The 67,916-nt window shown below is 38.2% G+C and overlaps 1 protein-coding gene, 1 non-coding gene and 1 pseudogene across 3 annotated transcripts; 1 reads left to right on the plus strand and 2 right to left on the minus strand.

Moving 5' to 3' along the window:
• Positions 1-15,919: 15,919 nt before the first annotated feature.
• TRNAS-GCU (transfer RNA serine (anticodon GCU)) lies at positions 15,920-16,001 on the minus strand. Its single transcript has one exon. It is a non-coding gene; the product is annotated as a tRNA-Ser (tRNA).
• Positions 16,002-16,116: 115 nt separating this feature from the next.
• LOC104233331 (E3 ubiquitin-protein ligase RING1-like) lies at positions 16,117-34,930 on the plus strand. 2 transcript variants are annotated; one of them, XM_009786729.2, is made up of 2 exons: positions 16,117-17,155; positions 17,519-17,710. In XM_009786729.2, exon 1 carries the CDS (start codon positions 16,214-16,216, stop codon positions 17,120-17,122), a length of 909 nt encoding a protein of 302 aa, XP_009785031.1. In that variant the 5' UTR covers positions 16,117-16,213; the 3' UTR covers positions 17,123-17,155; positions 17,519-17,710. The 2 variants fall into 2 exon arrangements, with proteins under 2 accessions (XP_009785031.1, XP_009785025.1); XM_009786723.2 differs by lacking the exon at positions 17,519-17,710 and adding an exon at positions 34,703-34,930 and having other exon boundaries at positions 16,118-17,155.
• A 7,017-nt stretch (positions 34,931-41,947) lies between these two features.
• On the minus strand, positions 41,948-56,370 carry LOC104233350 (laccase-14-like; annotated as a pseudogene).
• Positions 56,371-67,916: the final 11,546 nt, after the last annotated feature.

Genomic DNA, 67,916 nt, shown 5'->3' on the forward strand with positions numbered 1-67,916 from the left:
TATGAAAGAAATAAGTAAAGATCAAAAAAGGGAACAAAGGGTAAAGTGTTTAGATATCAGAACAAATTGCCTTCGTCATTTCAATTTTCGAAACAATGCCAAGTACAAACAATCAATAATTATAACAAAGAAATCATACATAATATCTCTTGACTGCATCGGAATTGATGGCCATGTCTATGCATTTTCCTTCGATATTTGTTAAACATAGAGCACAATTGGACAATACTCTGGTTACAATAAATGGCCCTTGCCAATTTGGGGCGAACTTGCCTTTTGCTTCAACCTGATATGGAAGGATACGTTTCAGCACTTGCTGACCCACTTCAAACTTTCGGGGACGCACCCTTTTGTTGTATGCTCTTGCCATTCTCTTTTGATATAACTGGTCATGACATACTGCTGCCAATCTTTTTTCATCAATCAAGTTCAATTGCTCCAAACGGGTTTTGACCCACTCATCATCATCAATCTCAGTCTTAACAACAATCCGAAGGGAAGGGATTTCAATTTCTGCAGGTATTACTGCTTCAGTGCCATATACCAACAAATAAGGAGTTGCACCTACCGAAGTACGGACAATAGTGCGATATCCCAACAACGCAAATGGTAATTTTTCATGCCATTGCCTCGAACCTTCTACCATTTTCTGAAATATCTTCTTTATGTTTTTGTTGGCTGCCTCGACTGCTCCATTCGCCTTGGGACGATATGGGGTAGAATTGCGATGTGTAATCTTAAACTGTTGACATACCTCTTCCATCAAGTTACTATTAAAATTAGCACCATTATCTGTGATGATCACCTTTGGGATTCTGAATCGACAGATGATATTTGAGTGAACAAAATCAACCACTGCTTTCTTGGTCACCGATTTGAAAGTTTTGGCCTCAACCCACTTGGTGAAATAATCAATGGCTACTAGAATGAACCTGTGCTCGTTGGATGCTGCTGGCTCAATTGGTCCAATGACATCCATGTCCCAAACAATGAAGGGCCATGGTGCCGACATTGTGTGCAATTCTGATGGTGAAGAATGAATCAAATCTCTGTGTATCTGGCACTAATGACATTTGCGCACAAAATTGATACAATCTTGCTCTATGGTAAGCCAATAATAACCTGCTCGGAGAATTTTCTTTGCCAGCACATATCCGCTCATATGTGGTCCGCAGACTCCCAAATGTACTTCGGACATGACAGTCGTAGCTTATCTAGCATCTATGCATCTTAATAATCCAAGGTCTGGTGTTATTTTATACAAAACTCCTCCACTTAAGAAGAATCCACTTGCCAACCGTCAAATTGTTCTCTTTTGATCCCTCGTGGCTTGCACTGGATATATCCTCATTCTGATGTACTCCTTGATATCGTGGAACTATGGTTCGCCATCAAGTTCTTCTTCAATCATGTTACAATAAGCATGCTGATCTCGGACTTGAATATGCAGAGGATCGACATAAGCTTTGTCCGGATGGTGCAACATTGATGCCAGGGTAGCCAAAACATCGGCGACCTCATTATGAACCCTTGGAATATGCCTGAACTCCACTGATCGAAACCGTTGACAAAGATCATGCAAACATTGTCGGTACGGTATGAGCTTCAAATCTCGCGTTTCCCATTCTCCTTGAATTTGATGTACCAGAAGATCCGAGTCTCCCAAGACCAAGACTTCCTGGATATCCATGTCTGTAGCTAGCCTTAGACCCAAAATACAGGCTTCATACTCAGCCATATTGTTGGTGCAATAAAACCGAAGCTGAGCCGTAACAGGATAGTGATGCCCTGTTTCAGAAATAAGCACAGCTCCTATTCCGACTCCTTTCATGTTGGTAGCCCCATTAAAGAAAAGTTTCTAGCCTGGTTTTTCAATTTGCTCCAGTTCATCGATATGCATCACTTCTTCATCGGGAAAATAAGTTATCAATGGATCGTAATCTTCATCGACCGGGTTTTCGACTAAATGATCGGCCAATGCTTGGGTTTTCATCGCAGTCTAAGTCACATAGATGATGTCAAACTCTGTGAGCAAGATCTGCCACTTCACAAGTCTCCCTGTCAGCATAGGCTTTTGAAAGATATACTTCAACGGATCCAAGCGCGAAATGAGGTAAGTAGTGTAGGATAACAAATAATGTTTCAATTTCTGAGCCACCCAAGTTAGGGCGCAACATGTCCTTTCTAGATGAGTGTAATTAACCTCATAAGCCGTGAACTTCTTGCTAAGATAGTAGATGGTTTGTTCCTTTCTGCTGGTGATGTCATGCTGCCCCAGTACACAGCCAAATGAATTTTCCAAGACTGTTAAGTAAAGAATCAAAGGTCTCCCTGGTTCTGGCGGAACTAACATAGGTGAGTTTGACAAGTATCATTTTATCTTATCAAATGCTTCTTGACACTCATTAGTCTATTTGACCGCAGTATCCTTCTTCAGCAATTTGAAAATAGGTTCACAAGTTGTCGTGAGTTGAGCAATAAACATGCTGATGTAGTTCAACCTCCCTAACAGACTCATCACTTCAATCTTGTTCCTCAGAGGTGGCAATTATTGGATGGCTTTGATCTTTGATGGGTTCAACTTGATGCCTCGCCGACTGACTATGAATCCCAACAGCTTTCCAGATGGAACACCAAATGTGCACTTGGCAGGGTTAAGCTTGATGTTGTACCTGCGAAGCCTCAGGAAGAATTTCCTCAAATCCCCAACGTGGTCAACCTGATGCTTTGATCTTATGATCACATCATCCACGTATACATCAATCTCCTTGTGTATCATATCATAAAATACTGTAGTCATTGCTCTCATGTAAGTTGCCCCGACGTTCTTCAAACCAAATGGCATTACCCGGTAGCAGTAAGTGCCCCATGGTGTGATGAATGTCGTCTTTTCTGAATCTTCTTCATCTATTAGAATCTGATGATACCCTGCATAACAATCCACAAAAGATCCAATCTCACGCTTGGCACAATTATCGATCAAAATATGGATATTGGGTAGTAGGAAGTTATCTTTCGGACTTGCTTTGTTGAGATTGCGGTAATCGACGCATACTCTGATCTTGCCGTCCTTCTTCGGCACAGGCACAGCATTAGCCAACCAAACAGGATATCGAGTGACCCGAATAACCTTTGCATCCAACTGCTTGGTGATTTCTTCTTTAATCTTCACACTCATATCAGTTTTGAATTTCCTCAACTTTTGCTTGACGGGAGGAAATGCTGGATCAGTGGCCAATTTGTGGACCACTAAATTAGTGCTCAAACCCGGCATGTCGTCATACGACCATGCAAAAACATCTTTGTATTCGATGAGTGCTTTGATTAACTCTTCCCTGATCTTTGGCTCGAGATGGACACTTATTTTAGTCTCTCTGACATTATCTGTGTCCCCTAAATTGACGGTTTCTATTTCATTCAGGTTGAGTTTGGGTTTTTCTTCGAAGTGAATTAACTCCTTACTAATCTCTTCGAAGGCTTCATCTTCATCGTATTCTGATTCGTAGTCACAATCTACTTCTTGAACTATTATTTCGGAATTAGATTGATTTTTAAGACTAGGCTGAGGATTCCTCATGCATGTCATGTCATTAGAACCAGCGTAAAAAGAACTGTACAGAAAATAAAAGAAAAACAAAATAAAAACTATCAGGAATGATAAAGAAAGGGAAACTGCATTTCATTGAATGGTGAAAAATAACAAGGTTTGCACACTTCAAACAAACTGAAAGATAAAAAAAAATCTGGATTACAACCCTGGAATAACCCAGACAAACTGAAGGAAACTCAAAATAAACTACCAAGACTCCTTGGGGAGAGGAGTAGCCTTCCAATTGTTAAGCTTTGTTTTTGGCCCGACAAATTGCACCTCCACGTTGCTAGAACCCTCTCCAATTTCCACCATGTTCACATTGTCGAACAACTTCTCAAATCTTTCAATTAACTCCTTATCAGGATCAATCACAGAACTGGGAATTGTTGTTGCTAGGCGACTTCTAGTGCCAGACTTGACAAATGATTTGGAAAGACGGGGGACTGGCTTTGAAAGGACCCATGCCTTCTGTTTTAGCTTTATGGCCTTTCTTATGTCTGCAACAGTGGGTTGAATCCCAGACCAAATGTTCCCAAGTTTTCAGGAAGGGACACCGGTTGTATGATGCCTTGCAAAGATGAGCCCAAACCTTTACCGAGTACAAAACCATTCTTCAACATCTCATAGGCTACCATGACTGATGCGGCGGTTATCTTTGGATTTGGAATGTAATTCCCCTCCGGAACTTTCTCTACCAAAATCGTGTCAGAAACCTGGTAGACCCATGGTCCCTGGTCATCTTCCACTTCAATGACCGGTACAATGGCATTGCTGCGAGCACATAAACTGTCTTCCCCATGCACAACTATTTCTTGTCTATCCCATTCAAATTTGACTACCTGGTGTAGTGTTGATGGGACTGCTTTAGAGGCATGGATCCATGGTCGACCCAACAGCAAATTATAGGAAACAACTATATCCAGCACTTGAAACTCCATTGTGAACTCAACTGGCCCTATCGTCAGCTCCAGCACTATGTCCCCAACTGAATCTTTACATCTGCCGTCAAATCCCCGCACGCAAATGCTGTTCTTATAGATCCTCTCATCTTCTATTTTCAACTTGCTTAAAGTGGAGAGAGGATAGATGTTTGTGCTTGACCCGTTGTCAACCAATACCTGGGTCACCATAGAGTTCTCACATTTTACTGTGAGGTAAAAAGGTCTGTTGTGCTCAGTACCTTCTACAAGCAATTCATCATCAGAAAACGTGACTTTGTTTTCTTCGAAGATTTTGTTGTCTATTTTTTCCAAGTGATTCACGGAGATCTTATTGGGAATGTGCGCCTCATTCAAAATCTTCATTAAAGCTTGATGGTGCTCATCCGAATGGATCAATAATGACAATAGGGAAATTTGAGCAGACGTCTTTCTTAATTGTTCCACGATAGAGTAGTCCTGTAACTTCATCTTTCTCAAGAATTCTTCTGCTTCTTCTTCTTCAGTTACGGCCTTTTTTACTAGCGCTGGATTATCTTTAGCTCTTCTTAACTCTTCGGGAGTAAAACACCTTCCCGAGCGAGTCAAACCCTGTACTTCACAGATTTCTTCTCTGACTTCCTTCCCTTTGTACATCACTGTTACCCGTTCGTAATTCTATGGAATAGCCTTGCTGTTGATTATTGGTAACTAGGTTACCGACTTGATAATAATCTGATCTGCGCGGGCACCTTCCACGATTATGACGGGTTTGCTGGCCGCTCCTGGTACAATCACCTTCACCCCTTCCTGTTTCGTTGCAACTTTGCTTAAAGACCTCTTTTCAACTACCACAGATGGCTCAACACTCTTTTTGCTTGGCTTGATCACCAACTTCTTACTTGCTTATTGTTCATCTGTCTTGACTCCACTAGACCGAATCATCATGATGGTCTGTGATGGCTTCTTGGGCTCTCCCTCCGCATGCACTATTTCGATCATATTTGCCTCCTGGTGGGCTGGCATTGGATTCCTGTTAATATTGGGCGTCTCCGGAGCTTGAACTTCAATTATATTGGTATCAATAAGCTCTTGTATCATACTTTTCAAGTGCCAACACTTTTCTATATCATGACCCGGAGTACTAGAACAATACTCACAGCTGACAGTATAGTCAAGATTCTTTGGATAAGGATTTGGCAGTTTGGACTGTATCGGCCTTAGCATATCTAGTTGTTTTAACATGTGGAACAGACTAGTGTATGATTCTCCCAATGGAGTAAAGGTTTTCTTTTTCTGCAACCTTTCACCTTTGAATGCTTGACTAGGCCGGAAACTTGGTCCGGGAGTGTTTTGGTAGGCTCGTGGATATGGATAAGTATTTTGTAGGACGGGAGCACGCCATTGAGTGTGGGCAAGAGGTTGGTTGTATGCTTGTGCATGGTGGACGGAAAATGAGGTTCTGGTAGGGGATAGTAGTGTTGGGGTGGATTGTGGTGATAAGTTTGTTGGTGGGGTCGAGGTTGATTGTAGTGGTAAGGTGAACCTCTGGATCTGGACCAAGTTCCTGCATCAACCATTGCTGCTTCCTCTCTCTTCTTCTTCCCAATCCCTCCTATGCCTCCCTGAATAGACTGAGTAGTCGCTTTGATAGCCGAATAGCTCATGATTTTATTCGACTTGAGGCCTTCTTCTACCATGCCCCCCATCTTTACCACCTCGTTGAATGACTTTCCCACAGCTAAGACCAAATGGCCATAGTAAGTAGGTTCCAAAGCCTGTAGGAAGTAATCTACCATCTCACTTTCCTTCATTGGGGGATTTACTCTTGTTGTTTGCTCCCTCCATCGGAAACCATATTCTCTAAAGCTTTCACTGTGCTTCTTCTCTAGTTTAGTCAAGGACAATTGATCTGGAATGATCTCAAGATTGTATTGGAAGTGACAAGCAAATGCTTGCGCCAGATCATCCCATGTGTACCATCTTCCATGGTCTTGGTGGGTATACCATTCCAATGCTGATCCACTCAAACTCTGACTGAAGTAAGCCATTAACAATTCATCCTTTCCTCCAGCTCCCCTTATCTTGCTGCAAAAACCTCTCAAGTGGGCTACTGGATCACCGTGCCCGTTGTATAGATCGAACTTGGGCATCTTGAAACCTGCCGGTAATTGCACATTTGGGAACAGACATAGGTCCTTGTAAGCCATACTGACTTGCCCTCCCAACCCCCACATGTCTCTGAATGATTGTTCTAAGCTTTTAACTTTCCTGAACATCTCCTCCTGTTCAGTATTTTTGACTGGTTTATCAGCTTCTATCGGGAGGTCAAAGCGAGGAGTATAGGAATGGGTTTCTGGAGCTTTGAAAGTGGGCTCCGAGGGGTAGTATTGATTGTCCCGGGTCTAGAACATAGGCTCGCTAGGAGATTTGTGGAGTGTAGCTGGTGGAGGTGCTACGAAGACAGGAGTTACTAGTGGAGGAGGGTATGGAATTGGTTTAGGGGGTGGAGATTGTGGTGTATGAGAAGTGGTGCCCCGATAGTATTGGTAAATGGGAAAGCTCGGGGATAGATCGGTGGCAGGATGATCCTGAGTTTGAGCCGGTGGTGGAGTGAAGGTAGGGTTAGCCGGGTAGGTGGATGGCGGTTGTCCTTTAGCCCAGGCCTAATACATTTCAGCCATTTGTTGTTATAATTTGTACATCTCTTCTTTTATGGCGTTAACGTCCAACTCTTCTCCTTCAATGACACTGGTGTCTACATCTGGGATAGACATGATTATTTCTCCTTTGGATCTGGTTTGGTAGGGGTGGGTTGCCAGTATGCTTAGGTGTACTAACTGTTTGAATTCTGGAACAACAACCAAACTTGTTAGTGATCAGAGTTTTAACAAATAAACAACCATACATAGAGATGCAATGCACTTAGGCAATTAATCACTTCTACCATGTATTTGCTCGGTTGCTTGTGTCATCCCAACTTTTCCTGACCTTTCCCTTTTATTGTCACTCACGCCTATTTTTTATTCCCCTCCCCTTTTTCATTTTATTCTTTTCTTTTGGTTGTGGTTGAATTTTATGAAGATTGCCTACGTATCATGACCCTGCATGAATCAGACCGAGCGTAGTTCTGGTGGAAACAATTATTTTACTTTTATTTATTTTAACAAACGAAACAGTACAAAGATAGAAATGACATTACATTTGGACAACACTTTGAGAAAATGGTTTAAAAGACTCGACATGTACTAAACATGACTATTATATGAAAAGCTTCAACAACTATGACTATGCTTCACTCCACAATCTTTTGCTTTCAATCACTGAAACATCTGCTCACGGGGGAGCTTGACCCGGCTGACCCCCTAATGTATAGTACATCCTCTCTAACTCTACTGCAAGATGACGGGCAAAAGTAAGCTCATGCTCCAAGAACCTTTCAAAACCCATCCCCTGGCAGTTCACATAACTTTGAGAAGTATAAACGGCCAAATCATGGATTTGTGCTCTGAAATCTTGGAGATTTTGGTCTTGGTTTTGCAATTGTTGTTGGCGAGTGGTGGCTATATCTCTTATGTGGCCCTCACGATCTAAAGCCGACTCCAATTGATCCCGAAGTCTTGCCTGCTCGAGTCTTGCCTGTGCTATCTCCCTATCAATATCTGCATGTTGATGTTCTCTGTTGTACCTTCTAATTTCTTCCAATTGTGCATGGAGCAGAGCCTTTGAACGTACCCAATGATCCTTCTCTTTCTCGAATTGAGCCATTTCTTCTTCAAATCTCATTACTTGGCGTTTTTTACTAGATTTGGCCTCCTCATTCAACTGTATGATTTTTTTCCTTAGCTTTATCTAACGCCTTTTTGGTTCTTGCCAAAATGAAGTCATAATCTTGCATCCTTTCCATCAGATTGGAAATGATTTTATGATATTTCCAACTTCTCACTAGCGCTTCAGAGGCTTTCTTCATCTGTTGAAACTGAGCGCGGAGAGCTTTATTCTCGCAAATTAGACTCTTCTTTTCACCTTCTACTTCTTGTGCTTGTAAGTCTTTCTCCAAATCGAGGTTCCCCAGGCTTTCTTCTAAGGCATGAATAGTTGCTTTGTACCCCTTTTCCTTTTCACCCCAAGCCAACCGTTCTTGGATTTTGTCATCAAAGGCTTGAACATGCAGTCTTTTTATGGGCCTTCTGGGATCGGGTTCTGGTGCATCATCCACACGGGATATTTTCTCAAACCACCTAGCATAACTCGGATTTATCTCACCTTTCGCAGGATCTGGAACTTGGGTATCATCTTTCAAGTATCGACAACCATTCCAAATCTGTTGGATTAAAGCCTCAGGGAGTGGGGCTTCGGGGTGTAGCTCAATCACTTGCACACTCAAATCTTCATCATCAGGCACCACTTGGTATCTCCCTAGTTGTCTTAAAACTCTCTATGGCGCATACAGATGGACACTTCTTAAACCCAACAACAACAAATAACTCTTTAAGGTTGACATGTGTATCACCTCTCTTACCGGGAGCCATCCCAAAGTCCACTCAATTTGACTTGCCATTAAAGATCTTAAATGGGATATCCAAGCTTCCACCCCTTCTGGAGATTTATAATCTTTTATTCTTTCTTCATAACTCTCAATGAAATTGTCCTTGCTCGGACCATACTGCATGAACTTGGGGTGATGTCGGAGATGTTCAGTCAACCACATTTGCAACAAAATATTGCACCCTTCAAAGAATTTTGCCCCAGACTTACACAAAGTCAACGCCCGATAAATGTCTGAGAGAATGATCGGGGCAAGAGTGTGATGTTCTTTAGTAGTGAGGACTTATACGACTCTGGCTATGCGAATATCAATCGTCCGCTCTTTGTTTGGGAAGACCATGACTCCTAGAAAAGCCACCATGAAAGCGAAGCGACGGTGAATCTGCCAGGTGTCCTTATTTGTTTGTTAGTAAGGCCCTTTTCATGAATTTCAAATCCATCCGGCTTTCCGAACCTTGAATATAGGAAGTTGAAAGAACAACACCCTTTGACAACGTTGCTTTTTCTGATTTGATTACTGATATTCAGAAGACCAAAGAATCGGTGTACTGAGGGAGCCTTTGGGAATATAAGATTCTGGTTTCTCAAATCTCCGTCAAAACCGGAATATCCAGCTATTTCTTCTAATGTGGGAGTAAGCTCGAAATCAGAGAAGCGAAAGACATTGTGAACAGGGTCCCAAAAAGTCACTAGTGTCGTGATCAAATCATCGCGTGGTTTAACTTTCATAATATCTGTGAGAGCTCCCAAATACTTAATGACCCATTTCTGACCATCTCCTCCTAATTAATACCACCACATCTGAAGCCGAAATAGAAACTCATCTACATCTGTGAACGATGAGTTTTGGATGGTGCTCATTTTGTACCTGTGAGTGATTTTAATTTTAAAAACCAAAATCAAGACTCATTTTGAAAAAATCATTAATATTTCTAAAAAAAATTCATATAAAAAAACACTTCGATGAAGAAGATTTAAAGGCTGTGTTTGCTAATCGACAAATTTTTATTTTTATTTTTTGAAAAAAAAAGACCAAAGGCGGTTGTTCTTGCAAAAACAGCCTTCCGGCGCCCTTTTGGGGACATTCGACATATTTTGGACAAGAATGACATCGCCTTACTTATGACAACACAATGACATTTATGTACCCACATTTTTATTTATTTATTATCTATTTTTTTTTTTAAATAGTTGGGCCCGATGTGGGTTGCCTACGTATCTCACATCCTACGAGAATCAAACTTACGTAGTTCGTAATAATAAAACTATTTTTAAAAGAAACACAACATTTCCTTCTCTTTTTTTTCAAAATTTCGACAGAATTTCAAAATATTTTGGATTTTTTTTTAAAAACAGCCAAATTTTTTTCTCGGTTCTTACATTGATCTTCCTTTTCTAACTTTTCCTATAAGTTGGTCAACATGCAAATCCGAAACAAATGAATGCATAAGTAGCAAGTAAGATGCATCAGGATGGTCTTTTCATTTCGGGTACACCTGTCCTAGACAGACCCAACCCCTATGTTGAGTCTCCAAAGTCAAATGCACATGATGCAAACAAACGTTCCTACTAGGGATCTGGCATGAAGCTGAGTTATTCTAAGTGTAAAACTTGGGGCATACTGTTCTAGACCTGGCTTACCCAAGCGAACAGCTTGAGCCGAAGTGGGGGCAACGTAACGGGAGCACGAAAGTCTACCCGGCCTAGTTACTTGGCCCAACTTCGTTCTATTTGGTATGACTTCTAACAGAAAGGTGGGTCACACGCACGTGTGCACCATAAATTCAGAAGACTCAGAAAGAAGAAGGGTTTCGTAACAGTCTATATATACAATTCAGATAATATCAAAGCGGTAAAAAGCAACATTTCACACATTAAGCACAAACATGTGAATAAAACTAGATAAAAAAATAAAGCCAAATATAACAATTATTCTAAGCTCAAATTCTTGAAACCTGAACCAGAGATTCTGGGTTCTTCTCTCCAGCAGAGTCGCCAGAGCTGTCACACCTCCTTTTTCACTACACCCCCGGGAAGGAGTGTATAAGAGAGTTTTTCTAATTAAAGGATAATCGAAACAAGGTTATTTACATTAAATTCAGAGTCGCCACTTGGGAGATTTATGGTGTCCCAAGTCACCGGTTTAAAATCCCGAATCAAGGAACGGTTGACTCTGTAATACAGTCCGCGAACTAGAAATCCGGATAAGGAATTCTGTTAACCCGGGAGAAGGTGTTAGGCATTCCCGAGTTCCGTGGTTCTAGCACGGTCGCTCAACTGTTATGTTCGGCTTAATTATCTGATTTAGAACAATTTGAACCTATGTGCAATTTTAACATTAACCGTTTTTGTTCCTTTTTAGAGAAAATTGCAACGTTATTAAAACACGTCTTGAACCACGTCACATAAATGCACCCGTGGTCTTTGACACATTTTAACATCGTTGAGATTTGGATTTGAGTCATATAAATGTGCACCCGAGTTTAGGGAGATAAATTATCAAAATACGCGCATAAAGCAACTAACGTGTTATTAACTTTGCGAGGGCCCTGAAAATTCGCTAAATGGCACGCCTCGAATTTTAAGTATTTTTAAAAGAAGTAATTATATGAGGGCCATGCATTTGTCATTTTTATTTGGCGCGGCGCATCTCGATTCTAATTAAAAGAACGTGACTAGTTCATCAAAGAACGTAAGGGGATTCCTACTTATGGTATGCCAAAGCTTAAGCTAGTAATTTAATAAAACAATGAACTGATAACAGACCACCCATATTTGATTGTGGAAGGGTCGAGCTAGTAAAAAACCCACGTCTGATTGCCCATTACTGCAGGCTCAGCGTGTGAAATAACTGGACTCAACTTGAAGCCTAGTTTGGCAGCCTGATTGCGGAAGGGGAAGACAATCGCAATTGAGCCAATGATGGCAGCCCAATAAACCATGAAGAGTCTAAACTTGTAATTTGAACCACATCCATGAAACATACATCCAAACCATCCAACCTTAACTAATTAAATTAGGGATCATAATCTTCAATTAACACAGATTATACGAGGTTTAAAGCATTCCTGAATCACCTATATTCAAACAAAGTTCACCCGACATTTGAATCAAATATACATCCAGGAATGAAATATCCAAAATAAACTAGACTAAAAGCATGAACAATAAAATGGCAGAATCGAGCAGTAATTACAACAGGAACTAGTGTTTTTATTTAAACTCCAGCCCGATTCACATATCTTTACACAAAACTTAATCAGACTTCATTTCCAACATAGTTTCAAGAGAATACCTGGAATTCGAAAACAACACAGAAAATGAGGAATCAACAGCAGAACACTAGCAAGCACAGTGATCAGCAGCAGAGACAACCAAGAAAAACTAGTTTTAAGCCAAGAAATGAGGTGCAACATTCAACAAAACTCGACCAAAACTTTAAACCAAGCTTTTAAACCATCAAACTCAAATCATTTCAACCCAGATAGATCAGAAACTGTTTTAGGAATTAGAAACTTAAGAAATTACAGAAAGAGTTCAATGAAACAATAAAATCAACTGTTGGTATTTTCTGTATTTTAGGCTCTTCCCCTATTCTCTATCTCCGTAATTTCTATCTTTCTATCTCTATACTCTATTGTTCTCTCTCTCTCCCAGAATGTTCTCCTTTTGAACTCAGTGTGTTGTTTTCTTAAATAGGCAATGTGAAATGCCCTTAGGATTCATAGAATGCCCTTTCAACATTTAAAAATTCAATTCCACTCAATTCTTATGGCTTTAAATTATTCAGTAGTGAATTGTTATCCCTACCATTATAGAAGCTTCTCAATGAGGTGACTACCCCTTTTTATTAAACAATTCTCAAGTTATCCTTACAACCCTGAAACTAACCCTGGAATCAAAGCCAAAATGGGTCAAGTTGACCCAATTCAGAACCCATAAATCTGTAATCCCCATTGAGCACCATCCAGAAACCCATTTCAAACAAAACAAGAAACTTTTATAAAGAAACAAGGGCGAAGGAAAAGATGATGACAAACTAAATAATAGAAACTAATGAATTAAACATGCTATTGAATTAATCATGTAATACTGGCGGACTAATAGGTGAGTCTATAATGAAGAGAAGAAATGCGGATACAACAAAGACTAAAATGAAATTAAAAATGACAAACAAAATCATGCAATACCAGTTTAATGAAATAAAATACCTAGCAAAAAATGGCCAGCTTTAAATTTCTTCTTCAAACTCTCGATTTCGACCGAAATAGATCTCAATCACGTATTCTTAGATGAAAATACATGACTGAGGTCCGTTTTGGTCTTAATCATCACCAAATCTACCGATTCTGGAGTTTTGACATTTTTAGGTCTTATCTTCGATCCAAAATTTGACGAGATCGGAGAATATTCGAGGGAAAAGAGTCATGGATTTGGAAAGAGGGGCTCGGGGTGGTTCTATGGTGTAAAGATGAGGGTGATTGGATAGGCTAAGGTTCAGGGGTCCGAACTTCAATCAAATATTCAACAAGTTCTGAGACGATTCTAAAGGGAAACGAGTCATGGATTTGAAAAAAGGGCTCGGGGTGGTTCTAGGGTGTAAATTTGGGAGTGATTGAGCCACCGGAACCGCCGTGAGGCAATTTTCGGTGGGCGGAGGGCGGTGGTGTGAGGCGGTGGAAGACATGCGTGTCTCTAGGGTATGTGAGAAACAATGAGGGGGTAAGGGGTCTGATGGGTTTTGACATATTAAAATATTGATTCAATCAGGGTTGTTGGATGATTGGAATCCAACGGTTCTGATTGAATCAATAATTAAAACGGGGTCGTTTCAGTTTCATAGGGCCAGACCGGTTCAGGGGCGGGTAACGGGCGAAGCTCTGGACCATTTGATCATCAAAGATCAACGACCAGGGTTAGCCGTTACAAAACGACGCCGTTTTGGGTCTAGGCTGAGACGGACCGGTTAGGGGTTTGTATTGGGTTGGGTTAATTGGATTTGGAGTGGGTTTGGACTGATTTTCTTTGGGCTTAGAATGTTTTTGGCCAGATTGGCCCAAACTTGATTTCCCTCCTTTATTTAATTCAATTTCTTTCCTTCCCCTTTTTTTTCTTCAAAAAATTAAAACTAAAACCCTAATTAAATTATAAAAACCCAAATTAGCTTTAAAAATATTAATTAACTCTAAATAATAATTATCATAAATAATTAATACTAAATTAAAAGAAAATCACACAATTTGACTAAAAATAAAAAATATGTTATTTTTTGTGAATTTTCATTTTTGTAAAACACCTAATTATTAATTAATTCCAAAAAATGTAAAATTCAAATCTTAAATGCAAATGCTATATTTTTTGTATTTTTAATGCATTAATAAAATTAAACATGCACACAAACATATGCAAACAATCAGGAAAATCGCACAATAATTCCTAAAAATAATACATAATTAAAGAAAAGACCTAATTTTGGAATTCTTTTGGAGTAATTCGTATGAGGCAAAAATCACGTGCTCACAAAGAAGATGAGCAAATGATCATAATAAAGGAGGCAAGTGATCTAGAAGATCACATGACATAACACTTCATAAAATCTCATGAGAGGTTCAGGTACCTGAATATATGAATGAAGAAATCTCTATGTTATGTCTTTATGAAAAAAAATAATATTACAACCGATATAAAATATTCGTCGACGACATCTATCATAGCGCTAAGTATAGATGATGACCTTAAGCCTGTCGAATACAGACACAAAAAAATTAGCCAAATAGAAGAGACACAATTCAAATAGAATTGGTTTCATATGAAAGACAAGTATTTGGACCTGCAGTTCAAACACTTGAAAGTATAAAGTCAATGATATGTGCAATCAGTTTTCGATATCTTATTTGTCTAGCATGACATGAAAACTTTGATATGCATCTAATTAAAGTCTATTACATGACTTAACTTATATGACAATCCTTGAAGGATCTAAATCGCTTAAAGCATATACAATTCTTGGTCTTGAAGTACCATATCCTAAGTGCTATTTGCGCATATATGTATTTTGCTATAAGTATAAGCATGACAATGTGATAGAGAGGATTTTTAAGGTGCAACATATTCATTGGAGTTAATATGGCTATTTTTATTCATCAAATCTCTGCCGATGTCAATCTTCAAGAAGCTAGCGCACAAGATTGGAATGCGAAGGCTCAAGGATGTGAATTGATACTCTCATCAGGGGGAGTTAATACACGTTGTATTCTTTTTTCCTTGCAAGATTTTGTCCCACTGGGTGTTCATTGCAAGGTTTTTAACGAGGCAACCAAAAAGCGTATTGTTAGATATGTATACTCTTTTTCCTTTACTAGAATTTTTTCCCACCAGGTTTTATTTTAGTTAAGGTTTTAACGAGGCACATTATCTGTTGAATAAACATTCAGACGGAGTGTTATAAATAGAACTTTATTTATGGTGAATGTCTATATTTAGAGAGATTCCATGGTTTATTACTTGGTGGCTAAGTCACATTCTCCCTATAAAAAGAGGGTTCCATTCCATTATAATTCATTCCAAAATTCAATAAGAATACCCTCTCTCTATTTCTCTGCAATATTGTTCTTCTATTTTTATTGTTTCATATAACAAAACTCTTAATATTAGTTCTATCAAAAGTTAAAATATTAACGGATGTGATTACAAGTTTGTCTATAACAAAACTCTTAATATTATTTCTATCAAAAGTTAAAATATTAACGGATGTGATTACAAGTTTGTCTAATTTAAGATGTACTAATGAAAGGTTTGAAATAATGATATACAAAAGTAAAATCTTAACTGATTTATAGTATTGAGTAAATAAAAAAATGACCGTCGCCTGAGAGATTCGAACTCTCGCGGGGAAACCCCATGTACTTAGCAGGCACACGCCTTAACCACTCGGCCAAAGCGACGTCTTACACTTTCGGGTCATTTTGCTTTTATTACATCAATGATCACAATGAAAGGGACCAACCACCACCACCGGGTCCCACTCTCTACTTCTTCCTCCTCCGTTCCCCCACCTTACTTACGAAACAAACAAAAAACACACCACTTTTCTCTTTCCCATTCCCAAAATAGTGTCCACCCCACTAATATTCTTTGTTTTCCCCACTCACACCAAATGTCCACCACTACAACCGCAACTCCACCACATCACCACCATACTTTCTGGTGTCACGAGTGCGACATGAGCGTTTTCCTCCTCCACCTACCCCCTACCGATCCTCCTCGTTGTCCTCACTGCCACTCCGATTTCCTCGAGCAAATGGACTCTTTTACCCCTGCCCTTCTTCCTCAATTCCCAAATCACCCTGATTCTAACCCTAACCTTGAAGAACTCATATCTACGGACCTCAACACCGCAACCACTTTCACTCCCTCCGACGATAACTTCCTACTCGACAGTCCTTATCTCCACCGTCTAATCCACCATCTCACCACCGCTAACGACGCTCCCATTCCCAATCGTCAGCACAGCCCGGCTTCTAAAGCTGCCGTGGAGGCACTTGAGGGAATAAAAGTTAGCTCATTGATGCTTGAGAATGATCCGGTTATTCCTTGTCCTGTCTGCAAGGACAACTTTTTACTGGATGTGGAAGTGAAAATGTTGCCTTGCAAACACATGTATCATTCGGATTGTATTTTGCCGTGGTTAGAAGTGAACAATTCGTGTCCAGTTTGTAGGTTTAAGTTACCCACTGAGGAGGAGGATGATGAGGAATGCATTAGACGACGCGAGAGGTTTCTTGGGGCAATGAGGCTGGGAGAGATATTGGCTGAGGAAGAGGATTTGTTTGGTTTTAGGCGTACCCTTAGGCGTGTTGCCAGGAGGCATCAGCTGGACGGGGGAGAGAGTACGATTGGCCAGGCAGGTCAAGGAGTTGGGGTTGTGGCTAGGGCAAATAGCGTGGAGACTGTGTCGAGTTGGCCGAGTTGGCCAGTGGAAAATGGGAGTGATGGTGATGAAGTAGGTGGGAGCGGTAATAGACTTGGTGGTGGTGAAGGGGATACTACTGTCGTCAGGTCTTGAAACTGGCCTTTTTTTCATTTAAGCAGTGTTCAGGTATGCCTTGATTGTTGTTTTTCTGCAGGCTTATTGCTTTATGTTTTTTGGCTTTACTGTGCAATGTTGACTGTTCCTTCTTCTGATAATAAACTTGATATGTTGATTTCTCTTTGTTGTCTTATTGGTTATGGTTACTATATCTTGCAATCAACCTACTGTAAACTACTTTTAGATAAAGTACTAGCATTTGTTGCTTCTGAATACGAGCATCTTTTGGTCCCATTTGGAAGTGTATATAAATAATTAAGACATGATGTTTCAATTGTGCATCAACTGTGCATCTAGGTTTTATTTTAAATCTTGCATTCAATAACACAACATTTCTATCCATTGATACTGTGGACCTTTAAATAATGGAAGCTGCAAAATATTGGCGTATGGGCGATAGTGAATGATGGGGTGCCTTTGTAGATCGGTAAAAGTTGTCGCCATATGACCGGGACGTCACAAGTTCAAGCCGTAGAAACAGCCTCTTGCAAAAATGCAAGGTAAGGCTGCGTATGTAAGATCCAATGTTGTCCGACCCTTCTCTCTGAACCCGCGCATAGCAGGAGGTTAGTGTACATGGCTGCTTTTCTTATGATGGGCTATAGTGAATCATTTGAAGCTAATCTACCAAAGTAAGCAGCTTAGTATTTATAACCATGAAACAAGAGAAAGTGGTTCAGTACCCCTTTTTTTGTTCTTATAAATATGTTTGTAGTACCCTTTTATCCAATTAGGGGGATAGAAATAGAATATGTTTTGGACTGGGTGGCTTGCATTCAAAATTTTCCTAGATAACATGCTTTCGATAATGTAAATACGCGCGCAATTGGGACTTGGGAGTCAGTGGCGTACGCAGGATTTTTCGAAATTGGTGTCACATTTAAAGAAGCGAATGAATAAACAAATCACTATAACAATGGCATATGTTCTACAAAAGAAAAAAGAACAGTCAACTTTTTGAAGATATGCTCTTATTGCAACATTGTTATTTAATTTATATTTTTCAATTATTAATTTCTTCTCCGGATCAGATTTTAAGAAACTAATCAACTCCTTCACTTACAATGGGAACAACAGCAAGCTCAATCCCCAAAAATAGCAAATCACAGTGGAAGATAATAGTTTCCAGAGTTACTTTGAATTTGCTAACATAACTTCGTTGTAGTGGTTTTTATATATATATATATATAGTAAATAAATTGTTACTCAGCATTCATGGTGTATTGGTTTAATGTTGCCTTTTTTACTCGAGAGGTCCCTTGTACAAGCCCCAGTCACGACATATATTTTATAGCAGTCTCAAAAAACTATTAAACACACAAAATGCTAATAGCGAGGATCGAACACACGCCAACAAGCCGAAGATTGAGGCGCCCAACCACCAAACCAGGAACCACTTCTTTGCAAGCGGTGTCGTATTAATTTTTTTTAGAACTATCATGTTTTCTTGCATTTTATTTGTACATATATTTAGTAAAATTTTCCAACGAACACTGCTTCAACCAAGGTGCGTCTAGCCCTATTGGGAGTTACAATAGCTTATGGGTTGTAGGTTCATAAGCTGTTATTTGGCAAGTTGTGAAAGTATGCAATTCTCGTTCTGCGAAGTATGTAGAGCTCTTACTCGGATAGGAGCTTGTGTTTTGAAATACTAAAACATACTACTCCAAGCTTAAGTACAATAATAAGTGTTGAAAGTCAAGATAACTTATGTTGTTAATGTTAGAATATATCTAGATTAGTGGTATGCTATATTATTAACGGAATAATGGTTGTGTCATAAATAGGATTCTCGGTAATTAGGGAAGTTTCACTAGTCTAAACTGCTTTACTCTTATAGTCTAAATTTTCTGTATTTTTGTACAGTTAAGATCCTATATAAGGAGCCTTCTTATATGTCGTTCTCAATTAATTTCAATAAGAGCTTTCTCTTCTTTTTTGTCAATTTGGTATCTATGTGTATTATATGTGCAAAGACCTAAGTAGCTTCCATGTGCCACTGCTTGCTAAGCCACTCATGTCTCTCTCAGTTGCCCTTTCTGGCAGCAATGTATTTTCCGACAATAATTGGGCTTTTCTTTCAACTCCTTTTCAAGCAATGCATTCTTCAAAACTCTTTGTTGATTTTTCTTTTTCGTGGTATGAGATTTTGGGTACTGACCCCCTACTATTATCATTGATTTTTCAGTATCTGTTCCGGAAATGTCTTATTCTATTGTCTTTCTTTATGGGTATTAGAGCCTTGATATTAAGACTCTCTTACAGACATTGAATTTCCATTCACTGTTTTGACAAAATTTTCAGTTACTCTTCAGCCACCAAGTTACGCTGAGAGTTGTATCATTATACTTCTTTTGATGACTAAGAATAGATTCCTTTCTTTGTGTGCTGCGAGAAGTACTTTCTTTGTTGTGCAATTGCTAATGACATCGTTTTGACGTACTATTCCTATGATTGTTCCCTCACTAGTAACTCTTGCTGCGATACGCACCTTGAATTTCCAGTTCTGCTTTGCAAACTCAAGATGTTTTCATTACCTTGAGTTTGATGAGGCGTAATGAAAGTCAAGAGAATTAATGTTGTTATATGCTACTCCCTCTGTCCCTATTTATGTGAAGGGGATAGGAGTACCAGGGTCAACACGCTTAATTTTCGGTGTGGATTCGAGCTAGTTTCTTCAAGTTTTTTATAGTTAAATTTTCATATTTGAACTGTCACGACCCAAAAATCCCTCCGAAGGAGTCGTGATGGCACCTAGTCTCTAAACTAGGTAAGCCTAACATTAACTGAAATAACATTGATATTTATTAACTTCAAATGAAATTTCTCTAAACAATTTACGATTCCTAAAACCGGTAGTACAAGTCACAAGCCTTTCTAAAAGTAGTTATACAAAATAAATACATCACTGTTCCGAAAGAAAGGGAACAAATGGAAATAAGTACAATTGAAGGTGACTCTGAGGACTGCGAACGCTGCAACAGGTTTACCTTGAGTCTTCACTGCAACGAGTAGCTACTATCGATCAAATACCTAGATTTGTACACAAAAATGTACAGAAGTGTAGTATCAGCACAACCGACCCCATGTGCTGGTAAGTGCCTAGCCTAACCTCGGCGAAGTAGTGACGAGGCTAGGACCAGACTACCAAATAAACATGTGCAATATAGCGTACAAAATAATAGGAAGCAGATAACAATGGTGGCAACAATGATCAACTAGTGATATAAATAGCAGACAACAAGAATACCGTAGATGCTTCTCAACAAATAATAAATATAAGTGCAATCAATTAATCGAGACGTTCAAATATAAATCTTTCGCCTATAAATCCTTCAAGTAATAATCTCTAAGATAATATGCTTTTCAATAAATATATTTCGAATATATTTCCTTCAAATAAGTATCTTCCAAGTAAGCATCTTCCGAATGTAATTCTTTCAAGTAAAGGTCACATTGTGACACCTCATTTCACTTAACATAAAGTAGAGTTTTTTTTAGAAATCATTTGATAAAGAAAATACCCTTTTAAATTAAAGTACAATATCGAATGAATTATTACCTTTAATACGATAAATCAATAAATCAAAACATATAAGAAATTCCTTTTTAAGTAAAGTACAACCTCAAACGGTTTAAGGAAAATTTAGCTGAGAAATCAATTGAGTTAAAAATGTAACAATTGTTGAAATTTGAAGTATTGAATATATATAAACCAAATAGGGCGAGGTATTGTCAACACTATGGATTCCCACACAAAGGATCACAGCCGTAATGGAATCTAAACCACGAGTAAGTAAGGAATGCAATAACCGAAACATAGGCTAAAACAATCACTAGGATAATAACCGGGGATCTCTCAGTATCCTCAATCTGTACCCGGGATCTCTTGGTATCCTCATTACATACTAGGGATCTCTTGGTATCCCGAGGATCTCTTGGTATCCTCATTACATACTAGGGATATCTTGGTATCCCGAGGATCTCTTGGTATCCTCATTACATACTAGGGATCTCTTGGTATCCTCATTACATACTAGGGATATCTTGGTATCCCGAGGATCTCTTGGTATCCTCATTACATACTAGGGATCTCTTGGTATCCCGAGGATCTCTTGGTATCCTCATTACATACTAGGGATCTCTTGGTATCCCGAGGATCTCTTGGTATCCTAAGTCCAAATCAATATATGTGCAGGGGGATCTCCCGGGAATCTAACCCGTAGTCCCAAAGTAAATACACAACGCAGCCAACAAAATCAACAGTTACATCACAATAGAAGGGTCGGATATCACCGCAATACATATAACAACAACAAATGACCATAATACAAGGTAAGACAAGTAAATCAACTCAGGGGCTGTAAATCGCAAGAAAATGGTAGAACCAACTCAAAGGAATAACCACAGAAAAGAATACTGGTATAAAGGAAACAGTTAAATAACGGAAAAACTAACACGTAGCAACGATCTCACAATATACAAGTCAATAATAAGGAAATCAACACGAGTCAAGTAGTTATGAAAATATAACATAACAATAGGAGAGGCAAAACTCTTCAGTTAAGTCAAAGAGGAGTCACATTAATCAAAGTATAAGACTCACAGGCATGCTTGACACCAACGTATAGATACTCGTCACCATGCCTATACGTCGTACTCGACAAATAACACATAACAATTATGACACAACTCCTAATCCCTCAAGCTAAGGTTAGACCAAACACTTACCTCACTTTGCAACCAATTCAAAATTCCAACAAGCCTTTGCCTCGCGAATTTGTGCCCGAAATTCTCAAATCTAGTCATAAACAATTCGATTCAGTCAAGAAAAATTATAGGAATTAATTCCATATGAATTTCTACATTTTTGATAAAAAAAATCCGAAATTGCACTAAAAATTGTCCGCGGGGCCCACATCTCGGAATCCGACAAAACTCAAAAAATTCGACAACCCATTCAACCACGAGTCTAACAATACTAATTTTACCAAAATCCGACATCAACTCGACCCTCAAATCTTCAAATTAAACCAAGAGGGTTTTCAAGATTTTACCAACTTAAATCACCAATTAAATGTTAAAAACTACGATGGATTCGAGTAATCTAACCAAAAGTGAGTTAAGAACACTTACCCTGAATGTTTTCCTTGAAAATCTCTCGAAAAATCGCCTCATCCGAGCTCCCTTGGTCCAAAAATGTTAAAAATGGCCGAAACCACGAAATAAAGCTTCTGCCCAGGTATTTACTCTTTGCGATCGCGGAAATTGCTTTGCGATCGCGGAGAACAACTTTTCTCAGCCCAAAATTTGCCTTCGCGATCGCGGACAATGCTTCACGATCGCGAAGAACAATTCCCAGCTCTTCCGGACAGCCTCCCGTATAATGGTCATAATTTTTTGAACACAACTCCAAATGACAAATGGTTTGATGTTCTGAAAACTAGACACAAAGGGCTATAATTTCATATGTTGCTTATTTCCCGACTCCTTATACATTGCGAGATATAAGCTTCCAAAGTCAGTCCTGTGTATTAGAGACCTTCCCGGACAGCCTATAGTGTAACCATCATAACTTTTTGTACACAACTTGAAATTCCAATTAAATTACATTTCTGAAAAATAGACACAAAAGGCTACAACTTTCATTTTTGGATCATCTCCAAGTTCCTTATAGATTGTGAGATATAAGCTTCCAAAGTGGGATCAACGCAACAGAATATTTGTTCTTCGCGATCGCGAAGCACTGTACGCGATCGCGAAGCACTGCATTTTTTTCGCATTTTGCTCATCGCGATCGCGTCCAATTCCCCGCGATCGCATAGAACACTGCTGTAGCCAAAAACCAGCAGCTAAAAATAGCTTAGAAATGGTCCGGAACCACCCCGAAACTCACCCGAGGCCCCCCGCGACCTCAACCAAACATGCCAACCAATCCTAAAACATCATTCAAACTTGTTCCAATCTTCGGAACGCTCAAAACAACATCAAAACACAAATTTTACATCGGATTCAAGCCTAAGAATTCCAAAAACTCTCAAATTACGTTTTCGATCAAAAAGTCTATCAAACCTTGTCCGAATGACCTGAAATTTTGCACACACGTAACATTCAACACTACGAAGCTACTCCAACTTCCGGAATTCCATTCCGGCCATCGGATCAAAATCTCACTATCGAACCGGAAACTTCTAAAATTCAACTTTCGGCATTTCAAGCCTAAATTAGCTACGAACCTCCAAAATACAATCTGAACACGCTCCTAAACCCGAAATCACCCAACGAAGCTAACGGAACCATCAGAATTCCGTTCCGAGGCCGTCTTCACACTGTTCCGACTACGGCCAAATTTTCAGAACTTAAGCTCTCATTTAGGGACCAAGTGTCCTAAAACTCTCCGAAACTCCAAAGTATTCCTCCCGGCAACTCACAATTGTAGAAACAAACACGAAGAATGCAGTTAATAGGGGATCGAGGCATAATTTCTTAAAATGACAGGTCGGGTCATTACATTCTCCACCTCTTAAACAAACGTTCGTCCTCGAACGTACTAAGAATTATTCTGAGGTTGCCAAATTGATGATTTTACTTTTACACCTATACTCTCGGTTGATCTCACGTTACTACATTCGGCATACACCCGATAACACCATCTCAGTCGAGATTATTTCATTTATCCATATTTGTAAACTTTCAGACCAAATTTCTTACTCCAAACATTTTCAAATTGGTCCAAATTTTTCACATCAACACACAGTATTGTTCTCATGTCAACACACATCAACTTTTAATAGTGCATACATTCTCCCCCACTTAGGGTTATTCGTCCTCAAGTACACAACGCAACTTATCTCTTTCTTCGCATATCTCAGTGTCTCAAATTTTTCTAACTCCCAAAGTTTTCAAAAATTTCGGCAGAGTTTCCCCTGTAATTGGGACTATCCACCTGTCAGAGTAACACCAAAATAACTCCTAACAACACATCCACAGCTCAACAAAACACCACAATGTATATATCGAAAACACTAATCTCCGCATTACAAGCATTGCTTTATCATACTGACATCAGTACCTGAAACAGATCATATATATGCACATAACCAAGTCTCTGGTCTTAATCGTGGTTCATCATCGATTACAAAATCGCTAATTAACTTCACGTTAACAAATTCTTGTTTCAAACTTTCATTTTACTAACAACCTAGCATGAAGACCTCATAATTACTTACCCAAATTAACGATTCAGAATTAACGCCACCTGGGCACTCCCCTTGTAGGCTAAACTCAATAGTTAAAAATACAAATTTGGCAAATTATGCCCATAGCTATTCATATGAGAATTTTCAAATAAATCTCATAGGCATGACTCCCTATAAGTACTATAGTACAGATTTTTAATTTCATAAGGGAGAATTTTAAACACATAAATTCTTTTCACCAAAAGGACCTCGTCCTAAATATAATATCCACTGCAGCTTGTTGCTGGTTTAAATATCTCACATCATATAAAAATACGAGGATTTCGTCCTCAACTCCGTACCACAAGTAATATGCACATTGTGCCAACTGAAATTTTCCATTTCCTTTCCTTTTCTTCTAAATAAATTCAGTCAAACAAAATCACAACATATAATGAACCCTCACACCGATAGGGAATAAAATTCGCAATTTAAATCAATTTTTCCTGAAATCACATCACAACTATTTTTAGTGACTAACACATAATGATAAACATAGCTATCTCTATATAATCTCCCAACAGGAGTATTCACATAAGTTAATTTAAGATTACGAAGCTCACTCATGATTGGAGCATATTAAGACGACTTGCCTCGATACTCAGAACCGAATCAAGTTACGGAAATTATTACTTTATAATAACTCGAGATCGTACTTGTAACGACACCATCTGGTGTAGCGACCTCATCTATACCATAGCGAATATATCAATGGGTTGGGCCTCCACCTCTTAGGCGCCATCTACCCGCCTTTCCTCCACCCCTAGTTGGTAGTGTAAGTAGAGTAGTAACTGTAATGGAGTACATGGCACGTGTGCTCTGATGGAACAGATTTCCCCCAAGTCTATGACAATTTCTCAGGATGTTCCTAGTATCACCGTTTTCATAACAACCCATCCGCAGTTCGACTGCTCATACTGAGTCTGTACCGGATAACCTAAATAACCATTGCAGAAAATTCCATGTCACTGGTACATTAAAAGATGACTGCCCCACGCGAGTGTTGTGATTAACTTAAGCACTACGAGTATACTGAATATATTTCCATGACCCCGCTGATACTGAAATGTAGAATTATTAAGGACGTGGGAATATCTCAAGTCTCATCATCCCGTTCAAATCTCAGCTCTTGATCATATACAAGTTTTGGAAAACCTTTCAATACCACATAAATACATCTCAGGCCAAAATTGGTATTATACATGACCCCGCAATCTGATCGTTGATAGTGGACTTCCCTCACTTGGTGCGAAATCATAAGACACATTCCCGACGATCCACAATACTAACCTTCACCGCTCGTACGATACCAGTCATAAGACACCTCAAGCCATTTACTTGGCACTTGTCATCCTCATGATAGTTAAACTCACTTCCTCCAGTGTCTCGACTTGCTAGTAAATACTATTCGCCAAATAGAAATCTCATACGAAACACATAGTCTCTAATACGACCAACTATTTTTAGATCTACATCCACCTGTGATGATTAGGCAACCAATTAATTCTTCTTAAGATTTTACTTATTAACCAGATGTTAAAATCTGATGCACCCCCATGCGCACAACTGAAAGATCTCTCTGCACTTCCATAACTTCAATTCTGAACGACACGTGGTAACAATGGTTGAGCAACCCTGACTCTCTTATAACCCTTTTACGGTATCACAAACCATTGGCGTAGTGCGCAATTCCATACATGAGTGGATGCAAAAGAACATAAGATATATGCTTCAAGCTGAATAAATGCTGCACGATAAGGAATGATTGAAGTGGAAATTGTTCCTACTAGTTCTGTAGCCTCTCGAAGATAAGTACAGACGTCTCCGTACCGATCCGCAAGATTCTACTAAACTTGCTTATGACTTGTAGAACCTATGAACCTATAACTCTGATACCAACTTGTCACGACCCAAAAATCCCTCCGAAGGAGTTGTGATGACACCTAGTCTCTAAACTAGGTAAGCCTAACATTAACTGAAATAACATTGATATTTATTAACTTAAAATGAAATTTCTCTAAACAATTTACGATTTCCAAAACCGGTAGTACAAATCACAAGCCTTTCTAAGAGTAGTTATACAAAATAAATACATCACTGTTCCGAAAGAAAGGGAACAAATGGAAATAAGTACAATTGAAGGTGACTCTGAGGACTGCGAACGCTGCAACAGGTTTACCTTGAGTCTTCACTGCAACGAGTAGCTACTATCGATCAAATACCTAGATTTGTACACAAAAATGTACAGAAGTGTAGTATCAGCACAACCGACCCCATGTGCTGGTAAGTGCCTAGCCTAACCTCGGCGAAGTAGTGACGAGGCTAAGACCAGACTACCAAATAAACCTGTGCAATATAGCGTACAAAATAATAGGAAGCAGATAACAATGATGGCAACAATGATCAACTAGTGATATAAATAGCAGGCAACAAGAATACCATAGATGCTTCTCAACAAATAATAAATACAAGTGCAATCAATTAATCGAGACGTTCAAATATAAATCTTTCGCCTATAAATCCTTCAAGTAATAATCTCTAAGATAATATGCTTTTCAATAAATATATTTCGAATATATTTCCTTCAAATAAGTATCTTCCAAGTAAGCATCTTCCGAATATAATTCTTTCAAGTAAATGTCACATTGTGACGCCTCATTTCACTTAACATAAAGTAGAGTTTTTTTTTAGAAATCATTTGATAAAGAAAATACCCTTTTAAATTAAAGTACAATATCGAATGAATTATTACCTTTAATACGATAAATCAATAAATCAAAACATATAAGAAATTCCTTTTTAAGTAAAGTACAACCTCAAACGGTTTAAGGAAAATTTAGCTGAGAAATCAATTGAGTTAAAAATGTAACAATTGTTGAAATTTGAAGTATTGAATATATATAAACCAAATAGGGCGAGGTATTGTCAACACTATGGATTCCCACACAAAGGATCACAGCCGTAATGGAATCTAAACCACGAGTAAGTAAGGAATGCAATAACCGAAACATAGGCTAAAACAATCACTAGGATAATAACCGGGGATCTCTCAGTATCCTCAATCTGTACCCGGGATCTCTTGGTATCCTCATTACATACTAGGGATCTCTTGGTATCCCGAGGATCTCTTGGTATCCTCATTACATACTAGGGATATCTTGGTATCCCGAGGATCTCTTGGTATCCTCATTACATACTAGGGATCTCTTGGTATCCCGAGGATCTCTTGGTATCCTCATTACATACTAGGGATCTCTTGGTATCCCGAGGATCTCTTGGTATCCTAAGTCCAAATCAATATATGTGCAGGGGGATCTCCCGGGAATCTAACCCGTAGTCCCAAAGTAAATACACAACGCAGCCAACAGAATCAACAGTTACATCACAATAGAAGGGTCGGATATCACCGCAATACATATAACAACAACAAATGACCATTATACAAGGTAAGACAAGTAAATCAACTCAGGGGCTGTAAATCACAAGAAAATGGTAGAACCAGCTCAAAGGAATAACCACAGAAAAGAATACTGGCATAAAGGAAACAGTTAAATAACGGGAAAACTAACACGTAGCAACGATCCCACAATATACAAGTCAATAATAAGGAAATCAACACGAGTCAAGTAGTTATGAAAATATAACATAACAATAGGAGAGGCAAAACTCTTCAGTTAAGTCAAATAGGAGTCACATTAATCAAAGTATAAGACTCACATGCATGCTTGACACCAACGTATAGATACTCTTCACCATGCCTATACGTCGTACTCGACAAATAACACATAACAATTATGACACAACTCCTAATCCCTCAAGCTAAGGTTAGACCAAACACTTACCTCGCTTTGCAACCAATTCAAAATTCCAACAAGCCTTTGCCTCGCGAATTTGTGCCCGAAATTCTCAAATCTAGTCATAAACAATTCGATTTAGTCAAGAAAAATTATAGGAATTAATTCCATATGAATTTCTACATTTTTCATAAAAAAATCCGAAATTGCACTAAAAATAGTCCGCGTGGCCCACATCTCGGAATCCGACAAAACTCACAAAATCCGACAACCCATTCAACCACGAGTCTAACCATACTAATTTTACCAAAATCCGACATCAAATCGACCCTCAAATCTTCAAATTAAACCAAGAGGGTTTTCAAGATTTTACCAACTTAAATCACCAATTAAATGTTAAAAACTACGATGGATTCGAGTAATCTAACCAAAAGTGAGTTAAGAACACTTACCCTGATGTTTTCCTTGAAAATCTCTCGAAAAATCGCCTCACCTGAGCTCCCTTGGTCCAAAAATGTTAAAAATGGCCGAAAAATAAAGCTTCTGCCCAGGTATTTACTCTTCGCGATCGTGGAAATTGCTTTGCGATCGCGAAGAACAACTTTTCTCAGCCCAAAATTTGCCCTTCGCGATCGCGGACAATGCTTCGCGACCGCTAAGAACAATTCCCAACACTTCCGGACAGCCTCCAGTATAATGGTCATAACTTTTTGAACACAACTCCAAATGACAAATGGTTTGATGTTCTGAAAACTAGACACAAAGGGCTATAATTTCATATGTTGCTCATTTCCTGACTCCTTTTACATTGCGAGATATAAGCTTCCAAAGTCAGCCCTGTGTATTAGAGACCTTCCCGGACAGCCTATAGTGTAACCATCATAACTTTTTGTACACAACTTGAAATTCCAATTAATTTACATTTCTGAAAAATAGATACAAAGGGCTACAACTTTCATTTTTGGATCATCTCCAAATTCCTTATAGATTGTGAGATATAAGCTTCCAAAGTGGGACCAACGCAACATAATATTTGTTCTTCGCGATCGCGAACCACTGTACGCAATCGCGAAGCACTGGCATTTTTTTCGCATTTTACTCATCGCGATCACGTCCAATTCCCCGCGATCGCATAGAACACTGCTGTAGTGAAAAACCAGCAGCTAAAAATAGCTTAGAAATGGTCCGGAACCACCCCGAAAGTCACCCGAGGCCCCCGGGACCTCAACCAAACATGTCAACCAATCCTAAAACATCATTCAAACTTGTTCCAATCTTCGGAACGCTCAAAACAACATCAAAACACAAATTTTACATCGGATTCAAGCCTAAGAATTCCAAAAACTCTCAAATTACGTTTTCGATCAAAAAGTCTATCAAACCTCGTCCGAATGACCTGAAATTTTGCACACACGTAACATTCAACACTACGAAGCTACTCCAACTTTCGGAATTCCATTCCGGCTATCGAATCAAAATCTCACTATCGAACCAGAAACTTCTAAAATTCAACTTTCGGCATTTCAAGCCTAAATTAGCTACGAACCTCCAAAATATAATCTGAACACGCTCCTAAACCCGAAATCACCCAACGAAGCTAACAGAACCATCGGAATTCCGTTCCGAGGCCGTCTTCACACTGTTCCGACTACGGCCAAATTTTCAGAACTTAAGCTCTCATTTAGGGACCAAGTGTCCCAAAACTCTCCGAAACTCCAAAGAATTCCTCCCGGCAACTCACAATTGCAGAAACAAACACGGAGAATGCAGTTAATAGGGGATCGAGGCATAATTTCTTAAAATGACATGTCGGGTCATTACTTGAACATTGCATAAAAAGTACTATAAGTTAACACAATTAATGATTCAAAATATCTAATAAGTGTTTGAGAAAGTCCTAGTAAAAGAAAGCTGTTTGACTCCCACTGTCACATAAAATAGATCAGAGATTGTAAAATATACTTAGGCTAGTAGTCTGGTGCTTTCTTACTGATTGTCTTAATTAGGCAATTCGGAAAAAAAGGAAAGCTTCCATAGCTTAAATTTTTGTTATTTCATATACTCTATATTTTTCCTTATCTCCTGTAATCTAACTTGCTATATAAGAATCTCTCTCATTTGTACGATAAGAGTTTTCTTTCTTCTCTTTCTCAACATGTATCACAAAGTAGAGAAATGTTTCAATCTGATGCCTAAAGGGGGGAATTTGGTTATTGGCCACTGTTCAGATGCCTCTAAAGCTGATAATATTGCACTTCTGGATTTTTTTTCTTTTCCTTTTTCTTTTTGAAACAAAGGTAAGGAATAATGCACTTCTGGAGTTATTAAACTAATGCTTCACTCGATCGGGTTTCGCATTAGTTTTAACTAGGGATAGTAGCTGGGGGAGTACCCTAGGGTCTATAATGCACCAACGAACCTTAGCAGGTGGAATATTTTTGCAGCCTATCCCTGGTCCAATCCAAAATCGTGTTTTTGCTCCTTTACGAGAAAAAGAGTTTAACTTAGGGGTGAAAAGGTGCACTTTTCATAATGGGTAACATTTTCTTCACGAGTATAAATGCATTAATGAAGTTTTACATTTTCTTAAACAAAATTGTTTTCAAGTCCACAAAATCCAAAGAGCTTTCTTATCCATCTACATTGGTCTGTACAGTGTCTGTTATTAAAAGTCATAGCTTCGTCGCTTAAAGCGATGAACAGAAAGCGAGGGTTATCGTTTAATAGGTAAGGCTATGCGCTTCAGCGAGGTGTGTGCTTCAAACAATGACTTACAAAGTGATCCAAACGCTTCTCAACATTGAGGGGTTAGATTAAAATCTGGATATAAAAAGGAGTTAGATTAATATCGGTATTGTGGTATATTGGATGCTGAAATTAGTTATTTTGATTGCAATTTGTTATGATAGTCTTACATTCCTATATGCTTTATATTTTTAATTCTTTTGTAATTGTTTGCTTTACTTCAAAGAAGCGTGCACTTCACTTCTTGCTTTCCGCTTCAAGCCCTATGGGGACCTTATTGCTTCTTTGCGCTTTTCCCTTTTAATAACACTGGGTCTATTTCCAAAAAAAGAAAAAAGAAAAAGGGATATGCCAATATGGCTCTTGAAAAACTATGTTTTAATAGGTGGAACAAATATCATGAACTGGTGACCAAGAACTTCTGGGAACCAATTTTATATGAGGACTACATTTAAATTAGAATTATGCATTTATTTATTTTTAAAAAGAAGAAGATGACATTCTAGACACATCATTAATGCTAAAGATTGTGCTTTGCTTGAGCCGGTAGTCTATCGGAAACAACCTCTCTACCTTCACAAGGTAGGGGTAAGACTGCGTACACACTAGCCTCCCCAGACCCCACTTATGAGATTACACTAGGCCGTTTTTGTTGTTGTTGTTATCATTAATGCTATAGACCGATTAGATTTATAGAAAGTGTCGTGATAATACTTTGAATTCCGTACTAGGTATTTATCCTAGGAAAGCTTAAATAGCTGCGACAATGTCAAATACTCTAGAGTAGTCATTAAAATACCGCAATCAATCAACTATGTTTTAATTTGAAATTAATGGTCGACTAGATGAATCCTCTATATTATTTATTCTGTATTTAGAGGATTCATCGTACTTAAGACTATCTTATTCTGTATTTAGAGGATTCATCGTACTTAAGACTATCTTTACACTGACCATCAACATGCCAGAACCCTCCCCTTTGATCCACTTGTGATTGGCTTATATTTCACAAAGCTCACAATTAGGAGGTAATGCCAATCTCTGATGTTAGAAGGTGAAATCTAAAACTTGAAAAGAGTTTAGTTTCAGTCTTCAGCATTGCATCCCTTGAAATCTCTTTTTCTGGATTTTTCATACAAAAACCATTATCATCCTTTCCTTGGAGAATACTTAGACTCAGATGTCTGATGTGTCAAAGGATGCTAATTAAAAGATCTAGGTAGGCGTCTTGGTTTCATACCAAAAACTTGCAATTGGAGGAAGCTTCTTCCCTCTGTTTGACACACTTATAAGAAGCTTTTCCTTGTCAGTGTGCTTCATTACATTGTCATTCCTATTGTTGATACCTTAATTTTATTAATAATTCTGTGTTTGAGAACTTTTGATTTTGTGGATCCTAAGTTATAAGCAATTCAGTTTCACTATTATGATCTTTTATTTTTCCCTTGTGTCAGAAAGCTATCACTCAACTTTGAGCCCTTTTGTTTAATCAATAAATCTTCTTTTCGTCTAACATTGCCCGAAAATCTTGCCAAGTAGACACAGTCAAAGAGATACCTACTCTAAGGTCTGGCAGTTGAATTTTCTGAAATCTGTTGTTCTTTCTGTTGTGTCAAACTATCAGATCTCCCTCCACAAAGGCTTGTCAAAATGGTATTGATGCTGGGCAAAGTTTTTGTGTTATTTCAAGTATTTCTCCATCCCCAACTAGTTTGGGATTGACGAGTAGTAGTTTTTATTGGATATAAGTATTTCTCCATGTTGCATAGTTTGACTAAAATAATCTGTGGAGGCTACACCAGCTTTAGGATTATTGCAACTATCTTTTAGGACATAATTGCCCATTACTAGAATTGCTTAGTTGCATATGAGTTCTTAGCAGGAATGTCAGCTGTAATGCCAAAACCAATTGATCGGTCTAAAGTGTCCCATATTTATTTAGGGGAAAAAGAGGAATACACTAGCCAAGTTATACAAGTCAACAAACTTCTACAAGATTTTTCTTTCGAAGGTAGTTTGCGATGGTTATGGCATGAGATTTCTGTTCCAGAAAAGGACATTTGATTAGGAAAAAGAAAGAGGAATACACTAGCGAAGTTATACAAGTCAACAAACTTCTACAAGATTTTCCTTTCGAGGGTAGTTTGGATGGTTATGACATGAGATTTTTATTCCAAAAAAAGGACATTTAATTTCTCTCCACACAGCCTAAACTTATGCTTCTAAAAGTTTGCTGAACCAGATCCCTGGGCCTGCGAGCTTCCCAGATTAACCAAGTTAATCTGTTGCATAACAAGGAATGTGAATAAAGTTCTTTTCTCTGAGGAGCTATATGATTTGGGAGTTTGTGCATTTAACTTTGTAGTCTGAAAGGGTGAATAAGATGAGTTCAATTGAGGTTTGCTTCTTGGCAGTGGCTTCTCATAGGTGAGAAAAGTTCATTATCCTTGTTAATGTCGTCTTTGTCGTTCTCCTTCATCCCTCAGAAAAAAACAGCATTGTCCCTTGACTTAATTCCACCTAGTCATGAACAACTTTTCTGATTTATTGGCTAAATGAGGTCATTAACATTGGATCTGAAGATCGAATTGTCCGTGACTGAATTGCTGACACTTCTGCCTTCTACTCCTGAAGAGTCTAGGAAGGATCATTCTGCCTTTGTTGGGGACTGGTTTGGAGAGTGGTGCGGTGGTTGTCAGTCCTGTCACATCCTTTCAAATTTTGGATTATTCCACACTACAATAGTTTGCTTGAGTTGGTTTCTGATGCACTTGTAATGTCTTCTTTACTCTTCTCAATCTCTTTCTTTAGCGTCTTTATTGCATGGATCATTTAGGCCAAAGTTAAAAAATTGCTAATGAGTAATGACACATGAATCGAGCATACCGGGAGACATTGTTTAGCTCCTGCTGCCCAAACAGAAGTGACACTCCGGGGATGTTTTAATTGTTTTTTCAGTTTCTCTTGTCAAAATTATATTACAATTTACAACCAAGTTTAGGTCTTGGCTGAGATGATGAGTCGCCCTTCACCGCTTCTAGGCCTGTATTACGTTTGAGACATATAGCTTTCTGTATGGCTGCATACTGCAGCAGCTGTAAGAGTGTGGTCTTCTTATAAGGACTCTGACAAGTAATGCTGGAAACGTATTCTTTTTTTTTTTTTCAAATTATGATGATGACATTAGTTGAACTTAAATGGAGAAACATGGTTAGTGAGGATTCATAGCCTACCCCGACTTGTTTGGGACTGAGACATAGTTGTTTTTGTTGTTTTGTCCTCCATTTGGCCCTTCTGCTAATTATGTAGATAGGTTGCACACTTCCGACGTGCCATACTGTTGTTACATATCCAAGCCTTTTAAGATTGGTGGGTTAAAGCAAAGAATAGAATATTACTGCTTTTTACTGCCTAAAGATATAAAGGAAAGACAAAACGAAAATCATAGAAAATATTGTTTGTTAGTAGTATTATGCATTGTTTATAGCATATGTGATCATTTGAAGGGTTTTGAACCTTTAATGCTTTTGCCTAAGTTACCATCTAATGACATCATGTTTTAGGAAGAGATTTTATGGTTCTAGTTGGGACTCTGAAAAATCAAATATGGAATACTTTGTTGGGTTCTGTTTACTTGTATTTGTTTTGATCTTTTTAAGTGATTTTATTTTGGAGCTGAAATGCATGCCCGAGATATCTAAAACAGTGATGCACTATATTTTTTTTATTATATGATTTCTGTTGACTAAATTATTAGACCTTTATATTTCATTTTGCAGGTACTGTATAGTTGTTACTAATTAGGAACATCCGAGAGAATAATTTCGACATATATCGTGTGGAGAATTGTAAATCTGTGATGGATAACCATGCTTGAGCTCAATAATCAAAATAGATAGTGTCAAAACCCTCATTTTGTTATAGCAATATTATGTGTTGCTTGTCAAATTTGTACTTTGTTGTGATACTTCTACAAGCATTAATAACATTCACAAATTTTGGTTGAACTGTGATTTGCTTTACTATTTCTAGATAAGTTGGTGTGCTATTTAACTATAGTGGTGATTACTTAGCTTGGCGTCGTCGTTGGGTTGAAAGTGAGGGTTCTCTCATTTTAAAACTCTTGAATGGCCATTTTGTCATAATTTTGTCAAAATAGTACGTGGCCTTCTGACCACAACCCTACAACTTTAGCTTTCTAGTTTCTATTATGATACAGTGGCCTTTTCTGGTAAGGGTTTGAGGATTCGAATTACGTGCTGGGTTTTGTATGTGTTTATTTGTAGGTACAAGAGAACTTCATTACGAAGTTTGGTTTCTCTAAGATATTCCATGGGATGGTGTGAAATTCGTGAGAAGTTTTGTTTCAGAGGGAAAAAAACATAACTTGGTATTTTCCCATCTATAATGGGGAACGGAGTTATCTGATGCTTATGTCGGGGGTGGGGGAGGGATAACATGTGCATATGAGTTGATTCAGATATTATCAACAAAAAAAAAAAATATCTTTGGCCCTTCTATTTCATAAGAAAAGAGAATCTTTTCCCACTTAGAAAACTGCCTTTTGACATGGAATAATCAAGGGAAATTAACAGCTATGTTCATTTATAAGTAGCTCGTTTCAAAAATTGGCCAATTGATAAAATATTACTAATATTAGCCAATTAGCTATTTGTAGCAAAAAAAAAAAATCAAATTTTTGCTTTGTTTTGAGTGGGTGTTATTAGAATAGATTGAGCACAACTTAAGGAGCTTGAATCTCAGTTTTTGGATGATTTGGTGAAGTTTTGAGGTGGTTTGAATTGAAAATTCGAAGTAAAAGCTGAATATGAAAAAAATGATATGTGTATCACACTGTGTATCATTTTTGTATCACATATGTATCATATTTGTATCAATTGTGTATCACATGTATATCCATGTATACTTGTGTGTGAGATACATGCGTGATACATGTTTGATACATGTGTCGCAGAAGACTTTTTTGAACTCGATTTAATTACGAATTTTAATACAAAATCAATCCAAACCACCTCCAATCTTCCTCAAATTTTGTATATTGACTGATCTATATATTTTCAATGAATTTCAACTATACCCATTGAAAAAGTTCCTTTTTTGTTTAGATTTTTGGAATATTGTATAGATTTTGTATTTCATCACTTTATTTGCTACCGCATCCATGAAATTTTCTTTCCATCTTGTATTTAATGTTGCTAATCACGCTTAAAAATATAGAAAGTGATTTTTGCATGTAATTCTTTGAGAGAAAGAACCCTATTATTTGGTTTTTCAATTTTTGTTGGCTAGTTTTGGTAAATCTATGACTAATGGCTAGAGGTTGGTAAGTTGAGATTTATTTGGGATATTTGTGTAAGATTCCCAATAATCAATAATGTAGGTATTATTTTTGGCGATTGGTGTCGGCAGTTTCGTTTTTTACTATTTTGTTTGCCAATCACGTAAGAGGAGATTCTATTTAGTCTTCCTTCGCTCCAAAATAAGTGATTTTTTTGGCCTTTTTTTGTGGTCCAAAATAAGTGATTTTTCAAATTTCAAGAATTAATTAATTATTTTTTTTGTATATTGCCCTTGGAGTAAATAGTGTTGGAGTATGTGTTAGGAATGTTTATGTGAAAAGATAGTAAAGGTTAACATAGTCAATTTCATTGTTAATTAATGTTAAAAGGTGAACTTCTTAATCCGTGTGAAAACATCTAAAAAATTACTTATTTTGAACCGGAAGAAATACTAGTTATGGTGTATGCTCATCGAAATATGATTATGCGTGACATAACTAGAATAAAGTAAGGAATGAAAAAATTGATGTGGCACCTCTCCTTATTAAGAGGGTGTTTGGCCAAACTTATAAACTGGTCAAACTGGCTTATAAACACTTTCTGGCTTATCTACGTGTTTGGTAAAATGAAAAGTGCTTATAAGTTAAGTGCATATAAGCCAAAAATATGCCAAAAGCCATAAGTTGGTCTCCCCCAACTTATCAAATTTTAGCTTATAAGCATTTTAATTTTGACCAAAATATTTACTATTCTATCCCTAAAATACTTCTTTTTAAAACAAACTCTTCATATACCCAGTTCTTCAGCTGCTTATTATTAATTTCAGCACTTTTATCCAAACACGTAACTGCTTATTTTTTAAATCAGCATTAGCACTTAAAAGTGTTTTTCAGCACCTAATGATTATCAGCTATCTAAATTAGCTAAGCCAAACGGGGTCTACGGAACTGCGCTTATAAAAACTAAAAATATTGTATTTATGTTATTCCTCGTCATTAGCATTTATTACTTAACCTGAAACGTTGCGAATGAGACGTTATCAACAATACTGCAAAATAATGGGTGCTAGGAAACGTTGCTAAAGGGTTTTATCCGAGCCTTCTAATTCTTATTTAAAGTTACCTTTAATCTGTTTTCCTTGCTCTTGTTAAATGTCAAGAGGGAGAAAGAAGCCCCGATATAGATGGCCAGGTATCCTAATCATGAATTAATTATCTTTAATGTTTGTTGTTGGAGACTTTCTTGAGCCGAGGGTCTCCTGGAAACAGCCTCTCTGCTCCTCGGGTAGGGGTAAGTTCTGCATACATATTACCCTCCCCAGACCTCCCTTGTGGGATTATACTGGGTTGTTGTTGTTGTTGTTGTTGTTGTTGTTGTTGTTGTTGTTGTTGTGGTGGTGGTGGTGTTTGTTGTTGGAGAAATCGAATAATGGATTTAGATTTATTTATAAATCTGATTTCGAATTGATCTGGCTTGACTTCCAGATTTGTTGCAGGATAGATAATTTCATGACAACTCTTACTAATTAAAGGTTAGACCATAAAAATTCCTTTTTCATTGCACATTCGAGATCATCGCATTTCACATGTTAAAATTTCAGGTCTGTAAATATAAATGGAATAAATCGAACAACTGTAATTTAAACCATACATGGAAGCCGTTGGAGAAATTTTGGTGCTTCCGTTGTTCGATGAAGCACATTATACTTCTATGCATAGCCAGAAAGCTCTTCTCTTTTCCAGAGTAATATTGTAAGATCCAACCGGTCGTTTTGAGCATTTGCATTTCATTCAACTGTTTGAAGTCTTGAGTAGCTTCATATGATATATTATAACTCGTGTGAATCGTTGATTTTAGTTTTCACGTATTTCGGGATTGATTTGAGAGAACGATTCTCAACTAGGAAGAGTTGACAAAGTTTGACTTTTATGTATTTGACCCCGGATCGGAATTTTGATGGTTTCTCTAGGTCTGGATGATGATTTTGGACCTGGGCATATGTGCGAATTTGCATTTGGATGTTTCTAGAAGGTTTCAGCGCTATTTAGCGAAAGTAGGCGATTTAAAGATTTGGAATGTTCATAAGTTTGACCGGGAGTTGACTTTGATGATACTAGGTTCGGATTATTGTTCCGGGAATTGGAATAGCTTTATGTCATCTGGGACTTGTGTGCAAAATTTGAGGTTATTCTGGGTTGATTTGATATGGTTCAGTACGAGTTTCGGAAGTTGAAAGTTCAAAAGTTCATTAAGTTCGATTTGAGGTGCGATTCATGGTTTTGATGTTGTTATGCGTGATTTGAGGCCTCTAGTAAGTCTGTGTTATGTTATTAGACTTGTTGGTATGTTCGTACGGGATCCCGAGAGGCTCAGGTGAGTTTCGGATCGCTTTCGGACCATTTCCTCTCATTTTAAATTGCTCATTTTTACGAATGTCTGGAGTGAATCATGTTCGCGTGGGAGTCATCGCGATCGCAAATAAGGATTTGGACTAGGCTGTTTTATGTCTTTGCGTTCGTGAGTGTTGAGTCGCGTTCGCGGTGTATGTGGGACTCGAGCTTCGCGTCCGCTTTTGGGTAGTCGCGTTCGCGATGGTGGGCTGGGAGCTGGAGCACTCTTCTTCGTGTTCGCGATATGTGGGCCGCGTTCGAGTTGTGTGGCATTTTTGGGAATCGTATTCGCGTGGGAAGCATCGCGAACATGTAAGGCATTTTTGTTGGCAGTTAGTTTTATTCATCGCAGACGGGATGGTTTTTTCACGTGCGCGAAGGGTTCGCCTGGGCAGTGCTTATAAATGCTCTATTTTGAAGGTTTCAGACATTTTATCACATTTTTGAGTTGGGGGGTTTGGATTTGAACGATTTTGGAGGCGATTTTCACCATACAAATTGAGTAAGTGTTTTCTACTGGGCTTTGATTATATTTCATGAATCTATCTTTGTTTTTGACATTTAATTGATGATTTCAAAAGAGAAATTGGGGGGTTTTGTCAAAACTTTCCTAAAGTGGATATTTGAGTTTTGAACATTGATTCAGAGTCAGATTTGAGTGAAATTAGTATGGTTAGACTCGTAATTGAATGAGTTATCGGATTTTGTGAGTTTTGTTAGATTCCGAGGTGCGAGCCCGGGTTTGACTTTTTGGTTGACTTTGAGTAAATGTGTAAAGATTGGGCCTTTATCGGTTGGGATTGTTTCCTTAGGCATTATTTGTTTGAGTTGCTTTTGGCTAGTTTCGAGCCGTTCGGAGGTTGTTATGCGCGAGATGGAATTTCTAGAGTATTGTTTGGCTTGCTTAGTATTGAATTTGGCTTGTTCGAGGTAAGCAACATATCTAAACTTGGATTTGAGGGTATCTAACCCTGGGAACTATGTTATAAGAGATGTATTGAGGTGACGCACATGCTAGGTGACGCACATGCTAGGTGACGAACGTGTGGGCGTGCACCGGGAAAATCATGATTCTAGTTGACTATTAGATTATGATCGGATTTGTTTTGCTGTTATATCTTGTTACATCCACGTTCTCCCAACTTGTTTGATTATATGAGTTGTTAATTATGTTAGAAATCATGTTTAGGCTATATGCTTATTTTGTTGAAACCTACTGAGGTCATCCCTATTGTTGAGTTATTTGCTTAAATTGCAATTACATACTCAGTCATATTCATTCATTTGCACATTATGTCTCAGTCTCTGCTATCATTTGTTGTTATAACATGTTATCATTGTTTGGGCTAATTAGCATGAGATTTGTGAGCCCGAGATACTGGAGATATTGATCATGGAGTTGGTCCTGAGGGCCGAGTTGTGAGTGACATTTATGGGATCGGACTGCACGCTGCAACAAGCATTATTGCCCCATTATGGGATCGGGCTACACTCCGTAACATGTTATGTTGACTTATATTAGCGCTTGGGCAGGATCCGCCCCTCCAGAGTCTGACATACTAATAGTGAGCGCAAGTATCGAGTGCCGAGTGAGCAAGTGACTGAGTATGAGGCAGTGAGGTTGAGTACTCTGAAAGTATGAGTACATGGGTTTATCAATGACATTTGACATGCTTACGTGGCATGAAGGCATAGAGATGCATTTCCTCATGCTATACGGTATTGCGACATTCATGACTTCATATGCACAATGATAGGTAGGCACATAGATGTACTTTCCACATGCTATCTGAGAATGAAATATCTTATCTGTTGTTGAAAGATTTTGTGAAAAATTATAATTTTCTGATATACTCATATTTTGATAATTTCGGTAAAAGATTTGGGTTTTACTATTGTACCTGAAAAGCATACCTATTTTCCGTAATTGCGAACGAGCTGAGCATAATATCTTTGAGTTATTACTTGCACTATTTTTATTATATTGTTACGAGTTGTCCTTGAACTTTGGTGTTTTGCATCTTGCGTGCAAATTTTGGAGCTGATGTTGCTGCGTATGGCGGGAGCTGGCATTAGAGATGTACCTGTGTTCCGGTTATAGCTGCCTCTTGTTCTTGGTAACTTTAGATTTATAAATCCGTTTATGTACATTTGAATAGATGATGTATTTTTTTCATACCAGCTTTGTAAACTCTAAGTCTTAGAAGCTCATGATTTGTACTACCAATCGTTGGGATTTTCGCGTAAAAGATCAGTTATTTCATCATTTATTTTCTCAATAAATTTCATTTGAATTGGATTGTGTTAATTGGCTTACATGACGGGTGGGGTTAAGTGTCATCACAACTAATTGAATTTTGGGTCGTGAAAAATATGCAGAGAAGTTTCATTTCTTCCTCTTCTATTGTATGAGCAGCCATAATAAACTCAAATTAATTAACCATGCAAATGATATACATCAAATGCTAGAAATACATCGTTTTAGTTTTTATTTATTTATACTGTGAATTGAATGAGTGAAAATTATACCAAGAAACTCTTCACTAGAGCCTGAAATTTGTATTTTCAATATTTATTTCCTCTTTAGAATTCTATAAAATCACAGGGAAATAACTAATAGACTGTGATAGAAGGCAAAACTATATTGTTGCAAGTGACTCACATTTACATTATCATCTAATGTGCCTAAAAGTGGATACTATAAAACAAATCGTCATTCTAATTACCTCAATTTTTTGTCCGCTCTATCTCTTGGTATTTGTATGCTAAGAATATGAGAATATATGTCATTTTTCAAATAGATAATTTAATTTGCCAATGTATTTTTGTTTGTTGCAGTTGGTAGAATTATGGAGCTATATATGGAGGAGGTCAGGGGTCGAAAATGTGAAGGAAATAGTATGGTTTTGAATCCTTCGACGGGAAAATTAAAGGTAAATGTTGATGAACAAGTATCTCCTAATGACTACACTCTAGCACTTTAAGTTTTCCACTCTTTAATATTTGCATATTATATACATAACTTGTTGCATAAACAGTTTTGATTTGCCAGCCAAGTAATTATTGGTAAGTCTATGATGGAAGTAATTCCAGGGATCACAAGGATTCGAAGAATGTAACGGAAAAACAAGCTTCTGATCAGTAATATATTAAACCAAATTAAAGGATGCATTTTCATTCGAAGAATGTGTTTGGAAAAGTTTTTAGATTTACAACAGCTTTTTAATGTAAATGTTTGAACTAATTCTATATTTTTTTTTTATGTTAGACCGCGCGAAGCTCGGATAATAAGTTCTCTAGTATATACATATATAAAGAAACTTTCAGGGGAAAATCAGCATGGTGGCATATCTGGAGGAGGAGGCAACATCCGTTCTTCTGGGTGCTCGCCATCTTCCACCAGAAATGCAGTCTTCATGCCCCATGTTATATGACGCTCAATATGGCAATGCATAAACCAAACTCCTAAAAATTTACAAACAACATTTATAATAAAATGAAGTGATAATTAATCACCTACTAATAATTAAGCTATGAAAATAAATGTTTAAATTAAAACTTACCAGGATTGCCTTCTTTGAATCTAATGGCAGTCCAACCATTTTTAGGAACAGCAATTGTGTTTACTCGAGGAGGATCAACAAGATTATAATTCAAAGGATCCTTTTTCTCGTCGAAATTTCCAAATCCCCATCCAACAACATAGTAATTATATCCATGAAGATGCATTGGATGGTCTAAGGAACCAACCAAATTAGTGTCCTGAAGAACCATTTCAACTGTAGTATTATACTTCAATACTTTCACTTCTGTCCCTAAATCCGGTATTTCAAGTTCCAAAGGCAAGTAATCAGCAGTGTAATTAAATTTATATGGTGGAAAACTAGGAAATTTTGTCCCAAAAACACCGTTAACGTGATAATAATAGGCCTCTAATATATCGTACGTTGGCTTAACAAAACTTATGTTGTTCATACTAGCTGCAAATCGTGTCCCGTTAGGCTCTTGGCATGTAGAGTTTGTACCATTTTCAGGACAGGGAAATGCATTGATTGAAATAGTGGAAATCATTCTGTTTTTTATTTCAAGGGGGACGAAAATCGGAAGCTAAACTTCTTAGGCTAGCACTGAAAATTCACAGCAGCAGAGGTGTCATAGTAAGAGGGAAGATATGGAAATAAAGGAGATGATGAATTTTTGTTTTCTTTCTCTTTATACTTTAAAATTGCTGTTGTGGTTGTGTTATCAAAGGTAGTACCATTAGAATATGCTCTAGCAGCTAATTAATAATAATATTGATCACCCTTTTGGTTAGTTTTCAAAATGCAATCCATGGATTGTCCTAGGGTTATCATGATATATTCTCGTGTCAATGGTTTTGTGTAGCTTCCATCAATTCCAACTACTGTTAGATTGTGATTTGCAATACTAACGAACATAAGTTCGTTCATTACAGCACTTATAAACCTCAGTAGATAAGTCTTCCCAAACTCCACCTCTAGATTGAAAGTTCCTACACAACCATTATAAAACAGAAGAGTAAGTAAAAGGATATCAAGGAAATAAGGTGGCCTAAAACGGGATAAATATTTGTCGGGGGTTGGGGTGGGGGATATAATGGGGTAAATTTCATCAGAGGTCATTTAAGTTAAGCTTTGTAACACAAAAATCAGTTTTCTTTCTTTTATAACACAAAAGTAATTTTAATATTGCCTAGTTAAGACCGAAAAATGCAAATTTTTGCCGGAAAACTCACGTGGATGTCCTAATCCTCTAATTAATTTAGTAAAATAGAGTAACAACTTTGAATTAAAATGGAAAATGCAAATTTTTGCTGGAAAATTGACGTGATGTTGTTGGTATTTCTAAGAGAGGCGGGAGTAAAAGATGACTTTCTGTAAGTTCTACTAAAAATTAGAGGGTTAGGATAGCCACGTCAGTTTTCCTGCCAAAATTTGCATTAGGGTTACTTTTATATTTCTGTTAACTAAGCTATATTGAAATGACTTTTGTAGTACAAAAGAAAGAAAAATGATTTTTGTGTTACAAAAGAAAGAAAAATGAAAGAAAAATAACTTTCGTATTATAAAGCTTAACTTAAATGACCTTTGATGAAATTTACTCGGATATAATGTTACTCGATAGAGTTTATGTTATATACACTAACAGTGTAATAAAAATTAAATAGGTAATAGAATATTATTACTTTATTTTTCATGTAATCATCATATTAGGCTTGATATGAGATTTACATATTGTCGTAGGCTAACTTAACGTGATAGTGTAAAAATTTATTTTTAATATTAGTGGATAGAATTCTAGTTGATATAGTGAAGGACCATATTTAAAAGTTACTTTCAAGTTTAAACTACTTAATAGAATGGAAAAGTTTTGAGTTTAATGCAAGATTTCTATTGCCAAATTTGTCATATAATTTTCGCGGGTAACTAATGAGTATGATGCAAGATGAATGAGAATATAAGTCAATGTCATTTACTCTGCTGATATATATAGCCAAGGATTTACTTACCATTCTTTGAGCAAGGGTAAAGATCACCTGGCTGACCATTGACAGTGAAAGCATCAGAATTTCTAGACTGACCTCCTGATGCTACAAATTCATCCACGAGTTTCTTAATATCTTCCTTCCACCACTCAGCTTTAATCCAAATAAAAATGGAATAAGTAGTAGGTTAGAGTTGGTGACAAATCTAAATAAAATCCACATGCATACAAAATTTGAAGATAATGAGTAATTATTAGTCTAAAAATTGTACCTAGAGACGAATCAATAATTTAAAGTTAGTAAGTTTAGAATGAACATAAAACTTAAAATGTATGCTTCATATGTATTTCTAGCTGAAGCAATAAATGAACAAAACTTGCTTTAGTTTTACCTTTGCATGGACAGTCAAACCCTTCTATAACAACCTAATTTGTTTTCACATTTTTTGGTTATTATAGTGAAGTGTTATTATAGAAGATATATTATAACGCAATATAAAAATTAGTTCTGAGAAAAAATTGGCTTTTGTAATAAATGATTATTATATAATAGAAATGCTATTATAGAGAGATCTCATTGTACCTATAACGATGGGTATTTCGCGATGAGGTTTTGGGAAAGGATAAGGAGTCCCTTGTTTGGGATAAACAATAAGTGCACCATGAACTGTTGAACGTTGCCATCCACTGTGTGCATGCCACCATAGTGTCCCTTCCTCATCAGATAATATGATTTTTTGCTTGTATTTATCGCCTGGTTTAATTGGACATTAGGTGATATATTCAGGACCATCTGACCATGGATATCGTGGTTGCTTGACTCCATGCCTACAACTTTTTTATACGTCGTCAGTTAAAACCAAGGAAATAAGTTATTTGGCAAACTTTATTGATTATCATTGGCAATATATTATATTTCACATAGTACAGGTCGAGTCACTAATACCACTATAGTAACGTGCAAAGCTTAATTAAAATTAACACCTATACCAGTGAATAGTGACGTTGTATTTTCCATTGTTGTAAATGTATTGGGAAAAATTGCATTTATATATGCAAGTGACATGTTGAGACACGTGGACTGGTCAAATAGTCAAAGAATTATAATTAGTCAAGAGGCACGGGCAGCAATAGAAATGAGCAAAGGCAAAGAAAGAGGCACGGGAGGACATTCGAAAGATTCAGCGCCCGTACCTATTTAAATCATTTATCAAAAGGAATGGATCTGACCATAATAAAGAGCGCAAATACGGAATTCGATAGGCATTAAATACTAGATACGTTAGAGAGTTTGTATTGATTACAATGATTGTGTAACGTAGCATTCAATGTCTTTAATTATTCATAATAGCCTCATTATGATTTGGGAAAACCGCATATCTTCAAGATGCCTATAAAAGGGAGGTATCTGATTACTTGTAAACACGAGATACTATTGGAATATACTTTGATTCACTTGTTTTTCTCCTGATTACACTCTGGTTACTCTAAATTACTTTCTTCTACATATTCTTTTGATTATCAGTAACCCGCGTTCTTCTAAATTCTAACTTTGACTGAAATTCTATTTTTTGGTTAAACAAATTGGTTCCGTTACCGGGAATCTGATAATCTATTTTCTTTTCACTTGACCTTCCTTGTTACATCAATTATGTCGAATAACAATGACAACACCCCAGGAAACCAAGAGAACCAACAAAGTCAGAGAGGCCCACAGAATATTAACATTCAAGTTCCAACTCTACAGGACTCTCCACGACAATCTCGTGAGGGTACTCCTGATGGATCTCAAATAAACGAGTATGCTCACTTTGAAAATGCTGAAGCTGTTGATGAAGCTTTGCAGAAATTAATTACTGCTCAGGGCAACAAAGCTGTTGAGGCGCTTGTTAACCAGTTACCTGTTGCAACACCCACATCTTCTCCAAATAATAACACTATAGAAAACCCTCGTTCCGGGCTTGTTAACTCAGGCAGCGGTGGAACTCCCAGTAAACCGCAGGAGAGAGAACCAGGTAGTGTAATTAATTCTGATTTACAAAATTTGATACTAGCCTTGCAGAGACAGCTCAAGGAGCAAAGTGAACGCATAGAGCAGATACCCGGGGTGCCGCCCATAATCAAAGGGGTAGACATGGACAGATATTTGCAACAACTCTGGAAGCCAAGTGCTGCCCCACTCCCAATTCCAAAAAAGTTCAAAATGCCTGATATTCCAAAGTATGATGGAACAACAGACCCACGAGACCACATGACTGCATTCACAACGGGCGTAAAAGGCAATGATTAACTAAGCAGGAGATCAAATCGGTATTAGTCAAGAAATTTGGTGAGACACTCACCAAAGGAGCACTAACATGGTATTCCCTTTTACCTGAAAATTCTATAAACACTTTTGCTGAGTTTGCAGATTCTTTCATCAAAGCACACTCGGGAACCCAAAAAGTGGAAAAAATAATGGAGGATATTTTCAAAATTAAGCAAGGAGATTCAGAATTGCTTAGAGAATTCGTGGACAGATTTCAACGCGAAAGAATGACATTGCCGCGTGTACCTGATAACTGGGCAGCTATTGGTTTCACAAGCAATTTGAATGAAAAAATCTCGGAAGCTACGAGGAGACTCAAGGAAAGCCTTCGAGAATTCCCAGCTACAACATGGAATGATGTTTATAACAGGTATAGCACGAAGTTGAGGATTGAGGAAGATACTGTTCCCCGATCTCAAAAAGAAGAAAGTATACGTTTAAGACGTGCAGAGAACGAAAAAAGATCCGGTAAAAACATGTACGAGCCCTATATGGGACCTGCGGGGAAAGACTCGCGGTCAAAACAGGATAATCAAAGGCATGATCACAGATCAAGAAACAGAGAATCAGGTTCTTCATCAAGATTTAGGAACGAGCGAAACAACTATTAGTCACGGGATGATGATAGAAATTTAAAAGCGAGATTCGGAGGTTACAACTTCAACGTCAGCACCTCCGAGCTCGTAGCTGTTTTGAAAAGCATGGGAGATAAGGTTCGATGGCCAAAGGAAATGAGATCGAATCCAAACAAGCGCAACCCTGACCATTGGTGTGAGTTCCATAATGATCACGGGCATAAAACAGCAGATTGCAGATTTTTACAAAGTGAAGTTAATCATTTATTAAAACAAGGATATCTTACTGAGTTGTTCAGCGAGAAACGCAAGCAAGCTTATATGAAGAACAGGCAGGAGCCTCCAAAACCACCTTCTCCCAAAAGAACTGTTAACGTTATAAATGGGGGTGAAGACATCAATGGTGTGTCATATACTGCAGCTAACAAAACTTCCAAAGTAACTATTACCCAAGGGAAATGGGTGCGGCATGTTCTAGAAGAAGGCAATATTACATTCAATGATGCAGATACAGATGGCGTATTTATCCTTCATAACGATGCACTGGTACTATCTTTAATTGTGCATGATACTAATGTGAAACGAGTTTTGATTGATCTAGGTAGTTCCGTGAACATTATTTTGCTAAGAGTGCTACGTGAGATGCAAGCTGAAGATAGAGTAATACCAAAGGCGCATACTCTATCTGGATTTGATAATTCCAGTGTCGTCACAAAAGGAGAGGTAACACTCACCACTTTTGCTGAAGGGGTCGTCAAAGATACAAAGTTCCAGGTAGTAGACATGGAGATGACTTACAACATGATTCTGGGGAGACCATGGATCCATGAAATGGATGTTGTTCCTTCAACCTTGCATCAAGTTATCAAATTTCCATCACGATGAGGAATTTGTCAAATTCGCGGAGATCAACATATGTCCAGGGCTATTAACTCCGTTGCAGATACAAGCATGAGAAGTAGAGGCAAATAGCAATCACAGAAGGTAGTTGAGGAAATCACAATACAAACCTCAACTGAACAAGCGCGAACAGATGTAGAATCAAGGCCTGATACCATTCAAGAACCAGAATAGAATGAAGATATCAAAACAACGATAGAGGAATTAGAACCTATCATGTTATTCGCTCAATGGCCTGATAAAAAAGTCTATGTCGGAGCTAATCTTGACCAAGGAATGAAAGGTAAGTTAATTGAATTTTTGAAAACTAACATGGACTGCTTTGCTTGGTCCCACTCCGACATGACAGGAATACCACCGGAGGTGATGACTCATAAACTAAATGAAGATCCGTCATATCCTCCTGTGAAGCAAAAGAAAAGAAAGCAGGGAACTTTCAAGAATCAGGTGATTCAAGAAGAAGTCCAAAAATTGCTAAAAAGTAGTTCCATTCGAGAGGTAAAATATCCTAACTGGTTAGCCAATACTATCGTGGTTCCAAAGAAAAACGGTAAGTGGCGGGTTTATGTAGATTATACAGATCTTAACAAAGCCTGCCCTAAAGATTCTTTTCCACTACCACACATAGATCAATTGATTGATGCAACTGCAGGTCACGAATTGTTAAGTTTTTTAGATGCATATTCAGGTTATAATCAGATTAAAATGGATCCGGCAGATGAATAAAAAACTTCATTCATAACAAACAGGGGGATTTATTGTTATAAAGTAATACCCTTTGGTCTAAAGAATGCAGGTGCAACGTATCAGAGGTTAGTTACCAAAATGTTTCAGGAATATTTAGGAAAGACAATGGAGGTATATATAGATTATATGCTTGTTAAAAATCAGTACTCAAAAAATCACATATCACACTTATCTGACACATTTTCAATTTTGCGCAAATTTAATATGGAGTTAAATCCCGAAAAATGTGCATTTGGCGTTGCATCAGGCAAGTTTTTGGGTTTTCTTGTTTCTAACCGTGGAATTGAAGTAAATCCTGCACAAATTAATGCCATTGAGGAAATCCCTGACATACTTTCAAACAAGAAAGAAGTTCAAAGATTAACAGGGAGAATTATGGCCTTGGGAAGATTCATCTCTAAATCATCAGAGAAGTGTTTTAAATTCTTCTCAGCTCTTAAGAAGCAGGATCATTTTGAATGGAATGAGGAATGTCAACAAGCACTTAGGAATTTGAAAACGTACTTATCAAATCCACCTTTGTTGGCAAAACCAAAGGCTGGGGAAAAGCTACTCCTCTACCTTGCTGTTTCGGAGGTGGCGGTAAGTGCTGTTTCGGTCTGAGAAGAGCAAGGTAAACAATCACATATCTATTACGTAAGTAAATCTTTGTTAGATGCAGAGACGAGGTATCCTCAGTTAGAAAAACTTGCACTTGCGTTAATCATGACATCTAGAAGTTAAGACATTACTTTCAGTGTCATCCTATCGTTGTGGTAACTACCTACTATTTACGTAACATATTACATAAGCATGAGTTATCAGGTAGGTTAGCTAAGTGGGAAATAGAGTTAAGTGAATACGAAATTGCATACCAACCTAGAACTGCTATAAAATCACAAGTATTAGCTGATTTCGTGGCTGATTTTAGTCAGGGAATACAGTTAGAAGCAGAAAAAGAATTACATGTGTTCAATGGAGCTAACCCAGGAACTTGGACTTTATTCACTGATGGCTCATCTAATGTGAGAAGAGCAGGTTTGGGGGTAGTATTGGTACCACCTACGGGTGAAACCATTCGGCAAGCTATTAAATGCCATTCCATAACTAACAATGAGGCAGAATATGAGGCTATGATTGCAGGTTTAGAACTGGTACGAGAACTTGGCATAAGTCAGATTATAATCAAGAGTGATTCACAACTTATAGTTAATCAAATGCTGGGGACTTATACAGCCAGGGAAGCAAGGATGCAGCAATACTTGGAAAAGTACGGGAATTGATAAAACAATTTCAAGATTGGAAAATTAGACAAATACCCAGGGACGAAAATCTTGAGCAGACGCCCTGGCCAATCTCGTATCTGCGGCTGACGTGGCAAACGATGCAAATGCCTCAGTAATACATTTATTTCATTCAGTTCTTGATCCTGATGCGAATGAGGTAAATTTTAATAACTTAACCTGGGATTGGAGGAACGAAATTGTTGCTTTTTGCAGTATGGAACCGTCCTTGATGACAAGAAAAAGGCTTATGCGCTTCGAAGGCATGCCGCTCGGTACTGCTTAAAACAAGGCAATCTATATCATAAAATGTTCGGTGGACCTTAGCAAGATGCCTTGGACTTTCGCAAACAGAGTATGTAATGAGAGAAATACACGAGGGTCATTGCGGGAATCACGTAGGTGGAAGATCACTAGTAAGAACCTTAATTAGGGCAGGTTATTACTGGCCTAAAATGGAAGAGGAGGCAGAAAGTTTCGTGGCCAAATGTGATAAATGCCAGAGGTACGGTAACAATATGCATAGACTTGCGGAATTATTACATCCGGTCATTGCGCCATGGCCATTTATGAAATGGGGAATGAATATCGTAGGTCCATTACCGCAAGGAAAAGGACAAGTAAAATTTTTGCTTGTTCTCACTGATTATTTTACTAAATGGGTAGAGGCAGGTGCATTCAAACAGGTGCGAGAAAAGGAAGTCAAAGACTTTATTTGGCGGAATATCATATGTCGCTTCGGTGTACCAAATGAGATCGTATGTGATAATGGTCCTCAGTTTATTGGAGCTCAGATCACAGAATTTTTTCAAAGCTGGCAAATTAAAAGGATTACGTCAACACCCTATCATCTGGTGGGTAATAGACAGGCAGAATCAACGAACAAAGTCATTATCAACAATTTAAAGAAACGACTAGAGGAATCAAAAGGAAACTAGCCTGAAGTGTTACCTCGAGTTTTATGGGCATATCGCACAACTGCAAAAACAAGTACAGGTGAAACACCGTTCTCCTTGGTTTATAGAACTGAGGCTTTAATTCCTGTTGAGATAGGGGAACCAAGTACACGGTTCACACAGGCGACACAAGAATCTAATGACGAGGAGATGCGGGTCAACCTAAATTTACTTGAGGGGCGGAGAGAAGCTGCTTTAATAAGAATGGGAGCATAAAAGCAAGTCATAGAACAATACTACAATAGAAAAGCACGCCTCAGGTTCTTCAAAATTGGGGACTTCGTGCTTAAAAAGGTTTTTTAGTCTACAAAGTTAGCTAACACAGGGAAATTAAGTCCAACATGGGAAGGACCCTACAGAGTGCATAATGTTGCGGGAAAAGGAGCATATGAACTGGAGACAATGGATGGCAAGATACTACCTTCGCATTGGAATGTTGTTCATTTAAAGAGATACTATTTCTAAGGAAAACCCACGGTCAGGTATAACCATTTTAAATTTCATTTTTGAATTGTTAAAATTTTACTAACGATTTTAGATGATAGGCAAAACGCTAACCCGTACTAAATGATGAGTCACGACCTGTAAGGCATATGAAGTAACCTAAAATTCCTGGCCTAAGGTTACAATTATTCTGATAGAAATGCAAACGGGTTATGCAGTCTTCATCTATAATCGTCCCTCCGAGTCCCGTATGTTTTTCCTTTTCAGGAAAAGGACCAAACGAGAGAAACTATCAAGTGCTCGAGGCTTCATACTTCAACACTCAAACACTTGGGGGACTACATAATATACACGGACATATGTATAAAGAAGGCAAAGCAGATTAAGGAAAAATCAAGCCTGAAAGAGTCAAGTACAGAGTAAAAGTCATAAAGCCACGAGCTAAGGCCAAAGAAAAACCTCACTATAGTTAGGGCAAAGGCTATGTACTAAAACGGGTTATACGGAAAAACCCCGTGTCTATTATTCTTCTTTTGAATCTGTTATAAGAAAAACAGTTACGAGAAAGTTATAGATGTAATTCAAATACATGTAAAGTTTTATTCGGAACTAGACAAGGTTCAAAAATAAAATCTTGTCAAAGTTATTTCAGAGAAACATGTGTATTCCTATTTCTTTTGTCGTATGATAATACCATTATGAAGTTGAGACGTCTTCTTCATTAAGTATTGTAATATAAAAAGGCCCTCTTTTATAAAACTCATGTTTAAATTAATCATGAGGTTAACAGAAGCATTCTTTCGGAAAACGAAAATGCAAATTATTCTGTAAGTCCTTAAAAAGAAAGGCGAGAATAAAGAAAGCAGAAGTTTAAGATAAAAAACTTCTTAATATGTAAAAAAATCTAAGACTAAGATCGAACTTAGTCATAAAACTACGAAATTGTTTAGACTGCCCCATTAAAAGACTTGGGGACTGACGTTTCTAAAATCAACCCTCAAATGAAGTTAAGGGTTTGATTACAATCTTCCAAAATCAAAACAAAAATAAAATCATTTGAATGATTAAAACTGGTCATTGAGAAGTTTGTGGTATTGAGGCAAGAACGTCGATAGCATCAGGCTCAATTTGGGCAGGTGCATCAGCAGGCGCGACTTCAACTTGGCTTGCAGCAACGGGCTCGATCGGGTTTGAAATAGTCATGATACCCGTATCGGCTTCAACATTCATGAGAGCTTTAGCCACAGGAACTTCATCCACGGGAGAAGGGAAGTCCTGAGTTTGTTGAGCTTTTTTAATGGTTTCGTTGATTTTAGCTAACTCCAACTCCCGGTTGAAGTTTTCTTGGCCAGCTTCAAGTAGGGTATCACGACGGGAATTCAAAAAAGCCCAACTTGCCTCAACAACAGATTTTTCTTCAAGGATCTCATAATCCTTTTCCCAAGTAGCGATCTCATTTTTTAGCTCTTCATTTTCAGCCAAGGCGGAGCTGTGGGAAGCTTGAAGAGAGGCGTGGGAGCATTCTAAAGCATGCACCTTATCAGCAGATATTCTGAGTTCTTCTTGTGCTTGAGTCAAATTTGCACAAGCTCCCCAGCGTAAACTTCCTTTTGATTTAAAAGAGACTTTAATTCTCTAATCTCTTCACTAGCTTTAGATAGCTGCTCTGAGAAGGAGGACTCGAGACGCTCTTTGTCTTTCTCTGCTTGGTGTGAAGAAGCTTTTGTAATCGCCAATTCTGAAGTTAAAGCCCGTACTCGCTGCTCTAAGGCATTCTTGCTCTCTTGTAAGCTCTCTATATCAAGCTGAGCGCTCTCAAATTGCCCCTTCCAATTGGTTGCTTCCAATTGAGATTCGCGTGCTATCTTCTCCAAAGGGGCAATGCTTTTCATCAATTCTGTGCCGATAAGATTGGCCTAAAAAAAAGAGAAGAAATAAGAATCCCAAAATGAAAAATTTTGCAAAGTAAAAAAGGGAGAGAAGGAAAATACCTTCAGAGTGGCATGCACGATCTCATTCATTAAAGTCAGGGAACTGTGGCTCTCCAGCTTTGCTTTTTCAATTGGGCCAATAAGAGGCTCCAGCCATACATCTGCCTGACCTGACTTTCTCAAAGGGTTGTTCTCAGCAGGAATTTCAATAGTTACCCGCCTCATAGCGGCACTTCTACTTGAAGAGCCCATTTCAGTATGATGAACTATAGGATGAGGAATAGTCAAAGGAGGAGCCGGAGAAGAGGTAAGAGCAGTAGAAGAAGGAACGAAAATAGCCGGGGCCAGTAAAGAAGGAATCACAGGCACGGGTAATGAAAAAGACGATAAAGGTACTTCGTCTAAAACAGGCCCGACATCTTCACGACCAAATTCACTGACGAAAAGTTGGTCGATAGACTCATGAGTATCGTGGGGAGTGACGTCATCATCAGAAATTATTATTGGGGTTTCAACAGGTTTGATAAGAGAAACCGAAACTTCAGCTTCGTCATAGGAAATGATGCATCTCCTAACTCGTGGCCTCGTTACCAAGGAACTCTCATTTTCCTCTTCTTCAGAATTTTCCTCTTCAGCAACCTTCCTTTTCGTAGAAGAGGAACCCAAGACTATTTCTCGGGCTCTCTCTAAAGAGATACAGGTTCTAGAAGGAGTACGAGTCCCCAAAGAGACACGAGAGGCTGCAACTGCTTCAGCAGTAACCCCTCGAATAGCAAATCCTGACAAGAAGAAGGATAAACGTTAAAACAATAAAGGAGAATATAGGCACGAAAAGAACAAAATGTGAACTCTTACCATGAGTCTTTACCTTCCAACCAAAGCGGTTAGAAAGTGTTTTCCAAGATCTATCGTCCATTGGTGCGATCTTCAGCAATTTATCTACCCAACCACGGAAATTGAGAACATTCCCCACAACTCCCATGGTTGCTAAAAAGGGGGGGGGGTTAAAATTAGAAAAGCTGATAAACTTGAAAGAAGAAGGTACGAGAGGGATAAAAGACCTACGTGCAAAATTCCACTTCTCAGGGAAGAGAACATTATCTTCACCTACTAAACCAACAGTGGGGGCAACAACAAATCGGGCATACCAGCCATGATCCTTGTCATCTTCAGGGCTCACCAAAACCCTCTTACTCCTGGCTACTAGTGTAAAAACACCATTACGAAAAAGCCTAGGTGAGTAAAGATGAATCAAGTGAGGGAAAGTAAAAGGAGCTTCAGCTTTAGTGGCTAAATGCCTTAAACAGGCAACAACCCTCCATATGATTGGGCCAATTTGACCCAAGCAGACATTGAAGAAACGACAAAATTCAAGAATGACTGGGTCGATTGCTGGTCTAAACCCTAAAGTAAAAGGGTAAGTGTAAACAAAAGAGAACCCAGTTAAATAGGAAGTAATTCTCTAATTCGGATTAGGGATAATAATGGGAAAATCATTACTCCAATGACAGTCCTTACGAACCACAAGAGTCAAAACCTTTGTAATTTGAGTAGGGTAAGCATCGACACGATCTAATGCGGAAACCTGGTTTCTAAGAGATTCCTTGTCATGTTAAAAAGACAATTCTGAAGGGACTATCTCATCTACTAAAGGTTCGCGTAAAGGTTCAGAATGATCTTTACCCCTAGAGGGGAACCTCTGGTTCTAGAGGAAGGACGAGAACCAGAAGAAGGCATAGACGAACCGCCTCGAGTAGATCCTAAACTACGAAGCCTACCTCCCCTTCTGTGCCTAACAGGGGCATTGGGGAAGGAGTCAGTAATGGAAACTCTCTCAGGGTTAGGGCTTGGAGAAGACATATCGAAGATGAATAATCTAAGGAAGAAGTAAACAGAGATTTGGAGAAATAAGTGTTCAATAAGCTTTATGTGATAAAAGACAAGGGAAAAAAAATATTTATACCTATAAGCAACCGCCAAAGGTAAAAGTGCGGAGGTAGAAAGACCATAATTATGATAACTGACACTTCATTAATAGTGGAACCGTAAAAACCTTGAAAAAGGCTGCAAAAACTGTAGAGCCAATGGAAAATTGATACGTGTACGAAATATTAGATGGAAGTGACAATTGAAGCGTCAATTTTGTCATAGCATTAATGGTGACAAAAATTCTCGTTTTAATAAAATCCACTTCCCAAATATTCAATTGATGAATAAATAGAAAGTGGGGGGACTATCTGTATTGGGAAAAATTGCATTTATATATGCAAGTGACATGTTGAGACACGTGGACTGGTCAAATAGTCAAAGAATTATAATTAGTCAAGAGGTACGGGCAGCAATAGAAACGAGCAAAGGCAAAGAAAGAGGCACGGGAGGACATTCGAAGGATTCAACGCCCGTACCTATTTAAATCGTTTATCAAAAGGAATGGATCTGACCATAATAAAGAGCGCAGATACGGAATTCGACAAGCATTAAATACTGGATACGTTAGAGAATTTGTATTGATTACAATGATTGTGTAACGTAGCATTCAATGTCTTTAATTATTCATAATAGCCTCGTTATGATTTGGGGAAACCGCATATCTTCAAGATACCTATAAAAGGGAGGTATCTGATTACTTGTAAACACGAGATACTATTGGAATATACTTTGATTCACTTGTTTTTCTCCTGATTACACTCTGGTTACTCTAAATTACTTTCTTCTACATATTCTTTTGATTATCAGTAACTCGCGTTCTTTTAAATTCTAACTTTGACTGAAATTCTATTTTTTGGTTAAACAGTAAACATCAACTATAATAGTTTCTCCTTTGTGAGCATAGATAGTTGGCCCCGGATATTGTCCGTTGACAGTAAGAATTTTCTTTGATTCACAGAGCCTATTAATAGAAACTTCTCTAACCTGTTGCCATGCATGCAACGTTATTTAGCCAAATCTATGATCAGATATTCAGATGATGAAAAGAAATGCAGATTAGACGGATGGCTTTAACCGAAAAACATTAAAAGTTAAACTCACAATGAAACGATAATGGCGACCATTAGCTACAGAAATGAAGAAAGTGGCAAGAAGTATGAATGACAAAGTAGATTTTTTCATAATTAATTTTCCAGCCATAAGTTTTTAGCCAAGTTTTCTCCTTTTCTCCCTTCCAGTTTTCTCTACCTTGTTGTATTTATAATGGAAAAATATATATAGTGAAGCCTTAAGACTTTTTAGAGTAGCCAACTTAAAAGATTGAAGCTACGTAGTAAAACTAGTAGCAACAAAATATAACGTTAAGACTTTTAACGTAAATGGATATCTGATTGTGAAAAGTTTAATTCATTGCTCTAGGCAATAACTCGCTGTTTAATTTAAATAAGGAATGCCGTTAACCATACGCAAGAAATAAACCCTTTGGCGAGTGGCTTCTCAATTAAGAACGCTTCGAACTGTTTCCAAAAGTAGGCCAATAAGAGAACGAACCTCGTCACGTGTATGTAGAATGGATAATCAACATTTAATAACGTAACCAACTGACAGTGTGTATCTTTTATTTCACGCAATCGAGTTAAATGATACGTGAAAAAACAAATTATATAACTGTCTATAGCTAGTAACCCTAGTTTTATAACCTAGGAAACATAATATATGTAATTTTTAACCCTCTTCATTTTAGATAGTTTTTCAATTAAAACATTCAATGTAATTGAAAATTCTATTCGGTCATTGTCTTCTGTTTGTCACCTTCATAATACGGAATAGGTTCTATATTTTTTTAATTGTGTTCAGCCACAAATTATAAGCTAAAACTTGATAAAATTAGGGCTTTTTTCACTTTCAGCCCACGCCAGATACTATTTACATTCGAAAGCCAAAAAAGTGCATAAAAATTATATACTTTTTGTATATAACATACAGAATGTATATATAGACAAAAGAAAATATATTTTTTGGCTATTATTTTGTGAACGGTTATACAGTGTCATTTTCTCGTACAGATTTCAGAAAGAATTTTATTTGAGAACCACATTGTGGTGCTTAAGGAAAATAACTAAGTCTTGCCGAGGTACTAAAATTCCTTAAGTGGGAATGATGAAAATCCATAAATGCGAATATGCGAATGTGTTGGACGTAAATTTCTCCTACTGAATTTAGACTTTTCTTTATCTCCCATTTAGGAATATTATATGCATAATAAATTAATCTTTGTTTGAATTTCTTCGTTCACATTTAAAACTTCTCTAAGAATTGCCGACTCAGTATGAATTTCTTCTTTATCTCTGAGAATTGAATTTAAGGCTTCAAAACCCAGGTAACCAAAGAAGGGGGGAAAAAGATAAGAAAATTTAGCTTCGGGGCTTTATCAAAGGAAAAATAAGTCACAGACGGAATTAATGCTATTACTAATTAATACATGATTTGAAAATGTCACTTTAACTGCTAGTTAACATTGACACAATTACCATGCATTTGATCACATCATAGTAAAACTAGCTAATATAGACATGCGAAATTAGTATTGATTAAAACTACTTCGGAGCTCAATTCGTTGTTAATGAGTGATAATGAAAATTAATAACTGAAAGAATATAACATGATGTCAAAAAAAAAAAAAAAGGAAAACCAAGATTGTCCTTAAACTACGAGAAATGGAGCGATTTTGCCTTCCATTAATATTGGGGTTAAATGTACTCCTACCGTTACCAAGTGACCATTACCAAGGGGGCTAAATATGCTTTTATTGACTCAGTCAACTATTAAAAATATATTAATCTCTCATCGAAATAGAATTTGCCACGTACCCAAGCTTAAAATTAAACCAACCCTAAACATTATAAGTAAGCTTGTCGTGAAAGCTGTGAATGGATACTTGATTCACGGGGCAATAAGGAAACTCTTAACAGTGCTAAGGTCACATAGGCCATATGTTAAACTTTATCGTGAATGGATACTCGATTCATGAACGGATGTGAATCAACCGATAAAAATTCATAGTGTTGGATTTACTGCATGAACGAAGGTATTATATTTTTGTGTTCTATTGTGGAATTTGAATAAATAGCATACAAATGCGAGTAAAAAGCAGAATGGCTGTGAAAGGTGTTAAATATTGAAAAGTTATGGCCACAGATGTCACCTATTTCAGTTGTTGTTATAATATAATATAACTACGCTAAGTGTAGTCAATAATCTGATATGCAATAAAAAGTCAAAACATATTAGTCTACGACATAAGAAAGTATCATGACAACGAAACAAGCCTTAAGATATTTGAAATATACTCAAAATTATAGTTTGCACTATAATAAGTATCCTGCATTAATAGAAGAATACAGTGATGCAAATTAGATCGCTGGTTCAAATGATTTTAAATCCACAAGTGGATATTTTCACAGGTGGTGGAGGATCGGTGTTTTCAAAATCATCCAACTATAACGACCCGACCGGTCGTTTTAAGTATTGTAGCCCCATTCCCCTATTTACTGCTCCTTTTGTGCTTTACAGTTGTTATATGACTTACTGGGTTAGTTGGTTCGGGTCCCGAGAGATTCGGAGTGAATTGAGACACTTAGTCTCATAATTGAAAGCTTAAGTTGGAAGAGTTGACCGGATATCGACTTATGTGTAAACGACCCCGTATTTGAATTTTGATGGTTTTGTTAGCTCCGTTGGGTGATTTTGGATTTAGGAGCATGTCCCGATTGTGATTTGGAGGTCCGTAGTATAATTATGCTTGAAATGGCGAAAGTTGAAAATTTGAAAATTTTGACTAGGGGTGGACTTTTGATATCGGGGTCGGATTGGATTTCCGAAAGTTGAAATAGGATTGTGGTGTCATTTGTGACTTGTGTGTAAAATTTGAGGTCAATCGGACGTGATTTGATAGGTTTCGGCGTCGTTTGTAGAATTTGAAAATTTCAAAGTTCATTAGGCTTGAATTGGGGCGCGGTTGTATTTTTTATGCTATTTGAGGTGATTTTAGGGTTCGACTAAGTTCGTATGAGGTTATGGGACTTGTTGGTATGTTTGATTGAGGTCTCGGGGGCCTAGGGTTAATTTCGGGAGGTTAACGGATCCATGTTTGAAGTTGAAGAGCTGCTGAAGTTTGAGGATTGTTGGTGTAATCGCACCTGCGGAGTGGGTACCGCACGTGTGAGACCGCAGAAGTGGGCAAGGAAGAGATGAGCAGAGGTCGCAGGTGCGAAGATTCTCCCACACTTGAGTGGTCGCAGAAGCGGGACGATGGGCGCAAATGCGGGTCTGTGCGCAGGTGCGATAGACTGTTCCGCACCTGCGATTGCGCAGATGCGGTCCAAGGCTCGCAGGACTGGAGGCAGCTGAGTTATTGAATTCCACATAAGTGGAGATTTAACCACAGAAGCGGTTCCACAGGTGCGAATAAGTGGTCGTAGGTGCGAAAAGCCTGGGCAAAATATAAATGTTAGGTTCCGAAGGTTCTATCATTTCTTGATTTTGCAAACTCAGAACTGGGCGATTTTTTAAAGCGATTTCGAAGGGATTCATGAGGTAAGTCACTTGTGGTTAAACATATTCAATAATCTTGTTTCCCCATTGATTTTCTCACCTAGTTGGTATGTTTTTGAGGTGAAATTTGGGGGATTTGAGGCTAGGGATTTGGAGAGTTGATTTTGGGGGATATGAGTGGGATTTTATTATCGGATTTTAGTAAATTTGGGATGGTTAGACTCGTGGGTGAATAGCTTTCGAATTTTATGATTTTTGTCCGATTTTGAGACGTGGGCCCGGAGGTTGTTTGAAGCTAATTTTAGATTTTTGAGTTTTAGCTTCGTAATTTCTTGTAGAATTGATTCCTTTAGCTCATATTGATTGTTTATACCGCTTGTGGCTAGATTCGGGTCGTTTGGAGGCCGATTTGCGAGACAAAGGCGTGTTGGAGTAGAATTTTGCCCGGATTGAGGTAAGTAACACTTCTAAACTTGGTTCTGAGGGTTCGAAACCCCGAATTATGTGTTATGTGATTGGTATTGAGGTGACGCACATGCCAAGTGACGAGTGTGCGGGCGTGCACCGTGAGAATTGTGACTTGGTCGATTCTATGGCATTGTATAGCAGTTCTATCTTGTTGATATCCGTATTTTCATCATGTGATAAAGTAATTGAGTTGTCAATCATGCTAGGTATCATGTTTAGGCTCTATGTCGGTACTGTTGGGATCCATAGTGGTCGTTTCTTGATGTTGTCTTATTGATTTCATTGATATTTCGTACTCAGTCATATTCATTCATTTCATATCATATCTTAGTCTCTATTATTATTTATTGATACATCACATCATTGTGTTCGGGCTAGTTTTATGACATTGTGAACCCGTGAGAGATAGACTTGAGAGATTGATGACTGAGTGAGGCTAAGGGCCTGATTATGAGAGATATTTGCGAGATCGGGCTGCACGCCGCAGTAGTTATACTGATTTATAATAGCGTTTGGGCTGAAGGAGCCCCTCCGGAGTCTGCATACTCCCCTAGTGAGCGCGGTTGATTTTATTAAGGGATGGATCTTCCCTGGACATGGATCTTGTCTGAAGCAATATATACATGGAGAATGATCTTCTCCACGGGCTGAATTACCCCTACTAAGTACTGGGTGACTGATGATCAGTGATGTATATATTCCGGGATGGAACTTTCCTGGCCCGTATGAGCCATATACAGTACTGAGTGATTTAGCATTTGAGATTTGTGAGCACATGAGACTGTCAGCATGTTGTGTCACATATAGTATATGCATTGGCATATAGAAGTAGAGGAGTTATATTCTTCATATCATTCATATTCGATCCATTTTTCTGTTTTGAGATATCTATCGAACTTGAAAACATATCTATGTTTCTGCACTATTATTTCTATATTGAACTGTACCGGTTGAGTTCGTCACTACTCTCAGTCCAAAGTTTAGATTTGTTACTTATTGAGTTGGTTGTACTCAGGCTACACCCTGCACCTCGTGTGCAGATCCAGGTGCTTCAGATCACTGCGGTTGCTGAGTGAGGAGTCGAGATCTCAAAGACTATCAAGGTAGTTGCATGGCATTTGCAGGCCTTGACGCTCCTTCATTATCTTTATTTGTATTTCACTTCTTATTCCTTAGACATTATAGTAGATTGTATCCCGGTATAGATGCTCATGTACTCGGTGACACCCTGGTTTTGGGAGAGACTAGTATCCCGTTGCGGATTTATTTCTATTTTTATAAGGCTTTCTTAAATATTAACTGCTTCCATATAATTTTCAAACCTTTTTTTGTTTGAACTGGTTGAGTAGTAGACTTTCCTAGTTCCACGATAGACGTCATCGCGACGGTTGATTTTGGGTCATGACAAGTTGGTATTAGAGCCTAGGTTGTATAAGTTTTATGAGTCATGAGCAAGTTTAGTAGAGTCTTGCGGATCAGTACCGAGACGTTTGTACTTATCTTCGAGAAGTTGTCGAACCTTTAGGAAACTTCACATTCTTGTATTCTTGTTGTGCAGATTTGTTGATTCCGGTAACTGAATTTATGTTATTCTATTCTCTCACAGATCGTGAGGACGACACTATCGGACATGATGAACAGCCAACAGTACCACCTGCTAGGGATGTAAGAGACTAAGGTAGTGGTAGAGGCCGCATTAGGGGCAGAGGTGCAGCTCGTACAACATCTAGGGCGGAACCTACAGACCCACCAGTCGCCCCAGTTTCGGAGCAGGTTCCAGTTGCGGATGAGCCAGTGGGTCCAGCTCAGGCACCAGCTATGCCTATTATGATTCCAAGCCTTCAGGAGGCCTTAGCTCAAATTCTGACCGTGTGCACCAGTCTTGCTCAGACAATCTCTGTTCCGGCCGTAGCAGCCACTTCTAAGGTTGGAGGAGGTACACAAACTCCCGCCTCCCGTACACCAAAGCAGGTGATGTAGGGACTCCAGACACTACGGGCACTACCGGCCCAGCTGGTTACAACTGCTTAGGCCCATGTGGTTCTTGCTATGCTTGAGGATGAGCAGACGAGACTAGAGAGGTTTGGGAGGCTCGGGCCTCTATCTTTCAGTGCGGCAGAGCCGGAGGATGCACAAGGCTTCTTGGACAGATCTGAGCAGATTCTTCGTACAACCGATATTTTAGAGACCAGTGGGGTATTGTTCACTACTTTTTAGTTTAATAGGGATGCTTTCAGTTGGTGGGAGGCTTATAAGAGGCACAAGCCGGTCGGTACAGCACCACTTACATGGAAGGAGTTCTCCGCTCTCTTATTGGAGAAGTTCGTGCCACAATCTCGTAGAGAGGAGCTGCGTAGACAATTTGAGCAGTTACGTCAGGATGGCATGTCTGTGATACAGTACGAGATAGGGTTTTCTGAGTTGGCTCATCACGTAGTTTAGTTGGTTCCCACTGATAGGGAGAGGATTAAGAGGTTCATTGATGACCTCACATATCGGCTGTTGTTGCTTATAACTTGAGAGAGGGTATCTGGTGCTACTTTTAATGAGGTAATCGACATTGCTCGGCAGATTGAAATGGTCTGCAGTTAGGAAAGGTAGACCGGGTGGTTTCAATGGTGTTCCTTCTGGGAGTCAGTTCCACCACGACAGGGGTCGTCCTTATAGGCATACTCAGACAGCTCGTCCAGTGCATCATCCAGACCTGGTTCATACAACACTCATCAGGGCCAGTCATCTCTCAATGCCCTTCCAACTCAGATTTCATCCCATGCACCTTCAGCTCAGTGTTCATCGGCACCGGGTTCTTCTAGTGGGTATTTTGGTGCTCGAGACTCCCTTCAGTCCCCACCACCATTTGCAGGGAGGGGTTGTTTTGAGTGTGGAGATATGAGTCACATAAAGAGGCATTGTCCCCACCTTTTAGGAGGTCCAACTCAGCAGAGGAGTCAGTCTACGACTTCAGCACCCGTTACTTCACCACTCGCCCAGCCAGCTCGGGGTGGAGCTCAGTCAGCTAGGGGTCGTCCTAGAGGAAGAGGCCGATCAGGTAAAGGTCAGGCCCGATTCTATCATATTCCTTCCAGACCAGATATTATTGCTTCAGATGAAGTGATCATAGGTATTGTCTCAGTATGCCACAGGGATGCCTCTGTATTATTTGACCTGGTTCAACTTGTTCGTATGTATCGTCATATTTTGCTCATTATCCGGATATGCCCCGTGAGTCCTTAGTTTTATATGTTTATGTCTTTACGCCCATGGGTGATACTATTATTGTGGACCGTGTATATCGGTTTTGTGTAGTGACTATTAGGAGTCTGGAGACTAGAGTTGATCTCTTTTGCTTAGTATGGTTGATTTCGACGTGATCTTGGGTATGGATTAGTTGTATCCATGTCATGTTGTTCTAGATTGTCACGCTAAGACCGTGGTATTGGCTATGCCGGGGTCGCCGAGGATTGAGTAGAGAGGTTCTCTAGACTATGTTCCTAGTATAGTGATTTCATTTTTGAAGGCCCAGTGGATGGTTGGGAAGGGTTATTTATCTTATTTGGCCTTTGTGAGGGATGTTAGTGCTGATACTCCCACTATTGATTCTTTCGGGTGGAGGGTGAGTTTTCGAACGTATTTCCTACAGACTTGTCAGGCATGCCGCTCGACAAGGATATTGACTTTAGTATTGACTTGGTGTTGGACACTCAGCCCATTTCTATTCCAGCATATCGTATGGCACCAGCTGAGTTGAAGGAATTGAAGGAGAAACTTTAGGAACTCATTGATAAGGGGTTTATTAGACTTAGTGTGTGACCTTGGGACGCACCGATGTTGTTTATGAAGAAGAAAGATGGTACTATGAGAACATGCATTGATTAAATATAGTTGAACAAAGTCACAATCAAGAAAAAGTATCCTTTGCCGCATATTGATGATCTGTTTGACCAGCTTAAGGGAGCAAGGGTGTTCTCCAAGATTGATTTGAGGTCTAGGTATCACCAGTTGAAAATTCGGGACTCGGATATTCTAAAGACAATATTCAGGACCCGTTATGGTTATTATGAGTTCTTTGTAATGTCTTTTGGGCTGAAAAATGCCCTAGTAGCATTCATGCATCTGATGAAAAGTGTGTTTATACCTTATCTCGACTTATTCGTTATAGTGTTCATTGACGATATCCTGGTGTACTCTCATCGCCAGGAGGAGCATGCCCAATATTTGAGGATTGTGTTGTAGCGATTCAGGGAGGAGAAGCTTTATGCTAAGTGTTACACCCTAAGTTTTTGTATGTGAAAGTACACCATAAGTAAATTGATGGAAGCTCAGAAATAAGATATTATATCCTGCATTTTCATATGTTAATGTTTCATCGTAAGTTAATCGACATAAATTCGGGGATGAGATTGTCTTGAGATTATAAGCATTACGCTATTTCAAACAAGTGATAAGTTAACTCGTGAAGGTGAGAGGGTAAGGGAATTGAGCAAAATGAGTTCCATCGAAGTTTGGCAATTTGGGGGATAAAATACGGTCCAAGCTATAATACCTTGTATTCATGGACTAGTGTCATACAAGGTACCACATGACCATGATAGTAAGATGTATAAGGTGTGTCAAAAGTGAGTAGTATTATAAGTAATTAAGATGATTGGTGGTTAATTATTGGGAATTGATAAAATTTAACGTGGCAGCCTTGCATTAAGGAATGGTGACTCTTAAAGTCACATACAAGATGGCAAATTTGGAGAGTGGTAATGTTAGCAAGGGTCATATGACTACTTCATTACCTTTTAAACTTCTTATTAGTTTGAAGGTTTGTTAGTAATTTATTCTATTGCTTACTATGCTTGTAAAGATAAGAGATGGTCATATATCACTTAAGAAGGAAATACTTAGGCTTGCTGGAACAGATGGAATTCTCAACCCCTACAAGTGCAACGTGAATTTCAAGTTCTAAGTAAGCACGGTGCAATCTTTCTCAAGAATATCATGCGAATTTTCCCCTACTTCAATCTTGCCGTTACGCGTTTTGTCGCAATTGATATGTGTTAAAGGGATTGTCAAGAGAATCGGCTCAGGTATGTTAAGGCGATACCTTCTTTCCTTTTGGCATGATCCATACGATACAAACGAAATGAGAAAATGCATAACTTTCATAAATGACTCTACTCATAGAAATACTAGAGATGCTTATGTTCTTGATTCCCTATGTATCCTATTATTCTATCATCTGTGCATGGGCTCAAAAAATATATAAGTTGATAAAGGTTATTTCGTGATATTAATCAGAGGCATAATGGTCTTATGACGTTCTGAGAGATTTTATTGACGTACTTCTCATGCATTGCATTCATTTATACATGTACATTGACCTATGACCAGCTGGTGTTATATACACATATACATGTATATGTATATGTATATGGGATATGGGAAAAGTTACAGCATTATATACGCACCAAACCTGATCAGCTGGTATACGTTGATGATTTGCCCACAGTGACCAAGATAATATAATGGGATGCTCTTAGAGGCTTGATGATGTTATGAACGCATATACACATGCATGATATGACATTTATATGCATATGCATGACATTATAATATTAAATGATTCACAGAACTATTCAAATATACATGTTGAGTCTTTTACTCCATGTTTCTCTCATGTCTATTGTTTACTGATTTTCATTCCTTACATACTCGATACATTATTTGTACTGACGTCTATTTTTCTTGGGGATGCTGCGTTTCATGCCCGCAGGTCCCGATAGATAGATTGAGAGTCCTCCCAAGTAGGCTATCAGCTCAGCGAAATATGTTGGTATGCTTCATTTGCTTCGGAGTTGCTTATTTGATTAGTATGATTTAGACATGTATTGATTGGTATGCCGGGGCCCTGTTGGGGCCTTATGACATTTTTGTACTCTTACAGGCTTGTAGACATTTGTCGTAAATATGAAAGATTGTATGGCTTTGTCAGTCTATGTTCAGTGTATGAGTGATTATTTTGGCCTTATAGGCTCGTACGTCATATGTATAAGTCTGTATATCAGATTGGGTCATTTTATGTCGAGTGTTATCTCATGTTTTATTCTTGTTACCTCATACATCCCTTCTAGCCCATCTACCCATATTGATGTCATAAGAAAGATATGTTACGTTGGTACTCGGTTGAGTAAGGGCACGGGGTGCGCATCGCGGCCCATCGATTTGGATCATGACAGAAGTGGTATCAGAGCAGCTCTACCTAGGGAGTCTACAAGCCATGTCTAGTAGAGTCTATTTTATGGGTTTGTTGTGCACCACACTTATAAGCAAGAGGCTACAGGGCCTTTAGGACTGTCACTCTTTTTTCCTACTCTAGATTGTGTGGTAGAGCTCAGTTGTAAGAACTCAATTTCCTATACTCTATCTTATTCATAATACAATGATGCCTACATCTAGAAAGATAGTTGGTAAGAGATTCAATGTGGCTGTGGAAGAGTTGAATTAGAGGAACTCGATTTTGCATCATGCTTATGATGAGTAAATGTGACGTTTTCAGTAGAACATGTTAGTAAACTTCTTGATAAGGAGCCTTAAGGCATGAATATCTATCCACCCATATGGTAAAAAGCAATGAGAGATTCAGAAGGAAGATACAAGTTTCAACAAGTAAAAAGAAGCAAGGTGAAAAAGGGTACGAGGCACCCAGTTAATGAAGATTATCAGTATTTACAATACAGGCAGAGGAATATAAGCCTTTTGAGTTACCTTCAACAATAACATAGGTATGTACAATTGGTCACACCCATCTCATTTATGCCTTATGGGAGCTAATAGAAATAGTTAAGAGAAGGATGGATATCAGGATCCGGCTGGGTTAGAGTGACCCAAAATGGTGGATAGATTGTTTGTGTTAGTTAACATTTCCAAAGGATATTGCAAATGTGCTAATAGATCTCCTTGTGAGACACCCATATGGTGCACTTTAAAATAGTACAGATAGATATGAGTACTATAAAGATAGGCACTTAAAGCCTGGAAGAGATATATATTACCTTAGTGTGTCTCCCGTCCCTAGTAGAGCGAGAATGTTAGGCAACCCGAAGAGCCAATGGATGAAGCAAGGGGAGCTAAAAGCAAAAGAATGCATTGTTTAAATTTTCAAAAGAAAGTGATAGGCAGAAATATTAGCAAGGAAATAAGAAGAGAGATAAGGAAGCATTATAAGTAAGATGTGATACATAGATGACAACGGTAGAAAAAAATGACAGTATTACAGAGTATATAGTCAAGTGAAGGAAAATATGAAAGGATCCAGGCCTTGAGATAACAAAAGATTATAGGCCATAAAGTCATTTTCTCAGTTCGAGAAATAAGTTCGTGACTCCAACGCGATTACCAGAAGCAAAAGTTAGACCCCAGAGTAATAGAAATCAATATGAATGGGTGAACAAGATAAATTAAACATGAATTAGGGATTGAGTGATTTGATAATGATCTATGATCGGGTCCAACCCTACACCACTACAAAGTGGCAAGAGGGGTCGAAGCAGCTTTTACCCGAGATGGTCGGGATCGAATCCACAGGGAGCTAGAATTGGGAATTGGATTCCTATCTAAACTAGAAATGCGTAGTACTCTTAATTACACTTCCAATCATAATTGTTGATTGTTACTTCTACTTTTATACTAAAGAGATACTAAATTAAACTAAGAATGTTTGCTTGTAGGGTTTTCTA

This window comes from Nicotiana sylvestris, chromosome 4 (assembly GCF_000393655.2).
Source record: "Nicotiana sylvestris chromosome 4, ASM39365v2, whole genome shotgun sequence".
NCBI lineage: Eukaryota > Viridiplantae > Streptophyta > Magnoliopsida > Solanales > Solanaceae > Nicotiana > Nicotiana sylvestris.

Bases quoted from the DNA above. Each gene is read 5' to 3' on its own strand.
- LOC104233331 (XM_009786729.2), top strand. From the start codon at position 16,214: ATGTCCACCACTACAACCGCAACTCCACCACATCACCACCATACTTTC.